This window comes from Oncorhynchus nerka, linkage group LG8 (assembly GCF_034236695.1).
Source record: "Oncorhynchus nerka isolate Pitt River linkage group LG8, Oner_Uvic_2.0, whole genome shotgun sequence".
Classification (NCBI taxonomy): domain Eukaryota; kingdom Metazoa; phylum Chordata; class Actinopteri; order Salmoniformes; family Salmonidae; genus Oncorhynchus; species Oncorhynchus nerka.
Genome location: NC_088403.1, coordinates 43733598 through 43805686, shown reverse-complemented (window position 1 = coordinate 43805686; position 72089 = coordinate 43733598). Strand labels below are relative to the sequence as shown.

Below are 72089 nucleotides of genomic sequence, written 5' to 3'. Positions count from 1 at the left end.
CTGAAGTTATGATTGAAGGGATTTTACAGTAGTTAATTTTCCTATGTTTACTTTTCAATTTTGGGGGGGATTAGGTTGTACATATATATGATGAATTTATATCAATATGTTGGTTTCGTAATGGATTAATTTATTTTATGCCAATGTATTGTTTGTTTTTGTATTTTTTAAGTATTCTGTTCACTAAATGGGGTAAAAACGTGTCACTTATCTGATATTAAGTAAGGATTGATCAGAGACCACACTTCAATTTAGATTTTAATCTCTGTATCTCTATCCATGTTTTTATCTTTAAATATGGAGTTAGGGGTTTCGTTGTTTTTATTAAGTTAGGAGATATAACCATCCTTCCTTAAAAAAAAAACAGATTGTATTCTATTATTGTATTTAATTTGTCTTCTTATCGTCGGATGTATTTTACAACACACACGTCAACTACACAAACTGTTATCCAGACAGTTGCTAAATTGCAACAGGATATCCATTGTGATTATCTCCTCACGTCATTTGTTGTTGTTTTTATTGGATTATTGCCTTTGTTTTTGATAGAGATGCTTTTGTTTGTTGTGCCGTGAAATGTAACTATCTGAAAGCAGGCCGCTGGGTAGAAAAGTCTCACTCAGAAGAGTTTGTTCCATTCCTGTTCATTTTCTTTTTTTCTTTTTTTTCTAGCTGTGGAAAAAAAGTGTTGATTTTCAGTTGTGACCCTATGGATAGAGAGGTAGAGGAGGGATGAATTTGGAGTCAGTGCAGTGTAGCAGTAGATGAAAACCCAGGCCCAAATTACACTAATTGCAAATCAAATAATTTCCCTGAGACTAACAACTTGCTAAGTTTATCGGTTTTAACAGGTTTCAACTGGTTAGCCGCTCACAATTCCAACAGTGTTAACATAGATTGTGAACCTGCATTGTGATTTCCTTTATCTAAGGTCGATTGAATTTGGGGCCTGAGTTGGATTTGAAGTGGCTGGTGAACTATACATTACAAAGGTCTTAGAGAATAAGTTCATTATTTTACAACTTAATGTTTGATGGTTCCTTATCCATTACAGTTTATCCTGGCTCATAGACCACGTTCGGGGTAAGGAACCATTCAACATTAAGTAGCAAAATGACAAACTTATCCTTTAAGGTGTTGAATGTTGTCAGGACTCACACATGATGCTGTATAGTAGGCTAGAGAGGTTGTGTTGAGTATTTTTATGTGGAGTTTTGTGTGCTTGGCAAGAAGTTAGTGAGGTTGGGGATTTTGAATGTCTGAAGTTGGAAGATATTTGTACAGCAGAAACAACATTTGACAAACATATATTTTCACGTTCATTGCGTGACAGAAAGAGTGAAAGAGCAAAAATCAATTGAAATTGTGACCATGCATTTTTAAAGCATGACTATTCAACCTTCTAGCACTAAATAGCAAAATGTGACGTGACAATTTTCAAATAAACATTGACATTAATATGCACAAGAAGCAAGCTTTCACACCATACAGTAAAAGTGCCAACTTTATAGTTTAGTTGCAAAACTGCTAGGGAGGCGGATGAGAGACTTGACAAATCCTGATGCTTGTATGTGCTGTTAACATGACAGAATAAATCAACAAGTGTACAGTATGTGTACTGAACAATCTCTCAGAGGCTACGTCCCGAAATCCACACTGGCGTACTATTTAGAATGCAGCAGGATGTATGCTAGTGTGGATATCGGGATGGAGACTCTTTATTTTAGACGGAAGTTGAAGGCCGTTTTAAGGCGGCTGTAAGAAGCCATTTTAAGTGTGTGTTTTTGCAGTAGAGACTAGCTAGCAACATTTGTTGTGCCGTGTTTTAAGGTGCTCTTGCGAGAGGTGAGTTCAACAAGGTATGCGAATGTTTGCTAACAGAAGATAACACGTTCCATTTGGTTTGTGCCAGCTGCAAACGTTTGCTGACATTAACAGTCTAAAAAAGGTAGTGTGCAGCAAACATAATAAGAGTCTGTTTTGGGTCTAAACTTTTTAAAAAGTGGCTATTTGCGGCTTCACTGTTACAGTTTTGAATGTTTATTGCTCAACTGAGATTATTACTAGGTATTCTAACATTGTTGAACTCCCCTCAGGTCGGTGTCGGGGCCATATATTTAGAGAGTTTGGACATTGTGTTTCTATAATGCCCTTATATTCCATATGGCAGTCATGTTAGCTCCCCATTAGTACATTGGCAATATTGAGTTCATTGAATTTCTGACATTTTAAACAATGCTACATCTAACTGAACATCTAGAATTACAATTACAATCCAAACGCTCATCATGAATGGATAAAATGGAATACTTGAAAGCACTATGCGTTCTAACGGTTGGCCCGAACTCTAAATATATGGCGCTGGTCAGTGTTAATCATCGTAACTGCAGTGGTGTGGTCCCGTCAACGTGAGTAGAGGTCATCATCGTAAGGTCACGAGTCATGACGTTCCTGTGCTTGGTTAAGGATAGACTAGGGTCTATGTCCTAATAATATCGCCTTTCTTCTGAAGTGTACACTGGTCACTACTTCCCACACATACGTAAATGCATTCTATGTAGCTAGGTATGGGCTAGCTAGAGGGAGTTTCCACCATATTTCGTATAACAGCTATTTCCTTTCAAAGCAGCGAAGGGAATTGTACAAGTGCACACTTTGGGTGGAAGGATAGGTAATTGGGATGTAGCCTAGATATAGGCATCTAACCGTTTGATTTTAACATGAAGGAACTTGTTTTCCTGCGGAATTCCACCAGGGGTTTAAAGCAGGCAAGAAGTAGCCTATCTAAATACATGATCATGATCATGTCCCCCTATTCATAATTTTGACCCTCAGAAGTGAAGAAAAGTAAGAGAAGGTATTTCTTAATGGATCACTGCATATCATATCTGGGTGTTGGAAAGTGTTGTATTTATGAACCTGTTTAAATATGACATCACAGACTGAGACTGATTTCACTGAGCCACAACACAATAGGCCACTATGTTCTTAGTGAGTAAGTTCAAAAGTATTAGTCAACCTGCGGTATCTTGCATACTGTAGTACTCATAAGCATAACGGAACCACAACATCTCCGTGGTAACAAAACATTTGATAAATGCAGGTCAAAGGTCAGGTTTCCTCTGATTAGCCAATGAAATGGTCTCAATCTTACCAAAATGACAGGATGTTGCATCAGTCTGAAGGAGTTGCTTGTCTTGAAGCTCTGTTCTCACCATGTGGTAAAGAGGATGGCCGCATTCCAAACCGACTAGATTAGCAGACATCTTCCAGATCTCACGACTGGATAGGTGTTTAACAATTAACTAACCACATCATATGATGGCAATTTAATGCCCTACTGCGTACTCCATGACGTAGCACAGAACCATTGGTTGATACAATTCAATGCCTGCAATGTACTCGGCCTGGAAAGCAAACTATTACAACTACATCCACACCTTGCATTGTTATCACATCTCCCACTGGATGCCATAGGCTATATGCTGTTAGATTTGATTAGAAATCTTATTTTACAGGACCAAGAAAGAAAAAAAGGGATTTATGACAGCAACAAATAAATCAATCAAATATAAGGTATTACAATATGTATTAAAATAAATACCGACCTACAGATGTGGCTTTTGTCCTGATTTACATGAGACTAAACTGAAATGATGCCATTTTGTCATTGTGCTAAAATTATTATAAATATTATATTATATATTAAAATATATTTGCTAACCTACTGATTTGTCTTGAGTGATCTTTTCTTTCCTAGTCAATTGGCTAGATTTTCAAGCAATTCAATACAGTTTAATTACCTCAGTAACTTTCAACCAGATATTATCAACCACCAATTGTCCGTGATTTTTGTGGGAGATGTCGCCACTTTCTCTTTTGTTTCCCGCCACTTCAAGTGGCGGGTGTTGTTGGCTAATCTGTTGCAGATTGGTGAAATTCCTGAGCAGTTTCCTTCCTCTCCGGCAACTGAATTAGGAAGGACACCTGTATCTTTTGTAGTGACTGTGTGTACTAATACACCCATCCAAAGATTATAAGGCTCAATAAAGCTAGTTGTCTTGACTACTTTCTTATGTCATTCTCGCTGGCACCAAAAGTTTTTTTTAAAGTGTTGATAGAGGACAGAATGCGGTCGTACAATTAAATAATTGGCCTTTACAGTGCCTTCGGAAAGTATTCAGACCCCTTGACTTATTCCACATATGGATAAAAATATACACAAATCCTCAGCAATCTACACACAATACCCCATGACGAAGCAAAAACAAGTTTTTAGACATTTTTACAACTGTATTAAACATAAAAAACAGGACTACCTTATTTACATAATTATTCAGACACTTTGCTATGAGACTCGAACTTGAGCTGAAGTTCATCCTGTTTCCGTTGATCACCCTTGAGATGTTTATACAAATTGATTGAAGTCCACTTGTGGTGAATTCAATTGATTGGACATGATTTGGAAAGGATACGCACCTGTCTACATAAGGTCCCACAGTTGACAGTGCATGCCAGAGCAAAAACAAAGCCTTGAGGTCGAAGGAATTGTCCGTATAGCTCCGAGACAGGATTGTGTCAAATCAAATCAAATCAAATCGTATTTGTCACATACACATGGTTAGCAGATGTTAATGCGAGTGTAGCGAAATGCTTGTGCTTCTAGTTCCGACAATGCAGTGATAACCAACAAGTAATCTAACTAACAATTCCAAAACTACTGTCTTATACACAGTGTAAGGGGATAAAGAATATGTACATAAGGATATATGAATGAGTGATGGTACAGAGCAGCATACAGTAGATGGTATCGAGTACAGTATATACATATGAGATGAGAATGTAGACAAAGTAAACAAAGTGGCATAGTTAAAGTGGCTAGTGATACATGTATTACATAAGGATGCAGTCGATGATGTAGAGTACAGTATATACGTATGCATATGAGATGAATAATGTAGGATAAGTAACATTATATAAGGTAGCATTGTTTAAAGTGGCTAGTGATATATTTACAACATTTCCCATCAATTCCCATTATTTAAGAGGCTGGAGTTGGGTCAGTGTCAATGACAGTGTGTTGGCAGCAGCCACTCAATGTTAGTGGTGGCTGTTTAACAGTCTGATGGCCTTGAGATAGAAGCTGTTTTTCAGTCTCTCGGTCCCAGCTTTGATGCACCTGTACTGACCTCGCCTTCTGGATGATAGCGGGGTGAACAGGCAGTGGTTCGGGTGGTTGATGTCCTTGATGATCTTTATGGCCTTCCTGTAACATTGGGTGGTGTAGGTGTCCTGGAGGGCAGGTAGTTTGCCCCCGGTGATGCGTTGTGCAGACCTCACTACCCTCTGGAGAGCCTTACGGTTGAGGGCGGAGCAGTTGCCGTACCAGGCGGTGATACAGCCCGCCAGGATGCTCTCGATTGTGCATCTGTAGAAGTTTGTGAGTGCTTTTTGGTGACAAGCCGAATTTCTTCAGCCTCCTGAGGTTGAAGAGGCGCTGCTGCGCCTTCTTCACGACGCTGTCAGTGTGAGTGGACCAATTCAGTTTGTCTGTGATGTGTATGCCGAGGAACTTAAAACTTGCTACCCTCTCCACTACTGTTCCATCGATGTGGATAGGGGCACAGATCTGGGGAAAGGTAACAAAACATTTCTGCAGCATTTAAGGTCCCCTTGAACACAGTTGCCTCCATCATTCTTAAATTGAAGAAGATTGGAACCACCAAGACTCTTCCTAGAGCTGGCCCCCAGCCAAACTGAGTCATTGGGGGGGATGGGCCTTGGTCAGGGAGGTGACCAAGAACCTGATGGTCACGCTAACAGAGCTCTAGATTTCCTCTGTGGAGATGGGAGGGCCTTCCATAAGGACAACCATCTCAGCAGCACTCTACCAATCAGGCCTTTATGGTAGAGTGGCCAGACGGAAGCCACTTCTCAGTAAAAGGCACATGACAGCCCACTTGGAGTTTGCCAAAAGGCAACTAAAGACTCTTAGAACATGAGAAACAAGATTCTCTGCTCTGATAAAACCAAGATTTAACTCTTTGGTCTGAATGCCAAGCGTCACGTCTGGAGGAAACCTGGCACCATCTCTACGGTGAAGCATGGTGGTGGCAGCCATCATGCTGTGTGGATGTTTTTCAGCTGCAGAGACTAGGGAATTTGACAATAACCCACGTAACTAGTAGACAGTAAGTAAAAAATCATGATGTACAAGACACCTGTCTGATTCGTGCCTGTCTGAGTGGACTGATCCATTGTGGAGGCCATGGGGATGGTACAGTCCATCAGTCTAAGGGTGATTTCACATATAGTCCTCTTTAAAATAAGCTATTTCAGTCCTCAAGAAAGTGAACTGGGTTAAAACAAAAAAATAATTGCAAAATAACTCAGTTTCTCTTTTGTATTCACACTGCCCTTGCATTTGAATGGGGACTCTTCTGCAAGTTCACTTCACCTAGTCCTCTTTGCATTCACATTGCCATGTTTAGAAAGGAACCAAGATTTCTTTGTAACATGCATTCTGGGTTTAGGACAAGCCATTCAAGTGTAAGTGTAGGACAAGCCATTCAATCAGAATGTGTTATCGGACAGCCTGCTTAGATATACCTGCTTACCTTTTGGATTGCATTTCATTCAAATATGAGACATAATAATTGTAATCAGAAGACACTATTAACATCTACATAGCAATAGAATAACTGCAGAATAAATAATGTAGGGGGAAATGGGAGGGGAAATGGTGTTGCAGTAGTCTAATGTGTTGCGGGAATAATGACAAGTGAACCTCGGGAGCTTTGCTTTCACATTGCCCTAAAAAAGGTAACCCGGACTGCGAATTTCAAGCGAAGCGAACTCAGACCCACTCTCGAAATAGTCTTTGTTCGGTTCGCTTCAGGGGCTCTTTTGAGGGGCCTGAGTTCCTTCAGCATATTGGTGTTGAGAAGAATGCGGCAGAGGCAGAAGCGGATTTAGGAGACAAGAAAACAGCAATTTACTTAATTGTAAAAGAAAATCGAGGAGAGGAAACCCCAACTTAACTGTTAAATATGCCTGGCTGTCATGCCCTGGCCTAAGTTATCTTTGTTTTCTTTATTATTTTGGTTAGGTCAGAGTGTGTCATGGGGGATTTATGTGTTTTTCCCTGGTCTAGGGGTTTTTGTATGTTTATGGGGCTGTTTCCTTTCTAGGTAGTTTGTAGGTCTATGGTATCCTAGATTGGTTCTCAGTTAGAGGCAGCTGTCTATCATTGTCTCTGACTGGGAACCATATTTAGGCAGCCATATTCTGTGGGCACTTTGTTTGGTGGTTGTTTCCTGTCTTTGTGTTCTCTGCACCAGATAGGACTGTTTCGGTTTTGCAACGTTTGTTATTTTGTAATTGTGTTCATGTTTAGTTTCTCTTATTAAACACCATGAACTCTAACTACACTCCATTTTGGTCCTCCTCTCCTTCGACGGAAGAAAGCCGTTACACAGGCTTTATAAAGCATCCATATATGTCTACAGAAACAAGACAGATCCTGCTTCTGTTGCATGTTTTGAGTGTTTGTTTAATAGACTATTGGTTACGTGAGCACCAAGCCTCAGGCAAGACAACATGTCAGAAACAATTTCACAAATTCGTCTGTTTTTGTGAAATTTCACAAATTCTTTAGACCAGCCTGTCTTCTTCGGACTTTTTAAAAATAATAATAATAATAATAACCCTGCTTTTTCCTTGATATTTTTATTATTACTATTTGTCACGAGTCCGACCGAGGGTGGCTTCCCTTCCCGGTCGGGTGGCGCTTGGCGGTCGTCGTCACCGGCCTATTAGCTGCCACTGATTGTCTTTCCTCCCCCTCCTTGTATGTTTATGGGTAGCACCTGTTTGTGAATGATTAGTTGGGCTTTATTAGACAGCCGGCCCGCCTGTTTGTTGTGCGGGATTAATTATTGTGACCTTCGGTTCTGTATGTAGAGGAACGTGTTTGTTTCCTGGTCGTGTATTTCAGTTGTACATTTTTTGTCCCCCGTGTTTGGGGCCGTTATTGTTGTGAGCACCCTGTGGTGCGTTTGTGCATTAAAGAAAACAGCATTGCACTCTCTGTCTCCTGCGTCTGACTCCACACTCACGACACCCGGAGCGTTACACTATTATTATTATATTCATTATGATCATCATTATAATAATAGGTAATAGGTCATTATCATTAGTAGGCTTAGTTTAAGCAGGCTTGTTTAACCACCATCGAGCTGTAGGCCTAAGAGCACATCCTGTTTAGTCTTATTAATACCATAACTTAGTTAGGCCTATTTTTCAATACTTATGTAGGCTACTGTATCAATCAATAATGTATTTGTTCTTGTCATCACACAGCATAGGAGTCATTCATGATTTGAAATTCAATCAAGCATTTTAGTTTAAAAAACAACAAAGCAACCATTTATTAACTGGCGTAAACAATACATAGGCCTAAACTGTTCCATTTCTGAAATTGCATTCATGAATGTGCCAAATCCTTTCAGCCAATTTGTATCTTTAATATATGTCAGGCAAACAAGTTCCCTACCTTCACCCTTTTCCACTTGCGTCCTCCATTTTTGTAGTCATGGTGCTATCAGTTTGTCGTAAGTTTGGATTGAGCAGACATTCCCATATATTTTCAATATATGTGCATATGTGACATAACTCTGTTTCTATTCATAATAACATTCATAAATCTAATTTAAAAAATGATATTTTTTCCATAGAGAATGTTTTATATTAATCAGCATATGAGTTAAACCATAACATTTGTTATAACATTTTTTGTATCTTTTCTGGAGGATAAAACTGAAATTGTAACCACCTTTGTATGGCTTGTTTAAGAAAGGGTGATGCTTAAAAAAAACATTTTCAATTAGTTGGAAATGAGAAGTAATAAAGGCGAAAAGGCCATTTTATAAAGGATCTGTATAAAGGCAAAAGGGCCATTTTGAACAAAGGATGAGGCTTTTTTAATAATCTACTGGATAACCATTTTGGGTTTAAGAATAACTTATGTAAGAGTGAAGCTTTTAGTGAGAGGTTTAAAGCTTTAATATATAATAATTCTAGCCACCCAAACTCATATTCATTTTATAAATAGGCACTTTTAATTTTGTCTGGCTTAGCATTCCAAATAAAATGAAATCTTTTTTGCTCAAGTGATTTAAAAATGGAGTTGTCTGGAGTAGGTCTCCGGGCAGAACAGGGCTCCGGGCAGCCGAGCGGAAATGGAGGAAAACTCGCCTCCCTGCGGACCTGGCATCCTTTCACTCCCTCCTCTCTACATTTTCCTCCTCTGTCTCTGCTGCTAAAGCCACTTTCTACCACTCTAAATTCCAAGCATCTGCCTCTAACCCTAGGAAGCTCTTTGCCACCTTCTCCTCCCTCTTGAATCCTCCTCCCCCTCCCCCCCCTCCTCCCTCTCTGCAGATGACTTCGTCAACCATTTTGAAAAGAAGGTCGACGACATCCGATCCTCGTTTGCTAAGTCAAACGACACCGCTGGTTCTGCTCACACTGCCCTACCCTGTGCTCTGACCTCTTTCTCCCCTCTCTCTCAGATGACATCTCGCGTCTTGTGACGGCCGGCCGCCCAACAACCTGCCCGCTTGACCCTATCCCCTCCTCTCTTCTCCAGACCATCTCCGGTGACCTTCTCCCTTACCTCACCTCGCTCATCAACTCATCCCTGACCGCTGGCTACGTCCCTCCTGTCTTCAAGAGAGCGAGAGTTGCACCCCTTCTGAAAAAACCTACACTCGATCCCTCCGATGTCAACAACTACAGACCAGTATCCCTTCTTTCTTTTCTCTCCAAAACTCTTGAACGTGCCGTCCTTGGCCAGCTCTCCCGCTATTTCTCTCAGAATGACCTTCTTGATCCAAATCAGTCAGGTTTCAAGACTAGTCATTCAACTGAGACTGCTCTTCTCTGTATCACGGAGGCGCTCCGCACTGCTAAAGCTAACTCTCTCTCCTCTGCTCTCATCCTTCTAGACCTATCGGCTGCCTTCGATACTGTGAACCATCAGATCCTCCTCTCCACCCTCTCCGAGTTGGGCATCTCCGGCGCGGCCCACGCTTGGATTGCGTCCTACCTGACAGGTCGCTCCTACCAGGTGGCGTGGCGAGAATCCGTCTCCTCACCACGTGCTCTCACCACTGGTGTCCCCCAGGGCTCTGTTCTAGGCCCTCTCCTATTCTCGCTATACACCAAGTCACTTGGCTCTGTCATAACCTCACATGGTCTCTCCTATCATTGCTATGCAGACGACACACAATTAATCTTCTCCTTTCCCCCTTCTGACGACCAGGTGGCGAATCGCATCTCTGCATGTCTGGCAGACATATCAGTGTGGATGACGGATCATCACCTCAAGCTGAACCTCGGCAAGACGGAGCTGCTCTTCCTCCCGGGGAAGGACTGCCCGTTCCATGATCTCGCCATCACGGTTGACAACTCCATTGTGTCCTCGTCCCAGAGCGCTAAGAACCTTGGCGTGATCCTGGACAACACCCTGTCGTTCTCAAATAACATCAAGGCGGTGGCCCGTTCCTGTAGGTTCATGCTCTACAACATCCGCAGAGTACGACCCTGCCTCACACAGGAAGCGGCGCAGGTCCTAATCCAGGCACTTGTCATCTCCCGTCTGGATTACTGCAACTCGCTGTTGGCTGGGCTCCCTGCCTGTGCCATTAAACCCCTACAACTCATCCAGAACGCCGCAGCCCGTCTGGTGTTCAACCTTCCCAAGTTCTCTCACGTCACCCCGCTCCTCCGCTCTCTCCACTGGCTTCCAGTTGAAGCTCGCATCCGCTACAAGACCATGGTGCTTGCCTACGGAGCTGTGAGGGGAACGGCACCTCAGTACCTCCAGGCTCTGATCAGGCCCTACACCCAAACAAGGGCACTGCGTTCATCCACCTCTGGCCTGCTCGCCTCACTACCACTGAGGAAGTACAGTTCCCGCTCAGCCCAGTCAAAACTGTTCGCTGCTCTGGCCCGCCAATGGTGGAACAAACTCCCTCACGACGCCAGGACAGCGGAGTCAATCACCACCTTCCGGAGACACCTGAAACCCCACCTCTTTAAGGAATACCTAGGATAGGATAAAGTAATCCTTCTCCCCCCCCCCCTCCCTCCCCCCCCCTTAAAAGACCTAGATGCACTATTGTAAAGTGGCTGTTTCACTGGATGTCATAAGGTGAAAGCACCAATTTGTAAGTCGCTCTGGATAAGAGCGTCTGCTAAATGACTTAAATGTAAATGTAAATGTAGGTAGTGCCATTAGTAAGTAAGTAAACTGGTAGGACCAAAGAGTTTATCAATGTGATTTTCCCATAAATAGACAAGTATTTACAGTGCCTTGCGAAAGTATTCGGCCCCCTTGAACTTTGCGACCTTTTGCCACATTTCAGGCTTCAAACATAAAGATATAAAACTGTATTTTTTTGTGAAGAATCAACAACAAGTGGGACACAATCATGAAGTGGAACGACATTTATTGGATATTTCAAACTTTTTTAACAAATCAAAAACTGAAAAATTGGGCATGCAAAATTATTCCACCTGGGGGCGGCCTGTTAGCTTGGTGATGAGCTTTGAGGGTACTATGGTGTTGATGCTGAGCTGTAGTCAATGAACAGCATTCTCATGTTCCTCATGTTCCTTTTGTCCAGGTGGTAAAGGGCAGTGTGAAGTGCAATAGAGATTGCATCATCTGTGGATCTGTTTGGGTGGTATGCAAATTGGAGTGGGTCTAGGGTTTCTGGGACAATGGTGTTGATGTGAGCCATTACCAGCCTTTCAAAGCACTTCATGGCTACGGACGTGAGTGTTACGGGTCTGTAGTCATTTTGGCAGGTTGCCTTTGTGTTCTTGGGCACAGGGACTATGGTGGTCTGCTTGAAGCATGTTGGTATTACAGACTCAATCAGGAGCATGTTGAAAATGTCAGTGAAGACACCTGCCAGTTGGTCAGCACATGCCTGGAGCACACGTCCTGGTAATCCTTCTGGCCCCGCAGCCTTGTGTATGTTGACCTGTTTAAAGGTCTTACTCACGTCGGCTACAGAGAGCGTGATCACACAGTCGTCCGGAACAGCTGATGCTCTCATGCATGCCTCAGTGTTGCTTGCCTCGAAGCGAGCATAGAAGTGATTTAGCTCATCTGGTAGACTCGTGTTACTGGGCAGATCGCGGCTGTTCTTCCCTTTGTAGTCTGTAATAGTTTGCAAGCCCTGCCACATCTGACGAGTGTCGGAGCCAGTGTAGTATGATTCAATCTTAGCCCTGTATTGACGCTTTGCCTGTTTGATGGTTCGTCGCAGGGCATAGCGGGATTTCTTTGTAAGCTTCCGGGTTAGAGTCCCACACCTTGAAAGCAGCAGCTCTACCCTTTAGCTCAGTGCGAATGTTGCCTGTAATCCATGGCTTCTGGTTGGAGTATGTACGTACAGTCACTGTGGGGACGACGTCCTCAATGCACTTATTGATAAAGCCAGTGACTGATGTGGTGTATTCCTTCAACGTCATCGGAAGAATCCCGGAACATGTTCCTGGCTGTGATAGCAAAGCAGTCCTGTAGTTTAGCATCTGCTTCATCTGACCATTTTTGTATAGACCGATCTGGTAAAACCTTTTTGATTCTATGTGCTATGCATTTCGCCAGGATTTTTGCATGACAACATTGAAGTGTAAGAGGCCTCCTGTTTTTTAAATGGAAAGGAAATATGGGCAGTCCCATGATGACACAAATCATATACTGCCATCTGCCACATTCAAAGCCCTGTAGGTCTATTGCATATCTTTGAGGGTGCTTTTTAAATGAACTAACCAAATAGCATGGAAAATCGAAGAACAAAACAAACAATAATAGATCATATTAATAGAAATAATAACAATCTTTTAAATGCATGCTAATATTTAGAAAGTCCTAGCAAGGCTATAAGCATATCAGCCCAGCCTGCTCAGTTCATTGGATCCAATTGTTTGAAAAATGTTTGAAAAATGAAGAGAAAACTACTTATATATTTCGCAAGACTAGATCTTTATGTCCATTACATTTAAGACATAATTCATGTAGTCCTCATTATATCCTGTTTTATTCTGACAAAAAAAGGAAGGAAAAAGGAACATAGATTTTAACGGCCGCTAATGACTGCCAGTAAAAATGTGTCTTAGTCATCACACTATCCACAAAGGAATACCTAACTTTAACTTACAATCGACTCTGACACAGCCATCACTGAAACGGTGAGAGCCCATTGTAAAATCAATTGTATCTACCTGTTCGTCCGTCATCATGATTACATTTCACGAACACCTTGAACTTTTCCTCTGTTGACCGATAGTTTTCATTTATCCTCCTTTATTCCAATTATAACAATATTATCAGTCATACTTCTGCACTTTAGATCAAGTAATTCGGCTTTCATTGTTTTATCATACAGTAGCCTCTCTGTAGTGTATTTTAGGGAGTCCACGGTAGTTTTCAATATCTTATTTCCGCTCATATTTCTTCCATAATTTTATTACTGTAATATATTCCTGTTTTTAGGGCCTCAACCTCCCCCAGTAACACAAGCAATAGATCCCTTTTTTTAAACTCCTCAGTCATGCTTGTAAGCAATGCTCTATCTTCTTGAGACATGGTTACAAATAAATGTACCCCTCCGATGTTACATTTGGAATTTTAGATGGCGTCTTCCCTTCAGTTTCACTCAAGGAAAGGTCTTGTTCTCTTCGATGTATCTGATTCGTTTTCAAGCAGATCAAAATGATGATCAATAAATAGTTCCAAGGTTCTCTATATTATCTAGAATGTTTGTTTCTCAGTTATCAGCTAATCCTCCATTTTTATCATTAATGGGACAAGCTGTGCCTACCACGCTGCCACCTGCCACGTCATCAACTACCTCAACCATTTGTGTGCCATAATTATTTGATCAAACAGTTCGCTCAGTGTATACAGTTGATTTGATTAAAATACATAAGATTGTCTACATGTGGAAAAATACACGTTTTTCCAATTCCAACCTACTGATTGGTCGAAGGGAACATGCAATTCTCGATCTACCAAAACATTTTTATTCAGGGACAGCCCTAGTTCCTACAACAATTGCAGAACTGATCATGTCAAAAGAGGTACTCAACCTTCAAAAGAGGTACTCATAACAATGAAACCACTTAAACTTGAATAACATTTCCATTGAAAAATATGACATATTTTAGATCATGCCACCAAATATGCTAATGAGCCCCTGCCAGCACATTGCCCCACCTACATTTCAAAGTGTAGTAAAGATTGTACCCAACGCTGCATTCATAAGTGGGAATTTACCACATGACTGGGAAAAATCCACTTGAACGGCCCTCTAACGGGTAATTGACTTTGATGTCACCTACTAAGGAAATTACCTTGATAACAGTATTTCCGACAGTTAAATGAAACAAAACATTATTTATAAAAAATCTATTCATATGGTTTAAAAAAACAACAACTATCCATTGTTTTCAAGCATGATAGCTGTACTTTTAGTTTATGGTTGATGCAGCTTATTGTCCATTAGCCAATTGGCATTTCCCAACGATTTCAAAGCACGTGAATGCATCCAACTGGTAGTTACGACAACACAATTGGTAAATTCCCACCTCCCACATGGCTTCAAACTCAGCTTTACATGTAATATTGGGTAGAAAATTGTACCATTATACTAGATTATCCATCCGATGTACTCTAAAAGGTACTGACTAGTACCATGTGAGTTCCAATGTGTACATCGCATGGTACCTTATGTGTACCTTTGACCTTTTTGTAAACCAGGGAACAACACTGTACTGTAACCATACCCTTAGTTTTGAGTGTGTGGAAGATATGTTCCTGGTAACAAATAACCGTCTGATGGCACAACTGAGACATTGATGCACTCCAGACCAAAATTTTGCTAGTTCAAATTCTGAGAGCCTTTATGCACACTTATGGGCTAGATTCTATTAGATCCACTCTAGCGGACACCCGTAATTAAATGCAATTGCAAGTGACGCATGCCAAGTAAATTTGTAGAATGTGCCAAAAAGTATCCAAGTTTATTGCGATTGACAGTAAATATATAGCAAAACACTAATATAGCATCCAATTACTGTAGAAATGTACCGTGTGATGACTGTAAAATAGACCACATAATTAACGTCAAGGGCTTACAGTGTGGTTTCGTGTTATCACATGTTGAAAATCCCATGATTTTCCACGTGTTTTTTGGAACACTTCATATGCGACATTTCACATGTGAAAATGTGTTTTTGAAACATTTCACGTGATTACATGTTTTCAGATATGCAATTCCACGTGTTATTTCTGTTCAGCTAGAATATGAACCCCACCTGGGATTTGAACTGCACAACCTCTAGATTTGAGGTACGCTGATCTTTCTGCTGCGCCACGAAATTTGTAGCATTCACCTAAACATTAATTACCGATAATACATCTCTCATCTCATCGCACTTTATCATCACATGTGAAGTGTTCTAAAAACACATGGTTTTACATTTGAAAGTCCACATCACATGGTAAGTGTTCCATAAACACATGGTTTCACATGATTTCACATATGCAAAACATGTGGAAATGTTACTTGTGAAATCATGTGGTTTTTCCGTGAGGGAATATTGAGTTTAGAATATCATAAACTAAATTAGCCTAGTTCATATTGTTGTTATAGTTATCCTGCATCCAAACTTTAGCAGCACAATTTAAACATGCATTCCGTGGCCAGTTTATTAGGTGCAACCATCTAGTACCGGGTTGGACCCCCTGTTTAGCTCCAGAACAGCCTGAATTATTCAGGGCTTTCTACAAGGTGTCGGAAACGTTCCACAGGGGTGTTGGTCCATGCTGATGCTATGGCATCACGCAGTTGCTGCAGATTGGAACGGCGGTATATTCATGCTGTGAACAGCTCGTTCCATCTCATCCCAAAGATTATCTATTGGATTGAGGTCTGGGGACTGCAGAGGCCACTCAAGTAAACTGAACTTGCTGTCATGTTCCAGGCAATATTTTTTCCACTTCTCAGTTGTCCAGTGTTGGTGATCGCGTGCCCACTGGAGCAGCTTCTTCTTGTTTTTAGCTGATAGGAGTGGAACCCGGTGGGGTCGTCTGCTGCAATAGCCCATCTGTGACAAGGATCAGCGAGTAGTGCGTTCCGAGATGCCGTTCTGCACACCACTCTTGTACCATTATTTGTCTGTTTGTGGCTCGCCTGTTAGCTTGCATGATTCTTGCCATTCTCCTTCGACCTCTCTCATCAACGAGTTGTTTTCACCCACAGGACTGCCACTGACTGGATGTTTTTTGTGTGTCACACCATTCTCAGTAAACCATATACACTGTCGTGTGGGTAAAGCCCAGGAGGGCAGCCGTTTCATATTGGATCTGGCGCGTCTGGCACGGACGATCACACCACGTTCAGAGTCGCTTAGGTCACTCGTTTTGCCGACTCTAACGTTCAATCGAACAGTAACTGAATGCATCGATGCTTGTCGCCCTGCTTTATATAGCAAGTCATGGCCACGTGACTTGCAGTCTTGTAGGAGCGATCCATTTTTGAGAATGGGGTGTACCAAATAAACTGTCCGTGTGTGTAATATATGTTTAGTTAATACAATTATTGAATTTGTGACTTAAGATTTCATCACATGAAAAAGTAGTTAGGCTTGTGCACTGTCCCATTTTTACTTCAGACTGGCACTTTGTGGCCTTGATCCAGAGAGTGTGCCAAGCCCATCTTGGAGAAACTTCTGGCGAAGAGAGCTGTCACTGTCGAGGGCTTACAGTGCTGGCCGAAAGCCCCAGACAGGACCAGATGAGGGAGCTCTACATGGGACCTCTGAATGCAAGCTGCACCAGAGGCATGCACCCTATGGGCAGGATGCCTCTGTGTGGGTGTCACTGAGTAGGATGATACACCATTTCATGGGTGCACAATCCATAGGTACGGTTGTAGGGCTACAGTGCAATAAGAATGTCAATACGGATAAAAGGCTGACTGGGGAGGTGATTTCCCACAGTCAAGTCTCGCAATAAGAGCTATGATGCTAATATTTGTATAAACTCTTCAGAATTGTGTTCTGTGGGTGTCACTGAGTAGGCTGATACCCCATATCATGTGTGCACAATTCATAGGTAAGGCTGTTGGGTGCATATAAGTATGCCCCCAATGCAATTTTGAATTCTTAATATATCCACAGTGCGGTGTAGCTTTCTTGGGGGTGAAATTAGATCATTATTGTCTTTTGTTGAATTGATATAACATTCCAACCATATGTAGCATTATCTAGTCCAAATGACGTGATTCCACTATTTGTATTGATTTGCATTAGTTTCATTTCGGAACTTTTATCTTGAAGGCCAACCGTTGATTCCACTATTGTGGCTAATCGCTATTGTGGCTCAATTCACATCAGTAGGACGTTCCAGCCTTCTCACTGGGTACGTACTTTCTCACATCCGGGAAAGAATCTTCTATTTTTCATTCTCTTCATTTTCTGAGAGAGGGTTATTTGTTGTTGTATATGCATTTAGTGCATGTTACAGGGAGAAAATAACACAGGTTGAGATATGTCAAAATAAGGCTGCATTTGGAGAAAGTAAACTAGCACTCGACGTCCTGTTGTGAATTACAGTTGAACCAGACAGAAGCAGGCAGCCGACGTCAGTATCCATTTGAACTGTATCGGACCGAAAATGGCCACGTTAAAACAAGGTGAGTGTTATGCCGATACCCTTCTGTGAGGTAGGCCTACTCTTGTTATTTCATTGTAGGGCGACTGTATGTGCATTAAAAAGTGTGCGCATAAATAAATACACCAGGCACAGACAGAAGAGCCTTGCTTTCTTCCCATGTTCCTGCCTTGAAGGGAGTTTTTGTAGCCAAGTAACTTGCTTCCGCACCAGCATTGCTTGCTCTTTGGAGTTTTAGATTGGGTAGCCTATCTGTAAAGCACTTTATGCCAACTGCTGATGTAAAAAGGGCTTTTATAAAGTACATTTGATGTACTATGTAAAGAACTGAGTACAAACATGAATTTCCACAAAGGTGGTTGACTTCCCAGAAGTGTGTCTAAAGCTATGTGAAGATAAATCAAATCACATTTTATTGGTCACATATACATGTTTAAATTAAGAAAGAAAGAAATATTTAGATGAGCAATGTCAGGAGTCCGGAGTGTGTGTGTGTGTGTGTAATGAGATATATATATATATATATATATACACATACATACATATATGTGTATATATGCGTATATATATGTATGTATATATGTGTATATATATATGTATGTATATATATGTATGTATATATGTATGTGTATATATGCATATGTATGTATATATGCATGTATATATGTATGTATATATGTGTAGATATGTATGTATATATATATGTGTGTATATATGTATATATATATATGTATATATGTATATATGTATATATATATGTATATATGTATATATATATATATATATGTGTATATATGTATATATATATATATGTATATATGTATATATATATATATATGTGTATATATGTATGTATGTATATATATGTATGTATATATGTATGTATGTATATATATGTATGTGTATATATGTATGTATATATGTGTATATATGTATGTATGTATATATGTGTATATATGTATGTATATATATATATGTGTATATATGTATATATATATATGTGTGTATATATGTGTATATATATGTGTATATGTGTATATATATATATGTGTGTGTAATATATATATATATGTATGTGTATATATATATGTATATATATGTATGTGTATATATATATGTATATATATGTATGTGTATATATATATGTATATATATGTATGTGTGTATATATATGTATATATATTTGTGTGTTGAACACCCCTTCAAATGAGTGGATTCGGCTATTTCAGCCACACCCATTGCTGACAGGTGTATAAAATCAAGCACACAGCAATTACAATCTCCATAGACAAACATTGGCAGTAGAATGGCTTTGCTGAAGAGCTCAGTGACTTTCAACTTTGCACCGTCATAGGATGCCACCTTTCCAACAAGTCAGTTTGTCAAATGTCTGCCTTGCTAGAGCTGCCCCGGTCAACTGTAAGTGCTGTTACTGTGAAGTGGAAACTGTTGTGTAAGGCTTGGATGCCACCTGCTGGTATGGTGCTTAACTGTTCGGTTATAGACCGGATACCATTGTTCTATGTGCGGGATATGGAAGTTGATACACTCTGGCGAATGCACTGTTGGCTTCTTCAATAAAACTACATGAAACATGGTGTCAGAAGTGGTCTAAACGAAATAACATATTTCAACCAGGCAGGTGCGACACGAAAGTCAGAAGTAGCGATATACAAAATGCCTTACCTTTGATGATCTTCTTCTGTTGGCACGCCAAAAGGTCCCAGTTACATCACAAATGGTCCTTTTGTTCGATAATGTCCTTTATATCCATAAAAATGCAGTTTAGCTGGTGCGCTTCAGTCAATAATCCACCCAGTTTCCCTCCATCAAAACACATACACAATGAATCCCAAACGTTACTAATAAACTTTTCCAAACAAGTCAAACAACGTTTATAATCCAACCTTAGGTACCCTAATACGTAAATAAACGATACAATTTAAGACGGAGAATAGTTGTCGTCTTTACCGGAGAAAAATACCAAAGAACGCACTCTGATTCACACGCTTGGAAACACTACTGCAAAAATGGGAGCCACCTAGAAAAACTACAATTCCTGGCTCATTTTTCTAAAAACCAGCCTGAAACTCTTTCTAAAGACTGTTGACATTAGTGGCAGCCATAGGAACTGCAATCTGGGAAGATTTAGCATTATAATAAAAGTGACAGCCATTGAAAATAGTGATAGGCTGAATTTTTTTTGTTGTTTGGGGGGGGGGGGGGGTGTCCTCGGGGTTTCACCTGCCATATCAGTTCTGTTATACTCACATTATCACACAGTTTTAGAAACTTTTGTGTTTTCTATCCAAATATACCAATTATATGCATATCCTAGCTTCTGGGCCTCAGTTTACTTTGGCCACGTTTTTCATCCGGATGTGAAAATACTGCCCCCTACCCAAGAGAGTTAACCAAAGAACAGCTGCTGAGCGCATATTATGACGTTTTCAATGTTCCAGTGGAGTCTGTGCCAGGAGATGTCCCAATTTGCACCCCACTCCGGTACTGCTTGCCGTGTGGTAGCAGAGAAAAGTCTGATTAGGGTGGCTGGAGTCTTTGACAATTTTTAGGGCCTTTGACACCACCTGGTATAGAGGCCCTGGATGGCAGGAAGCTTGACTCCAGTGATGTACTGGGTCGTACGCACTACCCTTTGTAGTGCCTTGCAGTTGGAGGCCGAGCAGTTGTCATACCAGGCAGTGATGCAACCCGTCAGTATGCTCTCAATGGTGCAGCTGTAGAACCTTTTGAGGATCTGAGGAGCCTTGCCAAATCTTTTCAGTCTCCTGAGGGGGGGGGGGGGGGATAGGTTTTGTCGTGCCCTCTTCACGACTGTCTTGGTGTGGTTGGACTAGAGGTCGACCGATTATGATTTTTCAACGCCGATACCGATTATTGGAGGACCAAAAAAGAGCAGATACCGATTAAATCGGCCAATTTTCTTTCTTTCTTTCTAATAATGACAATTACAACAATACTGAATGAACACTTATTTTAACTTAATATAATACCTCAATAAAATCAATTTAGCCTCAAATAAATAATGAAACATGTTCAATTTGGTTTAAATAATGCAAAAACAAAGTGTTGGAGAAGAAAGTAAAAGTGCAATATGTGCCATGTAAAAAAGTTCATTGCTCAGAACATGAGAACATATGAAAGCTGGTGGTTCCTTTTAACATGCGTCTTCAATATTCCCAGGTAAGACGTTTTAGGTTGACATCGCAGTGCTAGCTGTGCCACCAGAGATTCTGGGTTCGAGCCCAGGCTCTGTCGCAGCCGGCCGCGATTGGGTGACGCACAATTGGCACAACGTCGTCCGGGTTAGGGAGGGTTTGGCCAGCAGGGATATCCTTGTCTCATCGGGCACTAGTGACTCCTGTAGCGGGCCAGGAGCAGTGCATGCTGACCAGGTCACCAGGTGTACGGTGATTCCTCCAACACATTGGTGCGACTGGCTTCCGGGTTGGATGTGCATTGTGTTAAGAAGCAGTGCAGCTAGGTTGGGTTGTGTTTCAGAGGACACATGGCTCTCGACCTTCACCTCTACCGAGTCCGTACGGGAGTTACAGTGATGAGACAAGACTGTAATTACTACCAATTGGATACCACGGAATTGTGGAGAAAAAAGGGGGTAAAGTAATCATTAAAAAAATACGTTTTAGGTTGTAGTTATTATAGGACTCTCTCTCTATACCATTTGTATTTCATATACCTTTGACTATTGGATGTTCTTATAGGCACTTTAGTATTGCCAGTGTAACAGTATAGCTTCCATCCCTCTCCTCGCCCCTACCTGGGCTCGAACGAGGAACACATCGACAACAGTCACCCTCGAAGCATCGTTACCCATCCCTCCACAAAAACCACGGCCCTTGCAAGGGGAACAACTACTTCAAGGTCTCAGAGCGAGTGGCGTCACCGCACCCTGGTAACTAGCTAGCCATTTCTCATCGGTTACACCAGCCTAATCTTGGGAGTTGATAGGCTTGAAGTCATAAACAGCTCAATGCTTGAAGCACAGCGAAGAGCTGCTGGCAAACGCACAAAAGTGCTGTTTGAATGAATGCTTACGAGCCTGTTGCTGCCTACCACCACTCAGACTGCTCTATCAAATCATAGACTTAATTATAACATAATAACACACACAAATACGAGTCTTACGTCATTAATATGGTCAAATCCGGAAACTATAATTTTGAAAACAAAACGTGGGTAACTGGCTGAAAAGTCCCACCGGCACACTTTTTTGTTTACTACATGATTCCATATGTGTTATTTCATAGTTTTGATGTCTTCACTATTATTCTACGATGTAGAAAATAGTAAAAATAAACAAAAACCCTGGAATAACTAGGTGTCCAAACTTTTGACTAGTACTGTATTTAGTGCAATACATAGGATAGAATGGTATATGTACAGCAATAGTTAAATAGGATAGGCCTTGACTAGAATACATTATATACATATAAAGTGGGTTAAAAGATATGTAAACATTATTAAAATGACCAGTGTTACATGACTGTGTACAGTGCTTTCGGAAAGTATTCAGACCACATGATATTTTCCACAATTTGTTACGTTACATGCTTATTCAAAAATGGATTAACTTGTTTTTTCCCACCTCAATCTACACACAAACTGATATCACATTTACATAAGTATTCAGACCCTTTACTCAGTACTTTGTTGAAGGACCTTTTGCAGCGATTACAGCCTCAAACCTTCTTGGGTATAACACTACTAGCTTGGCACACCTGTATTTGGTGAGTTTCTCCCATTCTTGTCTGCAGATCCTCTCAAGCTCTGTCAGGCTGGATGGGGAGCGTCACTGCACAGCTATTTTCAGGTCTCTCCAGAGATGTTTGATCGGGTTCAAGTCCAGGCTCCGGCTGGGCCACTCAAGGACTTTCAGAGTTCTCATGCATTGTCTTGGCTGTGTGCTTAGGGTCGTTGTCCTGTTGGAAGGTAAACCTTTGCCCCAGTCTGAGGTTCTGAGCGCTCTGGAGCAGGTTTTCCATCAAGGATCTCTCTGTACTTTTCTCTGTTAATCTTTCCCTCGATTCTGACTAGTCTACCAGTCCCTGCCACTGAAAAACATCCCCACAGCATGATGCTGCCAGCACCATGCTTCACTGTAGGGATGGTGCTAGGTTTTCTCCAGATGTGACGTTTGGCATTCAGGCCAAAGAGTTCAATCTTGGGTTCATCAAGACCAGAGAATCTTGTTTCTCATGGTCAGAGTCCTTTAGGTGCCTTTTGGCAGACTCCAGGCGGGCTGTCATGTGCCTTTTACTGAGGAGTGGCTTCCGTCTGGCCATTCTACCATAAAGGCCTGATTGATGGAGTGCTGCAAAGATGGTTGTCCTTCTGGAAGGTACTTGGTCACCTCCCTGACCAAGGCCCTTCTCCCCTGATTTCTCAGTTTGGCTGTGTGGCCAGCTCTAAGAAGTGTCTTGGTGTTTCCAAACTTCTTCTATTTAAGAATAATGGAGGCCACTGTATTCTTGGGGACTTTCAATGCTGCAGAAACGTTTAGGTACACTTCCCCCCCAGATCTGTGTCTCGATACAATCCTATCACAGATGTGGGACCTTTTATATAGACTGGTGTGTGCCTTTCCAAATAATGTCAAATCATTTGAATTTACTACAGGTGGACTCCAAGTTGTAGAAACTGGGCTGTACCTGAGCTCAATTTCGAGTCTCACAGCAAAGGGTCTGAATACATATGTAAATAAGGTATTTCTGTTAATTTTGTATAAATTTACTAACATTTTAAAACCTGTTTTTGCTTTGTCATTACGGGGTATCGTGTGGAGATTGATTAGAATAAGGCTGTAACGTAACAAAATGTGGAAAAAGTCAAGGGGTCTGAATACTTTCCAAACGCACTGTATATAGGGCAACAGCCTCTAAGGTGCAAGGTTGAGTAACCGGGTGGTAGCTAGCTAGTGACAGTAACTAAAGTTCAGGGCAGGGCGCTGTACTGGGTGAAGGCCGGCTAGTGTTGACTATGTAAAAGTCTGATGGCTTTGAGATAAAGTTGTTTTATCAGCTTAAGATGGCAGTCCCCCCCCCCATTTCAGCTTTGATGCACCTGTACTGACCACCCCGCTACCATCCAGAAAGCGAGAACAGGCCATGGCTTGGGTGGCTGAGGTCCTTGATGAAAATAAAGCTAATCAAATGATAATGTACTTAAAGTATCTGGATGGTCGATTTTTTTGGTTTATTCATTATTCATGGATGGGTTCATTACTAAAATCGCTCTCTTACTTGATAGATACATGCATATTCTGGTTATTTAATTAATTAACTTGTTTATTTATTATGTGACCTGTCTTCAGATACTCTGATGGAATGCTTGAGTTGCAGCCATCTTAAGGTGAGAGGACAAAATGTTGATATTATGAAGAATCTTACTTATTCTACACAAGGCTCATAACTGTTGTTACAATAATTTTCAAATATTTTTGAAAGATTAATCTGAAGGTTTTACCATATTTGGTTGGCTCAATCCTAAACAGACCGCAGAAATTTGGATTGCGCTTGAGCCGTTAGTGTCTACAGAAAATGAGATTTCAATCTACAGGTAAACACCTTGGACTTAATTTTGCCTCTACCTCAATAATTAGCACCTGTCACAAACAAATCCTGATCAACAGAGGATTTAGTAATTCGGTTGATTTAATATTTTGGTTACCTAATTTACATTCCCTTCTTCCAGACTTGAATCTATCGCAGGACGCTATGAGTGCACAATATCAGGGCTGCGCTGGGTATGTGAGAGCAAAGTCACACTTCTGTACCACTTCAGCTCTTGGGATCCTCACAGGGCATTGCTACAAAGCATGGGGTACAGGCAAGCAGGCCCCCTACTGGACATCAAAATCATTGAAGGAAAACTGAAAGAAGTGCATCTGCCACATTTTGCCTGTTTTGGTGCACGTATGGATATCAGCTATACTGAACAAGACATTGTTTTATTTACCTGGGAATTCTCAATACATATTAAAATAAATGTTTTAATCAAACTGATAATGTTCTGGTTTCTGTCCATTTTAGGGGTTGGAGATTGTTATGATCCCTCTATAAAGCAGAAAGTGAGAGTTCTTCATGTAGAAGGCAGTGGTGTGTCCATAGAACAAGTGGATAAGGTCACCCGCTTCCACGTCAAGATTCTCCATCCATCTTTCTCTCTGAGAGGTGTTATCCTGCAGGCATTAGGGTGTTCCGTGCACTGTGACTTGCAGATCTACCGAGCCAGGACAGCACACCTCACGCTACATGCTTATCTGATGCCATGTGATCCTGCACTAACACAGGTTATAAAGGCTAACTCTGTTCCTCTTCCTCATTGTTACTTCCATATACGGTATTTATTCAACCAGGATGGTCCCCAGCAACAATTTCCATTGACTTAAAAAAAAAATCTAAATACTCCAGATCAGACAAATGTAAAACAATCAGACACCCTGATCAAAGCGTTAGCCAAGACGTGTTGGTGTATTTTAATGACTTAGCCCACACATTTTAAAGGTTTATCAACTTTCAAACCCACACATGTGCCTGGACTTGGATTTTTTTATGACACTTAGCACCCATGTTATAGTTTTTTTCTTGTCAAACTATGTTGAGAACAAATGGTAATTGGAAGTATACACTGCAATAGACAGTGATGGATATGTTTGCTTGTTCTACAGGCAGTGGAGAAACAGGAGAAGTGTCATGGATCCACAAGAATCCTAAAACCAAGACCAGAGAAGTCCCAATGGTTGACTAGTGATTTCTACCTCACAACATCCTGTCCTTCTGATGTTAACCCTCGTGTACGGTTTGAACTTGTATAGAACATTAATGAAATCCAAAACATTGCACATTCCCAGAAAACCCCCCCAAGAATGACTAATTTCAAGAAACTATGTTCCATGTCTGTTAGTCTAACACTATCTATCTATTGTCTCAGAGATTGGAGCTCGCATATGTTGACCCACCAAACTTCTTTGAGGTGTTTATAAGAGACGCAGATTTAGACTTCAGTCTGAACCTAAGCTGTAAAAGTCGTAAACAAACCATATGGAACCACGAAATACGAGCAGGTCAGAAAAGATCCATTGGCTTAGTAACCATAAATGTCAAATATAGTTTAAAGCCGGGATTCCTCAGGCGAGTTGCATGCTGCACGACAGACAATTCGCCTTTTAAAAGGCATATTCCTTTACATTCACGGTAAACACTGCTGATATCAGCTCAATCGTAAACTATATTAAAAAGTCAACTGTAATGCACTTGCCAATACTGCGCCTTTGATTGAATCCCGTCCTAGAAATGTGTTTAAGGGTCATAAGTAAAGGCAAACTAATTGTATCAGTTTCCTTTTATAGCTGAATACAGGGGTTCCATCTTGACCTCAGACCAGCACTTTGTGGACCTCCACCAGACAGCCCTGATTGACAGAGTGAGCCAAGTCGGTCCCATCTTGGACAGACTCCTGAAGAGTGGAGTCATCACTGCTGATGGCTACAGTGACGTGATAGCTGAAAGAAATAACCAGAAGAAGATGAGGGCGCTCTTTGATGGGCCCTTAAAAGGGTGTGGCCCCGAATGCAAAGATCGGTTCTTAGAGATCCTGACAGAGCTGGAGCCATACCTAATCAATCACCTGAAGCTGGAATGATGAGCTAGGTTGGTGAAAGGGGGGCATTTGAAGTTTATTTTTTGGGGAAAGAGCATGAATGATGTCAGTTACACTGTTTTATTTCTTTATAAAAGGTGCATAGTAGAATTATTTTATATCATTCCTTTTATTTCTACATGTACAGTTGGAAGTCGGAAGTTTACATAAACAAGTTTTAATGACTCCAACATAAGTCTTTCAACCACTCTACAAATTTCTTGCCAAAACTATAGGACATATACTTTGTGAATGACACAGGTAATTTGTCCAACAATTGTTTACAGACAGATTATTTCACTTATAATTCACTGTATCACAATTCCAGTGGGTCAGAAGTTGACATACACTAAATTGACTGTGCCTTTAAACAGCTTGGAAAGTTCCCGAAAATGATGTCATAGCTTTAGAAGCTCCTGATAGGCTAATTGATATCATTAGAGTCAATTGGAGGTGTACCCATGAATGTATTTCAAGGCCTACCTTCAAACTCAGTGCCTCTTTGCTTGAAATCATTGGAAAATCAAAAGAAATCAGCCTTGGGATAAATTGGTTCATCCTTGGGATAAATTTCCAAGCGCCTGAAGGTACCACGTTCATCTGTACAAAAAATAGTACGCAAGTATAAACACCATGGGACCACGCAGCCGTCATACTGCTCAGGAAGGAGATGCGTTCTGTCTCCTAGAGATGAACGTACTTTGGTGCGAAAAGTACAAATCAATCCCAGAACAACAGCAAAGGACCTTGTGAAGATGCTGGAGGAAACGGGTACAAAAGTATCTAATATCCACAGTAAAACGAGTCCTATATCGACATAACCTGAAAGGCCGCTCAGCAAGGAAGAGGCCACTGCTCCAAAACCGCCATAAAAAAGCCAGACTACGGTTTGCAACTGCACATGGGGACAAAGATTGTACTTTTTGGAGAAATGTCCTCTGGTCTGATGAAACAAAAATAGAACTGTTTTGCCATAATGACCATCCTTGTGTTTGGAGGAAAAAGGGGGAGACTTGCAAGCCGAAGAACACCATCCCAACCGTGAAGCACGGGGTGGCAGCATCATGTTGTGGGGCTGCTTTTCTGCAGGAGGGACAGGTGCACTTCACAAAATAGATGGCATCATGAGGAATGAAAATTTGGTGGAAATATTGAAGCAACATCTCAAAACATCAGTCAGGAAGTTAAAGCTTGGTCTCAAATGGGTCTTCCAAATGGACAATGACCCCAAGCATACTTCCAAAGTTGTGGCAAAATGTCTTAAGGACAACAAAGTCAAGCTATTAGAGTGGCCATCACAACACCATGACTTCAATCCTATTGAAAATTTGTGGGCAGAACTGAAAAAGTGTGTGCAAGCAAGGAGGCCTACAAACCTGACTCAGTTACACCAGCTCTGTCAGGAGGAATGGACCAAAATTCACCCAACTAATTGTGGGAAGCTACCCGAAACGTTTGACCCAAGTTAAACAATTAAAAAGGCTATGCTACCAAATACTAATTGAGTATGTAAACTTTTGACCCACTGGGAATGTGATGAAATAAATCAAAGCTGAAATAAATCTACTATTATTCTGACATTTCACATTCTTAAAATAAAGTGGTGATCCTAACTGACCTAAGACAGGGAATTTTTACTCTGATTAAATGTCAGGAATTGTATTTGGCTAAAGTGAATGTAAACTTCTAACTTCAACTGTAGAGGGGGGGGGGGGGTCCTCCATCAAATGTTTTGGGCTTCTAAAGCTCATTTCCTGCATTTCTACTGTTATTGTAGATACAGTCCAGTTATATTTAAACACTTCTAATAATAATCATGAATAATGATGTGTGAGAAAGTCAAAACGCACAAATATCATACCCTCGCAAAAATGCGAACCTCCCCTGTTGTTGTAATGGTGAGGTTAGCCTCGTCTTGGGGGTATGATATGTGTGTGTCGTAACTTTCTCACTCATTATTATCCGTAATCATAGTATCATCCACATTAATCTAGAAGTGTTTAGAAACATTATATTCTTATTTACAATAAAGGTGACTTAAATGACACAATACATTATTTACCATTAATTTGTACTGGGCACAAAATTATCTGAGAAACAACTAAAACAGACAGCAATTGCATCCAACAAATTTGTAGATTCACCAGCTTGATGTACTCATTGTGTGCTATGAATGTGGGACCAAATACTTAACTTGTGAATTTGTCCCAATACCTTTGCTCCCCTAAAATGGGAGACTATGTACAAAAAAATGCTGTAATTTCTAAAAAATTCTCCCAATATGGATGAAAATATCCTAAAATTAAAGCTGACAGTCTGCACTTTAAGTTCATAGTAATTGTTTGATTTAAACTCGCATACAGAGAGTACTTAAGTACTTTTCACAGACCGTCATGGGGCTGCAGAAAGGTTGCTAGATCAAATCCCCGAGCTGACAAGGTAAAAATCTGTCATTCTGCCCCTGAACAAGGCAGTTAAACCCACTGTTCCTAGGCGGTCATTGTAAATAAGAATTTGTTATTATTAACTGACTTACCTAGTTAAATAATGGTTACATTTAAAAAAAAAAAAACTAATAATTAATACTATGGAATTGTTTCTAGTCACCACCAGATGGCAGTATATCGCCACAATCTCATGAAATAAATACTATTAAAATCGAATTTTATTGGTCACAAACATTTCGCAGATGTTATTGCGGGTGTAGTGAAGTGCTTATTCATCACTACCTTAAAAAGGTTCTACTCAATACATTGTTTCACTAATTTACATGAGTGTTAAGTCAGTACTGACGATTTTGTAATTTGAGTAGTGATGAGCACAGTGGCGACCGCACAATTTTGGGGGGAATAGTGACATTTGCGCGATCGGTTTTCTATCACTCATTTACACATCACGTCAAAGATATGTCACCGTGTGGGACTGGATCAATTAACCTTGTCAGAGTGGGCGCCCTGATTCTATTTTATGAGCTGGGCAGGTCTCCCACTCAAAAGTACGAGATGGGGAGGGGGTAGGTTGACCTCAGGTCTCCCCACTGGAAGCCCGATGGAGGAGAGGGAATCTATCAAACAGCGCACATCTAACTGTACAGTACTAATGCAATTAGTAAAATTAGTCACACTACCAAATAAACCACAATTCATTCATAATAGTGTGAATATATAGTTTCAGACATATTGTTGCATTTTTTTCTGGTTTGTGCAAAATCATTAAAAATAATATTAAACCAGTCTGCACACCACCAAGGTGAATTGGTTTAGTCTTGACTCTTGGTTGACATTGTTGGGGGATGGGTAATGTATCGATGCTCGAGTGCCAAACCAACACACATGTTTTTGTATGTTTCAAATGTTATGATTATTTTTGTGTTCCAAATTTCTGAATAAAAATTAGTTAGTGCAGAATGGTGCTTTTTTTGTTGTTGGTGGGGGAGCTGAAGGGGGGGGGGGGGGTTCGCCCAGGAGCCATACAAGCTAGAACCGCCATTGGTTGAGCAGAGTTTTGGAACATGTCTTCTGGTGAATAGACATTTCCTATTTACATTACAACACAATTTCGTAATGGCTTGTTTTTATTTGAGGCATTCGGGAATCTACTACTTAACAGCTATGAAAAAGCATCTTGCATTTGACTGGCAGCTTTAGTGTCGCCGGGCGGGAGAGCTGTGAGGAAAACGACCACCAGAAAGGCAGGAGCACGGCTACCGCTTGATAAAGCGGAATATAGCAGGCATCCTGTGAATGAGTCGATTAGCAAAAAAAAAGCTAATGGTCGAGGGACAGCTATTGGGGAACTGTGGGGGGGGATCTTGGAGGGTTCGGGCTTCACAAGATTGTGATCATGAAAAAGGAAACTGACATATTTTACATCACTATCATGCACACGCACCCTCACACATAAGGATGGCTCTGTTGCGGAAAGATTATGTTTGAGAATGTCTTGATGCTGCTGTATTGTTTGTCCTTCATCTAATACTTTACCCATTCCTTGTTTTTTGTAATAAATAATTATAAAATAACATATATTTTTTTAAAGCCCTGGAGGTTGTTACTGAGAAAAAGTCTCAATGTAGAACTGGCACCAGCGCAGGGTGCAGCATTGTATTACTAATGCCCTAGACAATAGAAAGTACTGCGCCGCCTTGTTCATAGATTTGTCTAAAGCTTTTGACACTGTAGACCATGCAATACTTTCAGGTAAGCTGTCGTTAATAGGACTGGGATCAGATGCTGTTAATAGGACTGGGATAAGGTTTACATCCCTGTTAGTAAGCATTTATCCTTTGCCAAGATAACCCATCCACCTGACAGCTGTGGCATACCAAGAAGCTGATTAAACAGCATGATCATTACACAGGTGCACCTTGTGCTGGGGACAACAAAAGGAAACAAAAATGTGCAGTTTTGTCATACAACACAATGCAACAGATGTCTCAAGTTGAGGGAGCGTGCAATTGGCATGCTGACTGCAGGAATGTCCACCAGAGCTTTTGGCAGATAATGAATTGAATGTTAATTTCTCTACCATAAGCCTTCTCCAACATCATTTTAGGGAATTTGGAATTCCAATGTCCAAATGGCCCCATATCCACAGACCATGTGTAACCTCGCCAGCCCAGGACCTCCACATCCGGCTTTTTCACCTGCGGGATTGTCACCATTGGTGGTCTGAAAGAAGCCAATGAAATGTAATAACAACACAATGCATTTATTTATCTTTATAACATTCATGCAGAATTGATTGGCTGGATAGAACGACAACTAATTTGCTCAAAATCACCCGTATGAAAATCCCTGAAAAATATACTATTTTGTCAAATGATATTTACAAACATTCACTGTCAACTTTTGTAACAATGTGAAGAAAAAAACAGATCCCATGCAAGACACAAAAGCCATGATGTACCACTATGTTATTTGCAGAACTTATTTGCAAATAGATAGCCATACAAAATATGTCTAAAATAGCACACATTATCGATTGCTACAGTCATTAGAAGTAGACCTGCAAATGTTTCTCCGAACTGCAAGTCATGAAACATGGGTCGTATTCATTAGTATGCACCATTTCAAAACTTTTTGCAACGGGAAAGGAGAACAAGGGCTTCTTATTGGACAAGTCCTGGTCCATCCTTCCCAGTTTTCTTCTTTGGTGCCTAATGAATAGGACCGTGGGTGTGCAAATGATTACAAACATATACTGCATTATATTGTGCATTATTAAACAGATTGATAAACATTATCTCAACTTATTTGACAAATTGCGAACAGCTTTTGAAGAACACACCCACGCTTTACACATATACCCATCTGTCAAGTCTCCTTTGTTTTCTTTCTACAATCCATCTTCTGTATAAATTCAAACATGTCAGAATTCAGTCAAGACATGCACTCACGTGTCTAGTTACACAAAGACCTAAATGCTAGCCTGGTCCCAGATCTGTTTTTGCCATCTTGCAAACCCCTATGGTTATAAATATTGGACTCAAGGATACCTAGATGTACTAAATTAGTTGTGAACTATTGTGGTTTGAAATTCATATCTGCAGGTAAGTGCAATACCTTTTAATTATTTATATAATATGAATTATCCAGTGCACTGAAATAATAAACACTGTATAACAATACACCATGCGTTCAACCAGAGAATACAAAATAAAATGTAGCTTTCACTGTATTCAGACCCCTTGACTTTTTCCACATTTTGTTACATTACAGCCTTATTATAAAATGTATGAAATTATATATTTTTAATACAATTGTATTAAACAAAAAATAGGACTACTTTATTTACATAAGTATTCAGACCCTTTGCTATTAGACTTGCAATTGAGCTCAGGTCCATCCTGTTTCCATTGATCATCCTTGAGATGTTTCTACGACTTGATTGGAGTCCACCTAAATTCAATTGATTGGACATGATTTGGAAAGCCACACACCTGTCAATATAAGGTGCCACAGTTGACAGTGCATGTCAGCAAAAACCAAACCATGAGGTCGAAGGAATTGGAACACAGTGGCCTTCATCATTCTTAAATGGAAGACGTTTGTAACCACCAAGACTCTTCCAAGAGCTGGCCGCCCGGCCAAACTGAGCAATCGGGGGAGAAGGGTCTTGGTCAGGGAGGTGACCAAGAACCCGATGGTCACTCTGACAGAGTTCGAGCGTTCCTCTGTGGAGATCGAAGAACCTTCCAGAAGGACAACCATCTCTGCACCACTCCACCAATCAGGCCTTTATGGTAGAGTGGCCAGACGGAAGCCACTCCTCAGTAATACGCACATGACAGTCCGCTTGGAGTTTGCCAAAAGACAACAAAAGACTCTCAGACCCTGAGGGTCATGGTGGTGGCGGCATCATGCTGTGGGGATGTTTTTCCATCGGCAGGGACTGGAAGATTAGTCAGGATCGAAGGAAAGATGAACGGAGCAAAGTATAGAGAGATCCCTGATGAAAACCTGCTCCAGAGCGCTCAGGACCTCAGACTGGGGCGAAGGTTAACCTTCCAACAGGACAACGACCCTAAGCACACAGCCAAGACAACGCAGGAGTGGCTTCGGGACAAGTCTCAATGTCCTTATAGTGGCCCAGCCAGAGCTCGGACCTGAACCCGATCAAACATCTAGAGAGACACGCTCCCCATCCAACATGACAGAGCTTGAAAGGCCTTGCAGAGACAATTGGGAAAAACTCCCCAAATACAGGTGTGCCAAGCTTGTAACGTAATACCCAAGCAGACTCGAGGCTGTAATCGCTGCCATAGGTGCTTCAACAAAGTACCAAGTTAAGGGTCTGAATACGTAAGTAAATGTGATTTCATTTTTTTTTATACATTTGCTAAAATGTCTAGAAACTTGTTTTTGCTTTATAATTATGGGGTAGTTTGTGTAAATTGATTTTGGGGAGAAAAAAAAAACAATTTAATACATTACAGCCTTATTCTAAAATGTAACAAAAATATGGAAAAAGTTGAGGGGTCTCTGAATCCTTACCCGAATGCACTATATACTAGACCAGGTCCTGTATTCATAAACCGTCTCAGAGTAGGATTTCAGATCTAGGAACAGGTTCCCCCTGTCAATATTAACTTATTCATTATGATCTAAAAAGGCAAAACTTCTACACTGAGGTGTTTTATGACTATGGCCCCAGATCTGGGTCTAAAAACCATTTTAAATTATTTCAAATACTGTACTTGATTGAGTTTGCCTAGTTTAATGAAAGCAATGGAGTATATCTAAAACTGCAAACCCCACCCATCTGGCACACCAGTCAGGTTAGGAACAAGTGCTTTGGTCAAAAAATAAAACAGTTTGAGGTTAGAATTAGAAACCCAGTGTTTAGCTATAACAGTATAATCTTGAACTACAAAAATATAGTCTTCATCCCAAATGGCACCCTACTGCCTAAATCAGGGCTATTCAACTGGTGGCCTGCGGGCCAAAATGACAAGCACTATGGTTTCTAGCACCTATGTGACATTTGGATTCTTCTTTCTTTATAGGAGTTTGGCTCTAGCATTTGAACGGTTTAAGGGAACAAATACTTTTTGACCCCATTTCTGAAAGCTAAGCACACGTACATGCCTTCTGTTTCCCTCTCTGATGCCCACGAGGACTTGCTAGAGGAAGTGTGACAAAAACAACACACCAAATGACTGAGGGAAATAAATTCAAAGCATACTTCCTTCAGACTGGAATTTGCCATTACCGGACTTGACATATGTGTGTTATTTTTTGAGATACTTCATTTTCAGAATTTAAAATGACCTAATTGCTTTTAAGAAGCTTTAAGTGGTGAGCGAACATTGCGCCTCTTCAATTATTGCATTTTTGGGTTGCACCTCTAACCACATTGGTTGAGCGACATCCACTTCTTTCCTAATTCATTTTAGCAACAATTTAAGAAAAGTACTTTACTGGTGTGTGCTTTTGTTTTTTAAACAGTTCTTCCTTAAACTAAACGCATGTGGAAAATGTCTGCCCCCCCCCCTGCAATTAACCTTTTTTACATCTGTAAGAATATAGTTGAATAGCCCTGGCCTAAATAGTGTACAACATTTGACCAAAGCCTGGTCAAAAGTAGTGCACTATATATGAAATATGGTTCCATGCACCCATAAACATCTCCCCTTCGAAACATTGATGTAGAATGTATAATATTTGAAAGGTTTCCCAAAATGGTTGGGAAAATCCTAAATTCAAAGTAAAATTTTTACATGGTCAAATATTGATGTCAGTGGGAGGCTATGAGAGACAGTTTGACTTAAATGGAAGAATTGGATTTGACAATTCACCCCATAGTCATTTCATCAGTTCGAATAAATCTCCTCTTCATCTTCCTCACCGTAGAGTTCGTCTGCTGACTCGTGGTCGTGTATACCCTCCTCTTCCTCGCTCATCTCCTCCTCTTGTTCATCTCCATCACTGCCATCCTCCTCGTCGTCATCTTCATCCTCCTCTCCTCCGGTGTCCGGCTCTTCCCTGACTGAAGGACCTGGTAGAAGACAAAACCTTTAAAACTAGAATCTGCATTTGGTGAAGCAGAGCCACTGTTCACCCTCACTGCCTTTTGTGTATATTTTGTTGATGAAACGGAAGAGCAGCGTCCGGCAGCATTGTTAATTAAATTTCGCAATACATATTCTGCTGTTCAATCGCAACATTTGTTGTTGTTTCAAGTAACTTCTTTGTTGTAATATCCCAAACGGATTTGGTAGTTTCACCAAATACAGATTCTAGCTTTAAGAGAACAATACTTTGTCGATTTGTTGTCACTGGGAAACAAATGTGTGAGTATGTGTGTGAGTGTGTTGCACAGTATACTGGTATCACAGTACCAAAATGTCATGATACCAACATTTTTAAATAGCTTAGTAGTTTCATATGATAACACCAACTTTTTCAGCCCTACTAATCTAAAGCACCCGCTGGCGCCCGTTATAAAATGTTTATAAAGTCCGCTGTTTAGTTACATTTTTGACGGGCGGGGATGGAGACCATGATCAGTCTTCTGTTGTTACATTTGTACATTGGAGCAGCACACAAAGCAATGCAAAGTTGATACATTGTATATAATTTCATCCCTGGTATAACCAAGAGCACAGGCCAGTCTGAGTACAGGCTTTGCAAGTTCGCTGTCAAGGAAACACAGCAAAGGAAAGTGCTTGCTCTAGCTCAAACAACAAAAAATAGCCTTTTTCTTCTTCCAGCACGATTTTTATATTATTTCACAAACCATGTCAAGGCCATTTTACACTAATCCCAGAGGGCTAATTATTGATTTGATAACAAACAATGTTGTTCAGTCATGTTACCTAGCTAACTAAAAACATATTTGGGGAATCTATTTGATTTTTGAAATTCAATGCAGTCTGGTATTAGAACGGTAGCCCCTACCTGCAAAAGCAGGGTGTCTGCGGAAAGCTGTGTATCTTGGCTATTGATCGGTGCCTTCAAATCTTTCGTGTGACTTACTACCATATAGGGGGCAAATTAATTTATAAGGGCAGGCCCAGCTGATGACATTTCAAGATGGCTGATATCTACATTCCGGGTAGATTAGTGAAGCATAAACTAAATAAACACAGAATACGTTGATACACACCGAAAGCCGGGACTCCACAGATCATGGGGATATGTTATTTGTCTGCCTGTGACCTACCGTTTTTGATCACCAGCCCCGAGAGTCAAAATGTATATATTTTACACAACGTTTTCCCCAAACAGCTTACAAGTTAAGCTTAAATGTTGTCTGTGTTTGAGCTACAACTACATAGGGGGTATCTAGCCTATTGCCAATGTTATCTGATGTATGACTTAATAGCAACATTGAATGTCACCGAGTGACTATATCAAAAATATGATGTTGCCTGCTTACGCGCTGTAGGCATCCATTACAAGGGATTGGCTACAATTGCACCTTGACAGTCCATTAACCAATGATATGCAGTTTACCTGGGTGGGACAAAGCAAGACCTAGAACCTTTTATGCGTAATGCGAACTATTGCTACCTGGTTTAGAGACGAGACGCACTGAGCACGTTACATTACATTGTAAACAGATCTCATCGCTTTAGCATAAAAGATGGCTTCTCAAGGAGAAAAAAAAGGGGAAACTAAGAATATCGAACAGGAACCTAAAAAAGGCAGCATCTATGAATAAGTATACCGACATAGAAGCTTTGAATAGAACGGGAGCGATTTGGACATCGAGGATTTCGACTCGGCCGACGAAGATTGATTTCTAGAAGGATTGGATCCACTTTTAGATCTGTAAGTAAATGATTTATGACTTTATATAAACTCAGCAGAAAAAGAAACATCCTCTCAACTGCATTAATTTAATGCAAACTTAACATGTGTAAATATTTGCATGAACATAACAAGATTCAACAACTGAGACAAACTGAACAAGTTCAACAGACATGTGACTAACAGAAATGGAATGTGTCGCTGAACAAGGGGGGGGGGGGTTCAAAATCAAAAGTAACAGTCAGTATCTGGTGTGGCCACCAGCTGCATTAAGTACTGAAAGACATCTACTCCTCATGGACTGCACCAGATTTGCCTGTTCTTGCCGTGAGATGTTACACCACTCTTCCACCAAGGCACCTGCAACTTCCCAAACATTTCTGGTGGGAATGGCCCTAGCCCTCACCCTCCGATCCAACCGGTCCCAGACGTGCTCAATGGGATTGAGATCCGGGCTCTTCGCTGGCCATGGCAGAACACTGACATTCCTGTCTTGCAGGAAATCACACATAGAATGAGCAGTATGGATGGTGGCATTGTCATGCTGAAGGGTCATGTCAGGATGAACCTGCAGGAAGTGTACCACATGAGGGAGGAGGATGTCTTCCCTGTAATGCACAACGTTGAGATTGCATGCAATGACAACAAGCTCAGTCCAATGATGCTGTGACACACCGCCCCAGACCACGACGGACCCAAATTGATCTCGCTCCAGAGTACAGGTCTCGGTGTAACGTTCATTCCTTCGACGATAAACGTGAATCCGACCATCACCCCTGGTGATACAAAACCGCGACTCATCAATGAAGAGCACTTTTTGCCAGTCCTGTCTGGTCCAGCGATGGTGGGTTTGTGCCCATAGGCGACGTTGTTGCCGGGGATGTCTGGTGAGGACCTGCCTTACAACAGGCCTACAAGCCCTCAGTCCAGCCTCTCTCAGCCTATTGTGGATAGTCTGAGCACTGATGGAGGGATTGTGCATTCCCGGTGTAACTCAGGCAATTGTTGTTGCCATCCTGTACTTGTCCCACAGGTGTGATGTTTGGATGTACCGATCCTGTGCAGGTGTTGTTACACGTGGTCTGCCACTGGGAGGACGATCAGCTGTCCGTCCTGTCTCGCTATCTTAGGCGTCTCACAGTACGGACATTGCAATTTATTGCCCTGGCCACATCTGCAGTCCTTATGCCTCCTTGCAGCATGCCTAAGGCACGTTCACACAAATGAGCAGGGACGTTAGGTGGGGGAGGGAGAGAAGCTGGTGCGAGCTCTGTTTGCCGTCGCCAGAGAACTGCAACCCTCGATCATCTTCATAGGTAACGTTTGACTTAGTTAGAAGAATACATAACTGAAATAAACTGGTCAAGAAAGCACGTAATGATAATGATGTTTCATTACCTGGAATCTAATCATAAGCACAGATATTGGCAAGACTTTGCTATTTAATAACTGATGGAAACGGAGAGTGCGACTATGCATAGAATACTGGGGCGGCAGGGTAGCCTAGTGGTTAGGTGGTGAGCAGGCCAGAGGTGGGCACTGCGTTCATCCACCTCTGGCCTGCTCGCCTCCCTACCACTGAGGAAGTACAGTTCCCGCTCAGCCCAGTCAAAACTGTTCGCTGCTCTGGCCCCCCAATGGTGGAACAAACTCCCTCACGACGCCAGGACAGCGGAGTCAATCACCACCTTCCGGAGACACCTGAAACCCCACCCTCTTTAAGGAATACCTAGGATAGGATAAAATAATCCCTCTCACCCCCCTTAATAGATTTAGATGCACTATTGTAAAGTGGCTGTTCCACTGGATGTCATAAGGTGAATGCACCAATTTGTAAGTCGCTCTGGATAAGAGCGTCTGCTAAATGACTTATATGTATGTATATGGACCCTGGGCATCTTTCTTTTGGTGTTTTCCAAGAGTCAGTAGAAAGGCCTCTTTAGTGTCCTAAGTTATCATAACTGTGACCTTAATTGCCTACCGTCTGTAAGCTGTTAGTGTCTTAACGACCGTTCCACACGTGCATGTTCATTAATTGTTTGTGGCTCATTGAACAAGAATGGGGAAACAGTGTTTAAACCCTTTACAATGAAGATCTGTGAAGTTATTTGGATTTTACGAATTATCTTTGAAAGACAGGGTCCTGAAAAAGGGACATTTCTTTTTTTGCTGAGTTTAGTACATTTACTATATGTATTTCGTTTTTTTATAAGTTGCTTTTTGTACTTTAGTTTATATAGGCCTATGTAACAAGTAATTTCAAAGTTATATAATTCCAAAATAGTTATTGTCTGTGTTTAATATTTGCTGTTTTAAGTTACATCCTTGTAACTTTGGAGAGTCCACTAAACGCTAAAATCAAACTTTGTCACATGTGCCGAATACAACATGTGTAGACCTTACCGTGAAATGCTTACAAACAAGCCCTTAACTCTTTCCTGAACTGCACTGTTGGTTAAAAAAAAATATTTACCAATAAAACTACAGTAAAAAAATGTATCAATAAAATAACAATAACGAGGCAATATACAGGGGGTACTGTATATTAGGTTAGTCGGGGTTAGCCTATACTATTAGGTTAGTCGAGGTACTTTTTACATTTGTAGGTAGGGGTGAAGTGACTATGCACTGATAATAAGCAACGAATAGCAGCAGTGTAAAAAACAAATGGGGGGGGGGGTGTCAATGTAAATAATCCGGTGACCATTTGATTAATTGTTCAGCAGTGTTATGGCTTGGGGGTAGAAGCTGTTAAGGAGTTCTTTGGTCCTAGACTTGGCGCTCCGGTACTGCAAGCCGTGCGGGAGTAGAGAAAACAGTCTGTAACTTGGGTGACTGGAGACTGACAATTTTAAGTGGCTTTCCTCTAACACCGCCTAGTATAAAGGTCCTGGATGGCAGGAAGCTTGGCCCCAGTGATGTACTAGGCCGTAGAGCCTGACGGTCAGATGTTGAGCTGTTACCATACCAGGCAGTGATGCAACTGGTCAGGATGCTCTTGATGGTGCAGCTGTAGAAACTTTTGAGGATCTGGGGACCCATGCCAAATCTTTTCAGTCTCCTGATGGGAAAAAGGTTTTGTCGTACCCTCTTCACGACTGTCTTGGTATGTTTGGACCATGATAGTTTGTTGGTGTTGTGGACACCGAGGAAGTGGAAACTCTCAAACCGCTCCACTACCGCCACGCCGATTTTAATGAGGGCCTGTTCGGCCCGCCTTTTCCTGTAGTCCACGATCAGCTCCTTTGTCTTGCTCACATTGAGGGAGAAGTTGTTGTCTCTGATCTCTTCCCTAAATGCTGTCTCATCGTTGTCTGTAATCAGGCCTACCACTGTTGTGTCGTCAGCAAACTTAATGATGGTGTTGGAGTTGTGTTTGTCCACGCAGTCGTGGGTGAACAGGGAGTACAGGAGGGACTAGGCACAAACCCGAGGGGCCCCAATGTTGAGGATCAGCGTAGCAGACGTGTTGTTGCCTACCCTTACCACCTGGGGCGGCCCATCAGGAAGTCCAGGATCTAGTTGCAGAGGGAGGTGTTTAGTCCCAGGGTCCTTAGTGATGAGCTTTGTGGGCACTATGGTGTTGAGCGCAGAGCTGTAGTCAATGAACAGAAATCTCACGTAGGAGTTCCTTTGGTCCAGGTGGGAAAGGGCAGTATGGAGTGAGATTGCGTCATCTGTGGATCTGTTGGGGGTGGTATGCAAATTGGAGTGGGTCTAGGGTATGTGGGAGAATGCTGTTGATGTGAGCCATGACCAGCCTTTCAAAGCACTTCATAGCTACCGATGGGAGTGCTACAGGGCGGTAATCATTTAGGCAGGTTACCTTCGCTTCCGTGGGCACAGGGACTATGGTGGTCTGCTTGAAACATGTAGGTTTTACAGACTCGGTCAGGGAGAGGTTGAAAATGTCAATGAAGACACTTGCCAGTTGGTCCGGGCATACTTTGAGTACACGTCCTGGTAATCCGTCTGGCCCCGCAGCTTTGTGAATGCTGACCTGTTTAAGGACTTGCTCACATCGGCTACCGAGAGCGTTATCACAAAGTCATCCAGAACAACCGGTGCACTCATATGCATGCTTCAGTGTTGCTTGCCTCGAAGCGAGCATAAAAGGCATTTTGCTTGTCTGATAGGCCCGCGTCATTGGGAAGCTCATGGCTGGGGTTTCCCTTTGTAGTCCGTAATAGTTTTCAAGCCCTGCGACATCCGACGAGTGTCAGAGCCGATGTAGTAGGATTCAATCTTAATCCTGTATTGATGCTTTGCTTGTTTGATGGTTTGTCTGAGGGCACAGCGGGATTGCTTCTAAGCATCCGGATTAGTGTCCCGCTCCTTGAAAACTGCAGCTCTAGCCTTTAGCTCGATGCGGATGTTTGCCTGTAATCCATGGCTTCTGGTTGGGATATGTACGTACGGTCACTGTGGGGATTTTGTCGATGCACTTATTGATGAAGCCAATGACTGAGGTGGTATACTCCTCAATGCCATTTGATGAATCCCGGAACATATTCCAGTCTGAACAGTCCCGTAGCGTAGCATCCGCGTCATCTGACCACTTCCGTATTGAGCGAGTCACTGATACTTCCTGCTTTAGTTTTTGCTTGTAAGCAGGAATCAGGAGGATAAAATTATGGTCAGATTTGCCAAATGGAGGGCAGAGGAAAGCTTTGCATGCATCTCTGTGTGTAGAGTAAAGGTGGTCTAGAGTTTTTTTTAATATCCTCTGTTTACATGTGAAACGCAGGTAGAAATGAGTTTCTCTGCATTAAAGTCCCCCGCCACTAGGAGCACCGCTTTTGGATGAGCATTTTCTTATTTGCTTCTGACCTTATACAGATGGTCGAGTGCACTCTTCGTGCCAGCATCGGTTTCTGCTGGTAAATAGACAGCTACAAATAATATAGATGAAAACTCTCGTGGTAGATAGTGTGGTCTACAGCTTATCATAAATACCTTGAGACTTCTTCAATATTAGACATCATGCACCAGCTGTTATTGACAAATAGACACACATCCCGCCCCTCGTCTTACCAGAGGTAGCTTCTCTGTCCTGCTGGTGCATGGAAAATCCTGCCAGCTCTATATTATACATGTCAGCGTTCAGCCATGACTCGGTGAAACATAAGATATTACAGTTAATGTCCCATTGGTAGTATAATCTTGATCGTTGGTCATCCATTTTATTTTCCTATGACTGCACGTTGGCCAATAAAACAGATGGCAGTGGGAGTTTACTCACTCGCCTACGAATTCTCAGAAGGCAGCCCAACCTCTGCCCCCTTTTTCTCAGTCTTTTCTTCATGCAAATGACGGGGATTTGTGCCCATTCCCGAAGAAGCAGTATATCCTTCCCGTTGGACTCGTTAAAGAAAAAGGGGGTGTATGTTTGTGGTTCTCACCTCTGCCTCCAAAGTGTTACTGTTTGCATTGTGTGTGTGCTTCACACCTATGCAAGTCACTGTACAGATAAAGTTTAGGCTTGGTGTTTTTACTTGATAGTAATGTCGTTTTGTAAATTTAGTCAACTGTAATTCTGTGTGTCTTACAACAATATATATATGGATATATGGATGCAGAGGATTTGGATGATGACGTTTGAGAGCCACCCCTCCCCAGCAAGCTCTTTGTGCTAGCCGATTCAGCCTCTGCCTACACGTGGAACTTTTTCATCTATGAAGGCAAGGCGATCACACCCACTAGAAAGGGCCTTAGTTATGACTGTTATGCAGCTGATGGACTTCTTATTTGGCAGTGGGTAACAAGCTCTTTGTGCACAATTTTATACTAGACATCTTGAAAAAGCAAGTAGGGGCTTGTAGCATTCGTGGGGAAACCGATTCTAAGGTAAACGATATGACAAACGAAGCGGAGAGGGGGTCCATACATTGGATCAGGACTAACAAGCTGCTTTTTGTGAAATGGAGGAACACTAGAGAAGTAACCATGCTCACCACACAGCATAAGGCATTAAAAAAACAACCATGTCTCGAGGAGGGTGAAAAATGCCAAAGGGCATGGGTGAGAAAGAATGTCCCCATTGCTGTTTCTGTGAAGGACTATAATGCCACCATGGGGGGTGGCAAACTAGCTGATGCTCTGATAGGCTACTACCAGGTCCTCCACAAGACCGGAAAGTGGTACACTACTTTTTTTTAACCACTTTGTGGACATGGCGACAGTAAATGCCTTCATTCTCCACAAGCAGATTGCCAAAGAAAATGGTCAAAGCCCTCTCTCCCTGTTCGCCTTCCAAGAGAAGCTGGTGTTGGAAATGGCTGAATTTGGGGCCCAAAGCAACCTCACAACCATCAAAGACACGCAAGGTGGGTGACAAAAGACAAAAGGAAGAACTGCAAACATTGCAAAAAACATTGCTCAGGAAGGAAAGAGGTATTCAAAAGGTAGGATTCATATAGGCCTAACTATATAAAAAAAAATCTTTCACTTTCTGGTGTTCCTTACATTCTGTTTGGTGCCTAACGTTTTTAAAGTTGGGAGTAGTGTGTGTGTGTTTGTGGAAGAGAGAGTGGTGTGTGTGTTAATGAGAGAGGGAGACAGTGTGTGAGGGAGGGAAGGTGCGTCTGTGTCCATTCCTCCAGCCAAATCAGATAGGGCTTTGCAAATATGAGCAAATTAGCCATTCAATGCAGTATTCTATTATATACAGTGAACAGTGTGAATTAATATGTGTAGGCCTCCCGAGTGATGCAGCAGTCTTCGGCATTGCATCACAGTGCTGGCGGCGTCACTACAGATCCGGGTTTGATACCTGGCTGTGTCGCAGCTGGCCGCGATCGGGAGACCAATGAGGCGGCGCACAACTGGCTCAGCGTTGTCCGAGTTAGGGGAGGGTTTGGCCAGCGGGACATCATTGTCCCATCGCGCTCTAGAGACTCCTGTTGCAGGCCGGGTGCATGCACACTGACACGGTCACCAGGTGTACGGAGTTCCCTCCAACAGATTGGTGCAGCGAGCAGTGTGTCAAGAAGCAGTGCGGTTTGACAGGTCGCGTTTCTGAGGACGCATGGCTCTCGACCTTCGCTGTACGGGAGTTGCAGCGATGGGACAAGACTGACTACCAAATGGATATAACAAAATTGGAGAAAAGGTACAATAAAAAATCCATATATGTTGCATTGAGTGAAAGTGTGAAAATCAGTGACAGGTTTTGTGTGTAGCACATGCGCATAACGTTCAGAAGACAGTAACAAGTGTCCGGGGGACGGGGCGACCAGTACCCTAGGACACTGAATTGTTCCCCCATGGTATCGAGATAATACTTGGCGTGGTATCATGCATGAATCACAAATTCAAAATCTATTCAAATTATTCTAAACTTCCAACACCGTGGTTCCTTTATCGCACGCGCACACACACCTCTTTCTTTCCCCTCACTCACTCAGTCACTCACTCACGCAAACACGTCTGTTACTCACAGATATCGTCGATGAATTGAGAGATGCAGGAGCGTACATTAGTGAGGAAGTCATCCTGCTTAACCTCCAGGGCCTCGGCCAGGCCTTCAGTGTCCACACCAACATACTCTGGGTAGAAGAGGGGCTTCTTCAACTGCCTGCAGAAACTGGAACACACGCATTACAAATTGCACGTCACTCATAGACAGGATGAGAGACGCACTGCAAATGGCATTTCACCCATAGACAAGAGACACACAATACATATAATATTACACCCCACACAGACAGACACATTTCAGGTATACCAATTTGTAAGTCGCTCTGGATAAGAGCGTCTGCTAAATGACTTAAATGTAAATGTAAATGTATACAGTGCCTTCAGAGTATTTATACTACTCGACCTAGTCCATCTTTAGTTGTGTTACAGCCTGAATATAAAGTTGATTAAATACATTTCTCACCCATCTACACACAAAACCCAATAATGACAAAGTGAAAACCTGTTTCTAGAAAATGTATTGAAAATGAAATACAGAAATATGTAATTTACATAAGTATTAACACCCCTGAGTCAATACTTTGTAAAGCACCTTTGGCAGTGATTACAGATGTGAGTCTTTAAGGGTAAGCCTAAGAGCTTTCCACATCTGGATTGTGTAACATTTGCCCATTATTATTTTCAAAATTATTCAAGCTCTGTCAAATTGGTTGTTGATCATCGCTAGACAACCATTTTCAGGTCTTGCTATAGATTTTCAATTAGATTTAAGTCATGGTCTTTGTGGTTGAATCTGTGTTTGAAATTCAGTGATCAACTGAGGGACCTTACAGATACAGTGCCCTCCGTAATTATTGGGACAGAAACAACATTTTTGTTGTTTTGGCTGTGTACTGCAGCACATCACTTTCGGGTTAAAGTGCAGAATCTCAGCTTTAATTTCAGGGTATTTTCATCCATCTCAGGTGAACCGTTTAGAAATTACAGCACTTTGTGTACATAGGGACTATTTTTGGGGACCAAAACTACAGGTACAAATTCACTTGTGTATTGAAGTAGTCAAAAATTCAGTATTTGGTCCCATATTCCTAGCACCCAATGATATCAAGCTTGTGACTCTACTTGCTTGTTACTCTACATCAAACTTGTTGGCTGTATTCAAATACAAAGTGCTGGAGTACAGAGCCAAAACAACATAAAATGTGTCACTGTTACAAAAATTAAGGAGGACACTAATTGTATGTGTGGGGTACAGAGATGAAGTAGTCATTCAAAAATCATGTTAAACAATAGTATTGCACAATAGTATTGCACAACTTACAGTGCGTTCGGAAAGTATTCAGACCCCTTGACTTTTTCCACTTTGTTACGTTACAGCCTTATTCTAAAATTGATTTAATTGTTTTTTCCCCCTCAATTGACACACAATACCCCACAATGACTAAGCAAACACAGGTTATTAGTATTTTTGCAAATGCATAAAACTAAACTGAAATTTCACATAAGTATTCAGACCCTTTACTCAGTACTTTGTTGAAGCACTTTTGGCAGCGATTACAGCCTCAAATTTTCGCTACAAGCTTGGCACACCTGTATTTGGGGAGTTTCTCCCATTCTTCTCTGTAGATCCTCTCGAGCTCCATCAGGTTGGATGGGGAGTGTCACTGCACTGCTATTTTCAGGTCTCTCCAGAGATGTTTGATTGGGTTCAAGTCCGGGCTCTGGCTAGGCCACTCAATTAAATTCAGAGACTTGTCCCAAAGCCACTCCTGCGTTGTCTGGCTGTGTGTTTAGGGTTGTTGTCCTGTTAGAAGGTAAACCTTCGCCCCCAGTCGGAGGTCCTGAGTGCTCTGGAGCAGGTTTTCATCAAGGATATCTCTGTACTTTGCTCTGCTCATCTTTCCCTGCCGCTGAAAAATATCCCCACAGCATGATGCTGCCACCACCATGCTTCGCCGTAGGGATGGTGCCAGGTTTCCTCCAGACGTGATGCTTGGAATTCAGGCCAAAGAGTTCAATCTTGGTTTCATCAGACCAGAGAATCTTGTTTCCCATGGGTTGAGAGTCTTTAGGTGCCTTTTGGCAAACTCCAAGTGGGCTGTCATGTGCCTTTTACTGAGGAGTGGCTTCCGCCTGGGCACTACCATAAAGGCCTGATTGGTGGAGTGCTGCAGAGATGGTTGTCCTTCTGGAAGGTTCTCCCAACGCCACAGAGGAACTCTGGAGCTCTGTCAGAGTGACCATCGGGTTCTAGGTCACCTCCCTAACCAAGGGAGCAGCCGGGCAGCCAGCTGTAGGAAGTGTCTTGGTTGTTCCAAACTTCTTCCATTTAAGAATGATGGAGGCCACTGTGTTCTTGGGTACCTTCAATGCTTTAGAAATGTTTTGGTACCCTTCCCCAGATCTGTGCTTCGACACAATCCTGTCTCGGAGCTCTACGGACAAATGCATTGACCTCGTGGCTTGGTTTTTGCTTTGACATGCACTGTCAACTGTGGGACCTTATATAGACAGGTATATCCCTTTCCATATCATGTCCAATCAATTGAATTAACCACAGGTGGACTCCAATCAAGTTGTATAAACATCTCAAGGATGATCCGTGGAAACAGGATGCACCTGAGCTCAATTTCGAGTCTCATAGCAAAGGGTCTGAATACTTATGTAAATGTATTATTTCCATTTTTTATTATGGGGTATTGTGTCAATTATTGAGGATGTTTTAAATGTATTTAATACATTTTAGAATAAGGTTGTAACGTAACAAAATGTGGAAAAAGTCAAGGGGTCTGAATACTTTCCGAATGCACTTTATTATGTGACTCGTTAAGCAGATGTTTACTCCTGAACTTATTTAGGCTTGCCATAACAGAGGTTGAATACCTATTGACACAAGACATTTAAGATTTTCATTCATTTGTAAAAATGTCTAAAAACAGAATTCCACCTTAACATTATGGGGTACTGTGTGTAGGCCAGTGACAGAATACATTTGAGATTCAGGCTGTAACATCAAAATATGGAAAAAGTCAAGGGGTGGAATACTTTGAAGGCACTGTAACATACAACAATAACTTACTTTTTGCTTGATGATTTGTATGCCTAAACAGCAAATCAGAGAAAAGGATTAACATTTATTAGTTCCAGAAAACAGAACGAAAAATGAACTATTTAGGGACAGCAAGAGATTTTCCTGAACATGTGACTTTTTGTTGTGGTCAGTGAACAGCATCAACCACTTATGTACTATCCTTGATGATTTGAAATGCATATCCACCTGTTAATGTACAGTTGCATCCAAATATATTGGAACCCTTGAAATTTTCATAAATAATTTACTTTTCTGAAATAAGTTGAAAAATAAAATTGATCTCCACACCCTCGTCATTGGACAATTTTAATTTAGAAAATAAAGACTAATGGCATGGACAAAAGTATTGCCACCCCTGAGTTAGTACTTGGTTGCACAGACTTTGGCCAAGATAACTGCCAACAAACGCTTAATGTAGCCATATGAGCTTTCTGCACCTTTTTACTGGTAATTTGGCCCACTCTCAGCAGCAAACTGCTCAAATTCTTCAATGTTTGAGGGGTACCCTCCACTAACTCCTGTTTTCAGCTCTCGCCATAAGTTTTGGATGCTATTCAGATCTGGACTCATTGCTGACCACTCCAGAACTGCTTCTTGAACCTTTGATGTGTGTGACTTTGTCGTCCTACTGAAAAATCCACAGCCTGCAACAGACACAGTTTTTGGAGTCTGGGTTGAACATTGCACTCCAAAGCCCCTTGATAATCTGTTGTTTTCAGTCTTGCACACATTCAAGGCCTCCAGTGGCAGAAGCAGCAAAGCAATCCAACAGCATTATCGAACGTCCCCCATGTTTGATTGTGGGGAGGGTGTTATTTTCTTTGAATAGATGTGGTAAAGAGGTCAATGGAACGCAGACCATGGGGGATAGTAGGATGCCGGATTGGCGCACATTCAACAAATCGGATCTATTCAATGAAAAGAACACTCGCACTACAATCAAAAATGAGGAGGCTTGATAATGCTGTGGAGGTTACTTTGCCGCCTCTGGTACTGGGGGCCTTGAACATGCGCAAAGCATCTTGAAATCAGCAGAGGTCTTCTTTGAAGATTGTGGGTCTTTCAGTAGGACAACAACCCCTAACACACATCAAAAAGCACCCAGGAATGGTTCAAGAGATGCTGGCCAACGAAGAGTCCAGATCTGAATCACATCCTAAATGTGGCAAGATCTGAAAACAGCAGTTGGTGGAGGGCAACATTGAAGAATTAGAGCATGTTTGCTACTAAAAAGTGCAGTTATCTTGGCCAAAGTACTAGCTCAGGGGTGCCACTTGTGTGGGTTGTAGACTCCGTCTCATGCTACCACTAGAGTGAAAGCACCGCCAACATTCAAAAGTGACCAAAACATCAGCCAGGAAGCATAGGAACTGAGAAGTGGTCTGTGGTCACCACCTGCAGAACCACTCCTTTATTGGGGGTGTCTTGCTAATTGCCTATAATTTCCACCTGTTGTCTATTCCATTTGCACAACAGCATGTGAAATTTATTGTCAATCGGTGTTGCTTCCTAAGTGGACAGTTTGATTTCACAGAAGTGTGATTGACTTGGAGTTACATTGTGTTGTTTAAGAGTTCTCTTTATTTTTTTGAGCAGTGTATAAAAACATTACCTTTGACAAGCTTCTTTTGTTGGCGCTCCAATATGTCCCATAAACATCACAATTGGTCCTTTTGTTCGATTAATTCTGTCCATATATATCCAAAATGTCCATTTATTTGGCGCGTTTGATCCATAAAAAAACAGCTTCCAAATTGTGCAACGTCACTACAAAATATTTGCCTGTAAACTTTGCCAAAACATTTCAAACTACTTTTGTAATACAACTTTAGGTATTTTTAAACGTTAATAATCAATCAAATTGAAGACGGGTCTATCTGTGTTCAATACAGACAACAAACCAAGCTACTTTTCAAGTCTTGCACAACTCTCAACAGTGTTACGAAGTTCCTAGATGGCCGTACTTCTTCATTGCACAAAAGAATAACCTCAACCAAATTCTAAAGACTGGTGACATCCAGTGGAAGCGGGAAAAACTGAAAACAAGTACCTAAGAAATATTGTTTCCCAATGAGAACTCACTGAACAGAGACCTCAAAAAAAGAATTCTGAACGGTTAGTCCTCTGGGTTTTGCCTGCTACATAAGTTCTGTTATACTCACACACATGATTCAAACAGTTTTAGAAACTTCAGAGTGGTTTCTATCCAAATCTACTAATAATATGCATATCTTATATTCTTGGCATGAGTAGCAGGAAGTTGAATTTGGGCATGCTATTTATCCAAAAGTGAAAATGTAGCCCCCTATACCTTAAGAAGTTAACAAAAATCAAATTGGTTCTGCAATGTTGAAAATCCAACAACGTGTGGTGACCAAAACTGTTTGAAATTTCAACTTATTTTAGAAGAAATAGGGAATTATTTAAGAAAAGTGTAAAGTTGCCAATATATTTGGCCGCAACTGTATATCCATTGTTTGGCTGAATATATTATAATTTAAAACATTTTGTTAAATGAAAACAATCAAATGAAAAACCACACACTGACCTCTAGGAAGTGGAAGGGGTCGTTCTCCTGGGCGAGGTTCTGGATTCTGCTGTGGACATCCTGCAGACGAGCGTGATCCTGGGTCACCTTGGCTATGTTCCGCTGGATGTTGGGGCCACACTCGCTCTCTTGGGAGCGGGTACAGTCCCTTAAGGCTGTGAGCAAGCCCTCCAGGTGGACCTGTAACTCCTCCCCCACCGTCATGATCCGCTGGTCCGAGTCCTCCAGGAACTTCTGCACAGAGAGAGAAAGAGAGTTGAGAGATGGGGGCAGGGGTGTGCGTGCGTGCGTGTGTTTAACCAGAGAAAACCAACTAATCAGTGTCCAAAGTTTCTCTTCGTCTGCCACTAAAGTAAAATGCATGAAAATATACAACTCTGTGAACAAACAAATACATGACATCTTACATTACGATAAGAGTCCGGGTCGGTACTCAGAAAGTGTCTCAGAATAGGAGTGCCGATCTAGGATCAGGTCCCCTCCGTCCATATAATCATATTCATTCAGTCTACAAGACAAAACATATCCTGGATCAGCACACTTACCTTGTTAATTTGTTCCTCCACTTTCTGCTCCTGGAGAGTTTTTTCTGCTTTGCGCAACTTCCTGTCCACCTTCTGTAGCTGGGTCTCCAAAATGCCCTGAGGGACCAGAGAGAGGGGGAGAAACCAGGGAGGAGTTTGGGGGGAGGAGAGAGTGTGTGTTAGGGGGAAGAGAGAGTTAGGGGGAAGAGAAATAGAGACAGGGGAGAACCATTGTTACCTACATTCACTATGACAAGACTATAGTGAGGGTAAATGGTGAACTGAAAATGTCTCCCTTTCTCTCATTGGTTCAGACAAGTCACTTCTGGAAATGGGTTGAACAAGTCATTCAAACAGTGAGATCACAAGTTATGATGAGTCCTAAACGACACGCTACTTTATAGTTTACTACTTTTGAACAGAGCCCTATGGGATAGCTTTCTTCCCACTATAGGGGATAGGGTGCCATTTGGGACTCGCACATTGTCTCGTTCGCTCAACCATGTCAGACTAGTGACAACAATAAAATGATATTCACCTGTGTTCTAGACTCAATAGCCTCTGTGGCAGCCTAGTCTAGAGCACATAAGTGTGGTCTTTGTATCTGTGTGTGTGGTTCACTGTTGAGTGTGTGTGTGTTTACCTTTTGTTTGAAAGTAATTGGGGGTATATTCTTCTTGCTTGGGAGTGTGTTCTAGCAGAGCTTTAACAGACCTGCCAACCCTGTCCAACTTTTTAGAGTACCAGAAGCACGTAGCAAATTGGAAATTCAACCGAATTGGGGTTCTTTCCCCCGCACGCTCATGCTGTTTGTGAGTATGATCGCAATTACAGAATTGTACCAAATCAAGTCTATAAAAGGTTAAAATACGTTCTTGACATTATTCCATTTACACATATGGTAAAAGTCACTAACAAGATATAATTAGAAAGAACACAACTGGTCTTTATTCTTGGAGTTCTTATTTTATTAAACAAATAAGTCATTTGTTTAGGTACAAAATGTACCAATGTCTTATCCACGATACCCTTTTTATTTAAAAACTCTGATATGATAAGAACAACAAATGTTTGAAGCAGAGCATCAGTATCAAATAACCATATTATTCATAATAAAAACGAAAACGCTATGATAGGAAACAGTGGGTGAGAACAAATCTTCTGGAGACCTTCAAATGTTCAGGAAATAATAGCTTTATGCAGCAGGGCATCAGGGTAGACTTCTCTGTGGCAAACAGTTCCTCTGGCAATCATTGAAACCTTCTTGGTAACGAGGGCACTCAGCATGTCTGTACTGAGGGAGGCTTTGTACTGGGTTTTGTTCTTGGAAACGAGACTGAATATTCATTAGCAGTCTGCATTGCAGTGGAATATAACCAATATCCCCAGCATCACATCCGAAAGGTGGGAGTAGACCAGGCTGCCCCCCCCCCCCTTTTTTTCATTGTGCCGATTTCTCTCCAGGTCTGATCCGTGCGCATGTTGACCAGACTCAAAAGGTTGTTGCCTGATCAACAGAGGTTCCCTCAGGAATAATGCAAGGAAAGCGGGCCATGAAAAAGTTGAGGGATGAGAACTTAGCAGTCTGCCTGTTGGCAATGTCAGCAACCACTGCATGCTGGAGGAGCACATCTCCAAATGGTAATTTCAGCAACATGTAGTCTACTGCAGAGGAAAATAAGTTTCTGACATCTGCATAGAAGGTCTTCAGATCCAGCTTGCCTTGGCCCCCAAATTCAGTCTCTATAGTAGAGGAACGCTCGTCACCTCTCAAACAGAGCCAATCACTAGGGCCAGCTCACAAGTATTGGCTTTTTAGACACGGTTCCTAATTAACACCAAAAGGAAAATAATTTTGAAAACATATAAACAAAAATAAATGATTGCATCGACAGACCGCAAACTGGCTACACAGAATAGAAGTAGGATACCGCAAAGGGAATCTGAACGCTGTCGCTAGAAGAGTCCGGTGTTTCAGCCTATGTAAAAGGTGCCCATTGGATTTCTTTGCTGCGCAAACATCATTTAAGATTTTCGAAATTTATATAATCTCCAATCTAGTGCAAAGGCATTTTTAGAAGCATTGCCTCTATAGCTAATACCAGACACTCATGCATTCTTCATGGCGCAGTCTTCTAAACTCCCCACTCCATTTAATGCCATGATGTTAAGATTTACTTTTGATTATACTTTTGTAATGCTTTTTGTGACGTGGATCATAATTACAGTTACAGTCTATCAGGATGCATGATCCTCGTAATGTTACGTGGAAAATACAACTAATGGGACGCAGAATTAAATGTATAGCACACTTTCTTTCACTAGCAAATGCGAGTGAACTGCTGGCACTTTAGAGCCCACTGAATGACCATCTCATGTTCGCTAAAGTTAGCTTGAAACAATTAGTGTTGACCTTTCCACAACACACGGAGTCAAAAAGAGATTTGTCCGCGAGTTTACGTACAGCTGACAGTCGGCAAACTCAGCATCACAACAAACAGGAGGGGCAGACACGGGGTAGCTACGTCGAATAATGATGTATTAATCTCCATGTCCGTTGACACAAACTCCGTACATGTCTGTGTATTGCAGCTCAAGAATCGGGATGTTAGATTTACTCAGTGGATTTAGTTTTTATAAAAAATATTTTTTTAAACATGTAAAAACAAAAATCAGGCCTTATTAATTTCTGCGTACTTTTAACTCGGATCTCGTACCTGAGTACATGCGTACAGAGAATTGTGTACAGAGAATTGCATAGTTGGTACGCAAAATGAGTGCATTTTGGCAGGTCTGCTTTTACCTTCAGATCTTTCATGGTGTTCTTTGGTTTTTGGAGTGCTACATTTAGGCATGTACATCACCCTCCTGACTAGTAGACCAACCAACAGAGACCTCTTAACGCCACCGCTCTTCCTACAATCATTGTCATTTAGGTTCCAACTCTAGAGCCTTTACCTTCAGACCCTTCATGGTGTTCTTCAGGGTCTTGATGGTGTGTCCGGCGTGGCCCCCCTCTATGGTACAGGCGTTACAGACACACATCCTGTCGTCCATGCAGTAGTAGCGGTACATCTCATCATGTTCGGGACACTTCCTCTTCCTAAGGTCTCCCAGGGGCTCGGTCAGGGGGTGCTCCCTAAATGCAGGTAGCTCCAGGTGGGGCTTCACATGCTCCTGACACGGACAAAATTAAGAAAAAAAAGTAATGTTTGAAAATAAATACACATTTGGGAGGCACTATTTGTCAATCAATCATCAGGGGAGTTTTGTAAGACCAACGCAAACGTGGCCAAAAACATGACTGAAACAGGAACCAACTTTTCCATAATTCTAAAGCAAGAGGTCACAAATGAAAGTGATACATGAGACCTCTCTAACCAATTCAATTGTACACAGTCTATGTTTTAAATTTGTGTGCGTGATATGGGGGTATAGAATGTCAAACTTTTTATAAAGAAAAACTTTTATTAACAATCGCAGCAGTGTAAAGTACTTAAGTAAAAATACTTTAAAGTACTGCTTAAGTAATTTTTTGGTGTATCCGTACTTTACTATTTATATTTGACAACTTTTACTTCACTACATTCCTAAAGAAAATAATGTACTTTTTACTCCCTTGAGACCCCCTACTCCCTTACATTTCCCTTGAGACCTAAAAGTGCTCGTTACATTTTGAATGCTTAGCAGGACAGGAAAATTGTCAAATTCACACACCTATCAAGAGAGCATCCCTGGTCATCCCTACTGCCTCTGATCTGGGGGAATTCACTAAACACAAACGCATCTTTTGTAAATTATGTCAGAGTTTTAGAGTGTGCCCCTGGCTATCGGTAAATAAAATAAAAACAAGACAACGGTGCTCTCTGTTTTGCTTTATATAAGTATTTTACTGGGTGACTCACTTTTACTTGAGTGACTTTCTATTAAGGTATCTATTCTTTTACTCAAGTATGACAATTGGGTACTTTTTCACCATGAATCACAGCTCTGTTGACACTGCCATGTTGATATGAGCCTTGCTGTTGAAAAACTACTAGCGTCCGACTTTCGGTCACAGATGCACCTCCACAGACTTCACTCGCCAACTTTGTCTACATTCAGCTTAGTTAGCCTTAGTGCTCGAAAACACCCAATGTGTTGAGAATACTGGTGCTGTGCAAAAACGTAGACTTAGATAGCAGAATAATGTTGGAATATTTCTGCTCCACAGTGCTTAACAAGGGTGCCACACTAACATATTTGGAATTATGGGTGCTGAATAGCAATATTCCATGTATGGGCCTCCTATATCTTTACCTGACACATGGACACCTCGCATTTCAGACACGTCTTCACCGCAAACACCACCTCTCCTCCAGCCCCGGGAGCTCCAGGTTCCCCTTTCCCCGCCTCGCTAATGTCCCCTGGGCGGCAGTAGTCACAGGGCACGGACACAGGGATCTTGGCTGTTGCCGGGCGGCCACCATCTGGTTGTTGTGGTCTTGACAACGCTGCCTGGACATCATAGTGACAGCACAGAGAAAGGACAAGGAATAGAGTACGCTGTGTTTTGTGGTAGACCTATAGGCTATGAATCAGTAGAGTAAGCTATTGTATAGATGAATTCTCCTAAAACTAAGGTCATCATCACAGTGACAGTCCTATAAAATAGCAAAAATATATCAAATTAATGGCATTCGGTAATCACGATTAATCAACATTTTTGAATTTGCTCAAATTTGGCCATAAATAAATATTCTTCCATTTCAAACAGTGCATTGAAATTACAGGCATATTATGCTTGATTGTAAGGGACGTAAAACACAAAATGATCTACATCAGAATGTTTTAATAGCATTTCTCACCACAGTAAGTCACTGTAACATACAGCTTATTAATTAATGGTCCCAGTGTTTAAGTAGGCCTATTCCCTCTCATTAATGTTATTGAAGTGTAATTCGCGCACAGCACATACACACTCTCTCACACACCCACACCTTTAAGTATTGTTAAAGCTTCAGGCCTTCTAAATGAGTGTGACTATTAGAAAAAAGAACTGGGTCTATGGATACAAAGAGCTTTAAAACTTGTCCAACAATGTTATGAAAACACTAACTATATGCACTGTTCAGATAACCCACTCACACACATCCTCTCACATACACACACACACACAATCATACACACCCCACTGTTGCATATGCAACCTACGTTTGAAGGATCTCTTTGAGTAACCTATTCCATTTCAGTCCTTCCTGTGCCATCCAAATGTGCACAGGAAGGTCAAGTTATCCGGTTGGCTAGCTAGCTAAGTAACATTACTAGCTAAACAATATTGCTTGTTTAACGACTTCGGGGTCATTTAAAATGGCCCTCGACATAAGCATGAATCCACAGCAGAAAGAAAACATAGCTCCAGTAATATTAGCCATAACTTTTACGATTTTGCCTGGAGGCACACGGTACTTCAGCGATGTAGCTGAAGGCGCAAGCATTGACTGTAGCTGTGTTTTGTTCTGCGCTTAACCCCCAATTTTTGAGAGCACAATGTGAGATTTCTTAGTCAGTATAGCAATGTAACGTTAATAATCTGTCAGTTTCCCTAGCTAATTCCATACTTCTCACACCGACACGGTATAAACAGCGCTATAGGCTTCACTGTCATGGTGCACAGTCAGTACACAACACTATCATCATCATCATCATCATCATGTCCCAGCAGGGTCAGACAGCCAGGGAAGACCAGTCTGCAAAGATCAGGTTAATTTTGCAGTATATTATTACAACCAGTGAATGGATACAAAGCTCCAATCTTGAGTTGAAGGGCAGGCTACTGTGTAGAAACGGGGAATAATGGTAATTTCAATTATTGAACCATTGATTCTATTTTTGGATAATATAATGTATAATGTACACCAAGGTCAATCTTTGTCATGCCTCATCTGAGCAGATTCAAACAGTGACAGGGGTCTCAGGAGGGTCAGGCAACCTGGGAAGACCAGTCTGACGGCGCTGAGGTGAACTTTGGCAGATGCAACACTTTATTCTGTCTGTGCAGCAAACACTGGACAAGCCAGAAGATTCAAAGATAAACTTTAGAGGTTTGTCAGACTATTTCCAAACCATATCAAGGGTTGATAGAGGATTTTACCGATGACACAAAACATGTAAAACAAAAAAGTGAGGAAGATCTGGGAGACACTATGAATGGAAACAGATACACTACTGTTCAAAAGTTTGGGGTCATGGGCCTCCCGGGTGGCGCAGTAGTCTAAGGCACTGCATCGCAGTGCTAGCTGTGCCACCGGAGATTCTGGGTTCGAGTTCAGGCTCTGTCGCAGCCGGCCGCGACCTGGAGGCCCATGGCGCGGCGCACAATTGGCCCAGCGTCGTCCGGGTTAGGGAGGGTTTGGCCGGCAGGGATATCCTTGTCTCATCGCACACTAGCGACTCCTGTGGCGGGCCGGGCGCAGTGCATGCTGACCAGGTCGCCAGGTGTACGATGATTCCTCCAACACATTGGTGCGGCTGGCTTCCGGGTTGGATGGGTATTCTGTCAAGAAGCAATGTGGCTCGGTTGGGTTGTGTTTCGGAAGAAGCATGGCTCTCGACCTTTGCCTCTCCCGAGTCCGTACGGAAGTTGCAGCGATGAGACAAGACTGTAACTACTACCAATTGGATACCATGGAATTGGAAAGAAAAACAGGGATACATTTTATTTTTTAATAAATAAATTAAAAGGTTTGGGGTCACTTAGAAATGTCCTTGTTTTTGAAAGAAAAGCAAATTTAAAATATCGACTAATTGCATTGGCATTCATTTTAAGGTTGGTTATCCTCGCGCAATGTCACAATAGATGGAAGAAATGTGATGCCTCACTAGATTTGATTTATTACACGATTAAGGGTATACTGTGTAACTTTCGTAAATTCTGGATGCCTTATATGGAATACTGTACGACAAAAGGAGTCTATTGAAAACATGCCCATGTCAGGGGAGATACCTATTTATGCAATCCCTAGCTGCTGGGCGGCTCAGTCCTGGCCCTGGGGGTCTGCCATACTGTTGGTTGTCACTCTGGCCTTGGAGTAACACATCTGAAACCAATAATAAATGTTTCACTAAGATCCTAAAGCTGAGTGGGGTGTGTTGGGGCGCTGCAGGGCGGTGGACCCCTAGGGGCAGGATGGGGTGATCCAGCTATATTGTATGCAAGTTAAAAAGAGCACTACAGTACTATTAGGCCTGTGATCTGAATTACAGTGCCCTCCATAATTATTGGGAAGTCATTTATTTTTCGGCTCAATACACCAAGTTTGGATTTGAAAACAATGACTATGAAGTGAAAGTAAGTACTGTCAGGTTTAATTTGAGGGTATTTCCATCCATATCAGGTGAACTGTTTAAAAATTACAGCACTTTTTGTATATCATCCCCCCCATTTTAGGGGAGCAAAAGTAATTCAGACCCCCTGCCAGGTTATGTCCTCCCCTCTTCGAAAACAAAAGTTACGCCCCTGGTTCCATGCGGTGAAGCTGTTATTCAATAGGTTTCTATGAGCTAATAGCAAGCAGTATGGCCCCCCCCAAAAAATTCATCAAATAATTAGATGTATTTTTTTCCCCAAGGGGTCGTAAAATTCAAAAAGCAAAATGATCCTTGGTAAGACGAGCATAAAACAATTCCATATAGCTTAGTAGAACCCCCCCCCCCGGCTTAGACTCTTATGGGTTAAAAAGGGTCCATGCGGAAACAGGTGCACTTAAAAGGTTTCGTGCGGTGAACAAATGGAGACGCAATTAACGACGTCAAAAAGAATTATGCCGATAAACATCACGCATTAACTTTGACAATCCTACTATAAACGGATCAACTTTACTTTTCTGCTTTTACCGCAACTTCTATGACCAAGCGCCATATGTATCAAGCGTCTCAGAGTAGGTGTGCTGATCCAAGATTGAAAAGGTAAAACTGATCCTAGATCAGCAGTACAACTCAGACGCTTTGTGAAAATGGCCCCAGGACACACATACCTGTCCCCGGAGGCGGTAGTCGTCGGCGATGTTGGCCAGCTTGAAGTTCTTCTGCGAGGCTGCGGAGCAGCGGTGGCTCTCGCGACACTCTGGGCAACGGAAGCGACCTCGCTCTGCCTGGCGTTTGAGGCGGCGGACGCAGAGGAGGCAGAAGTTGTGGCCGCAAGGCAGCAGGTGGGGGTCACGGAACAGGTCCAAGCACACGGGACAGGTGAGCTCATCTTCAAGAACAGTGGACTGATCCATGGAGGTAGCCATGATGGGAAGGGGAGGAAGCTGATAGATGGGAAGAAAAAGGGGGAAAGGAAGGGAGCTGAGCTGATGTGAGAGGGGGAAGAGCCAAGGTATGTGTGGTTTGTAGAGAAAAATTCAATTTTGATAGGAGTTTATGTCCCTCTAATATAAAACATGGTTATTGGAGTATTTCGAGGTGATCAGATAAGTAGTAACACATTTGGCAATTTAAAACATAACTAGATTTAAACTTTTATCTTCTCATTTCCAATAAACACTGTAGATGTTGGATGAAAAGTGTAAGAGATGAGTCACCCAGCTCTGAACTTGCTGACAAAACCTAAAATTCAAAGGTAATTTTTGGTCGTAGTTGAATATCTGCTGGGGTGTATTCATTAGGTTGATGTTGCAAAAGGTTTTGCAACTGAAACCGTTTACTCCAAACGGAAAAGATTTTACCTTGGAAAACCAGTTACTATTGGACAAATTAATGTTGGTCCCTCCAGGTTTCGTTCAGGTTTGTTTCTGTTTGCCATGAACAGTAAACGGTTTCATTGCAAGACGTAACGAACAGGGATGGAAATTAAGCTAGCCCCCTAGCCCGTGGCTACTTTTCAGACAGGAGTAGAACAGTAGAAAATGCGCACAACTAGCCCACCGACTAGTGAATATTTGTATTTTCAAATATTGCATGACAAAAGAAATTGGCCAATTTCAATTCCGATAGTAGCCTCATAACTCACCATTTCATACAGTGCATTCATTAAGTATTCAGACCCTTGAATTTGACACAATGTTACGTTACAGCCTATTTCTAAAATGTATTAAATCGTTTTCCCTCATCCATCTACACACAATACCCCATAATTACCAAGCCAAAAACAGGGTTTTAGAAATGTTTGCTGATTTATAAAAAAATGTAAATACACAATCAGAATGGCCGATTTCAAGTTTTTTTTTTTTTACACCTTTACTCAACTAGGCAAGTCATTAAGAACACATTTTTAATTTCAATGACGGCCTAGGAACGGTGGGTTAACTGCCTTGTTCAGGTGCAGAACGACAGATTTTTACCTTGTCAGCTCGGGGAGTCAATCTTGCAACCTTACAGTTAACTAGTCCAACGCTCGAACCACCTGCCTCTCATTGCACTCCACGAGGAGCCTGCCTGTTACGCGAATGCAGTAAGAAGCCAAGGTAAGTTGCTAGCTAGCATTAAACGTATCTTATAAAAAACAATCAATCAATCATAATCACTAGTTAACTACACATGGTTGATGATATTACTAGGTTATCTAGCGTGTCCTGCGTTGCATATAATCGATGCGGTGCGCATTCGCGAAAAAGGACTGTCGTTGCTCGAACGTGTACCTAACCATAAACATCCATGCTTTTCTTAAAATCAATACACAAGTATATATTTTTAAACCTGCATATTTAGTTAATATTGCCTGCTGACATGAATTTATTTGTGTCATTTCTCTTGCAACAGAGTCAGGGTATATGCAGCAGTTTGGGCCACCTGGCTCGTTGCGAACTGTGTGAAGACAATTTCTTCCTAACAAAGACAGCCAACTTCGCCAAACGGGCGATGATTTAACAAAAGCGCATTTGTGAAAAAAACACAATCGTTGCACGACTGTACCTAACCATAACTAGGCAAGTCAGTTAAGAACACATTCTTATTTTCAATGATGGCCTAGGAACGATGGGTTAACTGCCTCGTTCAGGGGCAGAAAGAGATTTTCACCTTGTCAGCTCAGGGGATTCAATCTTGCAACCTTACAGTGAACTAGTCCAACGCAATAACGACCTGCCTCTCTCTCGTTGCACTCCACAAGGAGACTGCCTGTTACACGAATGCAGTAAACCAAGGTAAGTTGCTAGCTAGCATTAAACTTATCTTATAAAAAACAATCATAACCACTAGTTAACTACACATGGTTGATGATATTACTATATATTATCTAGCGTGTCCTGTGTTGCATATAATCTGACTGAGCATATAAGCATACAAGCATCTAAGTATCTGACTGAGCGGTGGTAGGCAGAAGCAGGCGTGTAAACATTCATTCAAACAGCACTTTAGTGCGTTTTGCCAGCAGCTCTTCTGGTGTAACCGAAGTGAAATGGCTAGCTAGTTAGCGCACGCTAATAGCGTTTAAAACATCACTCGCTCTGAGCCTTCTAGTAGTTGTTCCCCTTGCTCTGCACGGGTAACGCTGCTTCGATGGTGGCTGTTGTCGTTGTGTTGCTGGTTCAAGCCCAGGGAGGAGCGAGGAGAGGGACGGAAGCTATACTGTTACACTGGCAATACTAAAGTGCCTATAAGAACATCCAATAGTCAAAGGTTAATGAAATACAAATGGTATAGAGGGAAATAGTAATTTAATCCCTATAATAACTACAACCTAAAACTTCTTACCTGGGAATATTGAAGACTCATGTTAAAAGGAACCACCAGCTTTCATATGTTCTCATGTTCTGAGCAAGGAACTGAAACGTTAGCTTTCTTACATGGCACATATTGCACTTTTACTTTCTTCTCCAACACTTTGTTTTTGCATTATTTAAACCAAATTGAACATTTTTCTTTATTTACTTTTGGCTAAATTGATTTTATTGATCTATTATATTAAGTTAAAATAAGTGTTCATTCAGTATTGTTGTAATTGTCATTATTACAAATAAAAAAATTGGCCAATTAATCGGTATCGTCTTTATTTGGTCCTCCAATAATCGGTATTGGCATTGAAAAATCATAATTGGTCGACCTCTATACCTTATTTACATAAGTATTTAGACCCTTTGTACGAGACCAGACGGAAGCCACTCTTCAGTAAAAGACACATGACAGCCCGCTTAAGAGTTTGACAAAAGGCAACTAAAGGACTTGCAGACCATGATAAACAAGATTATCTGGTCTGATGAAACCAAGAATGAACTCTTTGGCCTTAATGCAAAGCGTCACATCTGGAGAAAACCTGGCACCCTCCCAACAGTGAAGCATGTGGCACCATCATGCTGTGGGGAAGTTTATCCATCGGCATGGACTGGGAGACTAGTCAGGATCGAGGAAAAGATTAATGGAGCAAAGTACAGAGGGATCCTTGATTAAATTCTGCTCCAGAGCACTCAGGACCTCAGACATGTTCACCTTCCAACAGGACAACGACCCTAAGCACACAACCAAGACAACGCAGGAGTGGATTTGTGACAAGTCTCTGAATGTCCTTGAGTGGCCCAGCCAGATCCCAGAGTTTAACCTTTATCTAACAACTCTGGAGACCTGAAAATAGCTGTGTAGAGAGAGACGCTCCCCATCCAACCTGACAGCGCTTAAGAGAATCTGAAAGGACTGGGAGAAACTCCCCCAAATACTGGTGTGCCAAGCTTGTAGCGTCACACCCAAGAAGACTCGAGGCTGTAATCATTGCCAAAGGTGCTACGACAAAGTACTGAGTAGTAAAGGGCCTGAATACTTATGTAAATAACAGTTCAGTGTTTTATTTTTAATAAATTTGCTAAAAAGTCAACCTTTTTTGGGTTTGTCATTATTGAGTATTGTGTGTAGATTGGGGGGGGGGCGATGTAATACATTTTAGAATAAGGCTGTAACGTAACAGAATGTGGAGTAGGTCAAGGCGTCTGAATACTTTCCGAAGAATGCACCGTACATGACATCTCCCTTTCTTTAGATGTACTGTAGCTAGCTAACTCTTTCATCGTCAACGATACTGGAGACATCTAACTACGTCTTGTATGCAAGTGCAATGGCTCAAAACAAAAGCAGCTGAGTTCAAATCTATTTATATGATAAATAGAATACGCTGACCTCCATGGAATGTTGTAGTTTAGAGCGCTAACGTTAGCTATCTAGCTAAAGTTAATTAATTAGCTAGCTATCATAGGTGGCATAATAGTGGCGCTAGGCGTTGACAATACAAACATTGCCGCACATACCTTACGTCTATTACAGAGGACACCGTATTTCACAAATTCTTATTTAGCCTCTCCCATTCTTTGCCATACCGATATCTCCAATGAACATGATTCAGGCACTTACAATTGTTCTTCGACCATTCTTACCAGGGAACCGAAAGTGAACTCTCTCGTGACCTCGTGACGCTGCGGGCAAGCTGATAGGGTCACGTGACTAGAATGCGCGCGTGGAACTTTTTTGTATTATTTTGTATTATTATTAAACAGTAACACACAATACGGAACAGACAGAGAGGGATTACATAAAGAAAAACCACATCAAATCCAGACGGGAAGTGACATTTTGTTTTGCATACATTTGAATGATTCTAAATTATTTTCCAAATCAGTTAAATATTTTAAAAGGGACCATTTCTTCATACATTTTGATTTGTGAATGAAAAATGTTCCTAATAAAATAGAGATTAATGTCGAATCAGTTTCGTAAAACAATATGTACAATTTGCATATTTAAATGGTTGTATGCATTTTGTTGCCAAGATATAGCTTCAAATCAGTCCAGAACACATCATTACTACAAAATAAGTGTCAAATGGATTCCGTTTCTAGTTCACTGGTTAACATCAGGTATACATTTATAAATCAAGCTATTACACGGGTATAATCTATGGATAATCTTAACGGAGACCTTTACTTTTTGTCACCATAAATGTGTGTGGAGTGGGCCAAACAAGGCGTCAGTACACGTCAAACGATGGAGTCCAAAAAGCGCTCGTGGAATTTTTTTCTATATCGTTAACATTTTAGTCTTCATTTCAGGTTAGGGTTAGTCATAAGGTTAGCACTGTGGTTACGTTTAAAATCAGATTGTATGAAAATAAATTGCATCACTGCCTGGTACGGCAATTGCTCGGCCTCTGACCGCAAGGCACTACAGAGGGTAGTGCGTACGGCCCAGTACATCACTGGGGCTAAGCTGCCTGCCATCCAGGACCTCTACACCAGGCGGTGTCAGAGGAAGGCCCTAAAAATTGTCAAAGACCCCAGCCACCCCAGTCATAGACTGTTCTCTCTACTACCGCATGGCAAGCGGTACCGGAGTGCCAAGTCTAGGACAAAAAGGCTTCTCAACAGTTTTTACCCCCAAGCCATAAGACTCCTGAACAGGTAAACAAATGGCTACCCGGACTATTTGCATTGTGTGCCCCCCCCAACCCCTCTTTTTACGCTGCTGCTATTCTCTGCTTATCATATATGCATAGTCACTTTAACTATGTATTAATGTACATACTACTTCAATTGGGCCGACCAACCAGTGCTCCCGCACATTGGCCAACTGGGCTATCTGCATTGTGTTCCACCACCCCTCTTTTACGCTACTGCTACTCTCTGTTCATCATATATGCATAGTCACTTTAACCATATCTACATGTACTTACTACCTCAATCAGCCTGACTAACCGGTGTCTGTATGTAGCCTCGCTACTGTATATAGCCTGTCTTTTTACTGTTGTTTTATTTCGTTACTTACCTATTGTTCACCTAATACCTTTTTTGCACTATTGGTTAGAGCCTGTAAGTAATAATTTCACTGTAATGTCTACACCTGTTGTATTTGGGGCACGTGACAAATAAACTTTGATTTGATTTGAAATCGGTGAGGTTTGTGGCTGTGTTCTTAACTACTGATGACCCCGCTGTAGAGGGACACCAGCAAACCACTTTTGTCAAGTCAGTGACCAACTTTCAAAGTGTGTTACATTATGGGAATGAACATTGTCCAATTTGCGCCAACATGTCAACTGCATGAAATTTACAAAAATCATGTCCTCCAAGGTCCTGAAGTTTTGACCGCAGTCAACTCAGAGATAGATAGCACGGGTGTGCTGACATGGCCGTATTCGTAATCTTATCCGTAAATTGACAGTTGATAGTCAGATCGGATGACACTCGTGATCAGAAAAAAAAAGTTTTTTAATATGCATAAATATATTTAGGCAAAATACCTCCTTGCACGTTTGCACCTGAAAAAAAATGCAGATTAGGAGCAGCACGCAGAGGGGGCGTGTGTGGTGGCTACTGAGGGGAGGACGGCTCATAATAATGGCTGGAATGGAGCAAATTGAATGGCATCAAACACATGGAAACCATGTAGTTTGATGTTGATACCTTTCCAACTATTCTGCTCCAGCCATTACAACGTGCCAGTCCTCCCCAATTCAGGTGCCACCAACATCCTGTGGTGTGTATTTATGCGTTTATCCTCAATTTATAGCAGGCAGACAAATGTTATATTATGCACATTGATAGCAAATGTCCTTGCCATGTGTTTTATCATAGTAGCAGGCAGCAGTAATCTAAATGATCAGACCAAAAACATGCAGGAAAAGTGATCATGTGAAATTATGAAGCGAGTGGACGGAAAAATACAGCTTCACTCCATCTAATCAGAGCAGCTAGATCAGCGTGCAGCCCGCCCTTCTCTTTACAGACAGGTAAACTAGCCAGTTGAGTTATTTAGACCATGTAGAACCTTGCACATGGCTGACAAATGAGAAAGATGTGTGCTGGCACCTGAGAAATCTATTTTTTTTAGATTAGGGATAATTACAAAAAATGAAAATCGAAATGTATTGGTCACATACACATGTTTAGCAGATGTTAATGCGAGTGTCGCTTAATGCTTGTGCTTCTAGTTCCGACAGTACAGTAATATGTAACAAGTAATCTATCAATTTCCCAACAACTACCTAATACACACAAATCTAAAAGGGGTGAATGACAATATGTACATATAAATATATGGATGAGCGATGGCCGAGTGGCATAGGCAAGGTGCAATAGATGGTATAATATACAGTATATACATATGATATGAGTAATGTAAGATATGTAGACATTATTAAAATGGCATTGTTGAATACCTAGGATAGGATAAAGTAATCCTTCTCACCCCCCCCCCCTTAAAAGATTTAGATGCACTATTGTAAAGTGGCTGTTCCACTGGATGTCTTAAGGTGAACGCACCAATTTGTAAGTCGCTCTGGATAAGAGCGTCTGCTAAATGACTTAAATGTAAATGTAATTGTTTAAAGTGACTAGTGATCCATTTATTCAAGTGGCCAGTGATTGGGTCCCAATGTAGGCAGCAGCCTCTCTGAGTTAGTGATAGCTGTTTAGCAGTCAGATGGCCTTGAGCTGTTTTTCAGTCTCTCGGTCCCAGCTTTGATGCACCTGTACTTACCTCGCCTTCTGGATGGTAGTGGTGTGAACAGGCAGTGGCTGGGGTGGTTGTTGTCCTTGATGATCTTTTTGGCCTTCCCATCGATGTGGATGGGGGGGATGCTGTTTCCTGAAGTCCACAATCATCTCCTTTGTTACGTTGACATTGAGTGAGGTTGTTTTCCTGACACCACTCTCCGAGTGCCCTCACTTCCTCCCTGTACGCTGTCTCGTCGTTGTTGGTAATCAAGCCCACTACTGTTGTGTCGTATGAAAACTTGATGATTGAGTTGGTAGGCATGCATTGTCACGCAGTCGTGGGTGAACAGGGAGTACAGGAGGGGGCTGAGCTTGCACCCTCGTGGGGCCCCAGTGTTGAGGGTCAGCGAAGAGGAGGTGTTATTACCTACCTTCACCACCAGGGGGCAGACCGTCAGAAAGTCCAGGACAGGACCCAATTGCACAGGGCGAGGTTAAGACCCAGGGCCTTCAGCTTGATGATGAGCTTGTAGGGTGCTATGGTGTTGAATGCTGGGTTGTAGTCAATGAACAGCATTCTTACATAGGTATTCCTCTTGTCCAGATGGGATAGGGCAGTGTAATGGCGATTGCATCGTCTGTGGACCTGTTGGTATGCAAACTGAAGTGAGTCTAGGGTGGCCGGTAAGGTGGAGGTGATATGATCCTTGACTAGTCTCTCAAAGCACTTCATGATGACAGAAGTGAGTGCTGCGTGGCGGTAGTCATTTAGTTCAATTATCTTTGCCTTCTTGGGTACAGGAACAATGGTGGCCATCTTGAAGCATGTGGGGACAGCAGACTGGGATAGGCAGCGATTGAATATGTCCGTAAACACACCAGACAACTGGTCTGAGCATGCTCTGAGGACACAGCTAGGGATGCCGTCTGGGCCAGCAGCCTTAAGAGGGTTAACACGTTGAAAATGTTTTACTTACGTCGGCCACGGAGAAGGAGAGGGGTGCAGTCCTTGTATGCGGGCCAGTTATTTCCTGTAGACCCTGCCACATACGTCTCGTATCTGAGCCGTTGAATTGCGACTCCACTTTGTCCCTGTACCAGAATTTTACTTGTTTGATTGCCTTGCCGGACGGAATACCTACACTGTTTATATTAAGCCATATTCCCAGACCTCTTTCCATGGTTAAATGCGTTGGTTCGCGCTTTCAGTTTTGCGCGAATGCCACCATCCATCCACGGTTTCTGGTTAGGGTAGGTTTTAATAGTCACAGTGGGTACAACATCTCCAATGCACTTCCTTATAAACTCACTCAACGAGTCAGCGTATAGATTGATGTTGTTCTCTGAGGCTGACCGGAACATATCCCACATGATCAAAACAATCTTGAAGCGTAGATTCCGATTGATCAGACCAGTGTTGAATGGTTCTAGTTACTGGTACATCCTGTTTCAGTTTTTGCCTATAAGACGGTTGGAGCAAGATGGCGTCATGGTCGGATTTGCCGGAGGGAGCACGGGGGAGGGCTTTGTATGTATCGCGGAAGTTAGAGTAGCAGTGTTCGAGTTTATTACCCCCGCGAGTACTACAATCAATATGCTGATAGCCTTGTTCTCAAATTTGCTTTGTTAAAATCCCCTACTACAATAAATGCAGCCTCAGGATATATGGTTTCCAGTTTACATAGAGTCCAGTGAAGTTCCTTGAGGGCCGTTGTGATGTCTGCTTGAGAGGGAATGTACATTAGCAGTGACAATAACTGATGAGAATTTTATTGGGAGGTAATATGGCCGGCATTTGATTGTAAGGAATTCTAGGTCGGGTGAGCAGAAGGACTTGAGTTCCTGGATGTTGTTATTTGCAACTGTGTGCAACTGGGTACTGGACTTCCTGACGGGCCGCCCCCAGGTGGTGAGGGTAGGCAACAACATCTCCACCCCGCTGATCCTTAACACTGGGGCCCCACAAGGGTGCGTTCTGAGCCCTCTCCTGCTCCTGTACTCCCTGTTCACCCACGACTGCGTGGCCATGCACGCCTCCAACTCAATCATCAAGTTTGCGGACGACACTACAGTGTTAGGCTTGATTACCAACAACGACGAGACGGCCTACAGGGAGGAGGTGAGGGCCCTCGGAGTGTGGTGTCAGGAAAGTAACCTCACACTCAACGTCAACAAAACTAAGGAGATGATTGTGGACTTCAGGAAACAGCAGAGGGAACACCCCCCTATCCACATCGATGGAACAGTAGTGGAGAGGGTAGTAAGTTTTAAGTTCCTCGGCATACACATCACAGACAAACTGAATTGGTCCACCCACACAGCAGCGCCTCTTCAACCTCAGGAGGCTGAAGAAATTCGGCTTGTCACCAAAAGCACTCACAAACTTCTACAGATGCACAATCGAGAGCATCCTGGCGGGCTGTATCACCGCCTGGTACGGCAACTGCTCCGCCCACAACCGTAAGGCTCTCCAGAGGGTAGTGAGGTCTGCACAACGCATCACATAATGAATTATAGTGTGAGTCAAAAGTTTGGACACCTACTCATTCCACGGTTTTTCTTTATGTTTACTATTTTTTACATTGTATAATAATAGTGAAGACATCAAAACTATGAAATAACATTTGGAATCATGTAGTAATTTCTTTCCTTAATGCATTTTGAAGCAATCAATTGTGTTGTGACAAGGTAGAGATGGTATACAGAAGATAGCCCTATTTGGTCCATAGTATGGCAAGAACAGCTCAAACAAGCAAAGAGAATTGACAGTCAATCATTACTTTCAAAGTTCTTAATGTTTCCGCATTGACTGACCTTCGTGCCTTGAAGTTTCGCAAAAACCATCAGCCGCTATGATGAAACTGGCTCTCACGAGGACCGCCACAGGAATTGAAGACCCAGAGTTACTTCTGCGGCAGAGGATAAGTTCATTAGAGTTACCAGCCTCAGAAATTGCAGCCCAAATAAATGCTTCAGAGTTCAAGTAACAGACACATCTCAACATCAACTGTTCAGAGGAGACCGTGTGAATCAGGCCTTCATGGTCGAATTGTGGGAAAGAAACCACTACTAAAGGACACCAGTAAGAAGAAGAGACTTGCTTTGGCCAAGAAACACAAGCAATGGACATTAAACCGGTGGAAATCAGTCCTTTGGTCTGACGAGTCCAAATGAGATTTTTGGTTCCAACCACCGTGTCTTTGGGAGACACAGAGTAGGTGAACGAATGATCTCCACGTGTGTGGTTCCCACTGTGAAGCATGGAGGCGGTGTTGTGATGGTGCTTTGCTGGTGACACTGTCTGTGATTTATTTAGAATTCAAGGCACACTTAACCAGCATGGATACCACAGCATTCTGCAGCGATACGTCATCCCATCCGGTTTGCGCTTAGTGGGACTATCATTTGTTTTTCAACAGGACAATGACCCTAAACACACCCCCTGGCTGTGTAAGGACTATATGACCAAAGAGGAGAGTGGTGGTGCTGCATCAGATGACCAGGCCTCCACAATCACATGACCTCAACCCAATTGAGATGGTTTGGAATGAGTTTGACCACAGAGTGAAGGAAAAGCAGCCAACGAGTACTCAGCATGTGGCAACTACATGGTTCCAATGGTTACTACATGATTCCATATGTGTTATTTCATAGTTGTCTTCACTATTATTCTACAATGTAGAAAATAGGAAAAATAAAGGAAAACCCTGGAATGAGTAGGTGTGTACAAACTTTTGACTGGTACTGTAAGTCAAAACTAACTCGGCCTCTCAGGAACATTCACGTTCTTCTTGGTAAGTAACTCCAGTGTATATTTGGCTTTTTGTGTTTTAGGTTATTGTCCTGCTGAAAGGTAAATTAATCTCCCAGTGTCTGGTGGAAAGCAAACTGAACCAGGTTTTCCTGTAGGATTTTGCCTGTGCTTAGCTCCATTCTGTTTCATTTTTATCCTGAAAAACTCCCCAGTCCTTAATGATTACAAGCATACCCATAACCACCACTACACTTGAACATATAAAGAGAGTGGTAATCAGTAATGTGTTGTATTGGATTTGCCTTAGGACAAAAAGTAATTGCTTTACCACATTCTTTTGCAATATTACTTTTGTGCCTTGCAAGGATGTATGTTTTGGAATATTCTTACTCTGTACAGGCTTTCTTCTTACCACTCAGTAATCGTTAGTTCTGTGGAGTAACTACAATGTTGTTGATCCATCCTCAGTTCTCTCCTAATCACAGCCATTAAACTTTAAACTGTTTTAAAGTCACCATGGTAAAATCCCTGAGCGATTTCCTTCTTTGGCAACTGAGTTAGGAAGGACGCCTGTATCTTTGTAGTGACTGGGTGGATTGATACACATCATCCAATGTCTAATTAACTTCACCATGCTCAAAGGGATATTCAATGTCTGCATTTTTCATTTTTACCCATCTACCAATAGGTGCACTTATTTTGTGAGGCATTGGAAAACCTCCCTGGGCTTTGTGGTTGAATCTGTGCTTTAAATTCCCTACTCGACTGAGGGACCTTACAGATAATTGTGTGTGTGGGGTACAGAGATGAGGTAGTCATTCAAAAATCATGTTAAATGCTCTTATTGCACAGTGTGAGTCCATGCAACGTATGTTACTTGTTCAGCTCATTTTTACTCCTGAACTTTAGGCTTGCCATAAAAAGGGTTTGAACACTTCATTTCTCAAGACATTTCAGCATTTAATCGTTAATTCCACTTCAACATTAAATGGGGTCTTGTGTGTAGTGGCCAGTGACGTCTAAATTGAATCCAAATGTAAAGGGGTAAAGGGGTGTGAATACTTTCTAAAGGCACTGTATACAGTATGTGGCCATACATTGCATTTTAAAATGGACATGTACAGTGTGTACTAATAGTATTTGAACCCAGGTCTGAAATACAGGTCTGAAATACACCTCACCATCATAACACACAAAGAAGTTGAACCGGAATGATGTAGTAGACTACAGAGACGCAGGGTATAATTGATAAAATAAATCTAGTAGTACTTTACAGGGCATTCGGAAAAGTATTCAAACCCTTTCCTTTTTTCCACATTGTTACGTTACAGCCTTATTCTAAAATGGATGACATTTTTTCCCCTCAATCGACACACAATACCCCATAATGACAAAGCGAAAACAGATTTTCGAATTTTTTTCAAATATATATTAAAAAAAAGCAGATACCTTACATAAGTATTCAGACCCTATGCTATGAGAATCAAAATTGAGCTCAAATGCACCCTGTTTCCATTGACCATCCTTGAGATGTTTCTAGAACTTAGGTGGACTCCAATCGTGGTAAATTCAATTGATTAGACATGATTTGGAAATGCACACACCTGTCTATATAAAAAGGTCCCACAGCTGACAGAGAAAAAAACAAGGAATTGTCCGTAGAGCTTCGAGACAGGATTGTGTCGAGGCACAGATCTGGGAAAGGGTACCAAAAGCTTTCTGCAGCATTGAAGGTCGCCAAGAACACAGTAACCTCCATCATTCTTAAATGAACCACAGAAACTCTTCCTAGAGCTGGCCTTTGGCCAAACTGAGCAATCGGGGGAGAAGGGCCTTGGTCAGGGAGGTGACCAAGAACCCGATGGTCACTCTGGCGAGCTCCAGAATTCCTCTGTGGAGATGGGAGAACCTTCCAGAAGGACAACCATCTCTGCAGCACTCCACCAATCAGGCCTTTATGGTAGAGTGACCAGACAGAAGCCACATGACAGCCTGCTTGGAGTTTTCCAAAAGGAACTTAAACTTTCACACAATGGATAACAAGATTCTCTGGGTCTGATGAAACCAAGATTGAATTCTTTGGCCTGAATGCCAAGCGTCACCTCTGGAGGAAACCTGGTACGGTGAAGCATGGTGGTGGTAGCATCATGCTGTGGGGATGTTTTTCAGCGGCAGGAACTGGGAAATTAGTCAGGATCGAGAGAAAGATGAGCGATCCCCAAACTGTTGCCACAAAGTTGAAAAAACAGAATCGTCTGGAATGTCATTGTATCCTGTAGCATTAAGATTTCCCTTTACTGGAATGAAGGGGCCTAGCCCGAACCATGAAAAACAGCCCCAGGACATTATTCCTCCTCCACCAAACTTTACAGTTGGCACTATTGGGGCAGGTAGAGTTCTCCTGGCATCCACCAAATCCTGATTTGTCCATTGGACTGCCAGATGGTGAAGCATGATTCATCACTCCAGAGAACGCGTTTCCACTGCTCCAAAGTCCAACGGCGGTGAGCTTTACACCGATGCTTGGCATTGTGAATGCTGATCTTAGGCTTGTGTGCGGCTGCTCAACCATGGAAACCCATTTCATGAAGCTCCCAACGAACAGTTCTTGTGCGGATGTTGCTTCCAGAGGTGGTTTGGAACTCTGTAGTGAATGTTGCAACAGAGGACAGGA

General features: G+C 41.9%; 2 protein-coding genes across 6 annotated transcripts; one reads left to right on the top strand and one right to left on the bottom strand.

Moving 5' to 3' along the window:
- The first annotated feature begins 17459 nt into the window (after nt 1–17459).
- Nucleotides 17460–29838, top strand: LOC115133354 (NACHT, LRR and PYD domains-containing protein 1 homolog). 3 transcript variants are annotated; one of them, XM_029666498.2, is made up of 8 exons: nt 17460–17500; nt 17695–17774; nt 24105–24142; nt 24285–24349; nt 24485–25082; nt 25461–25586; nt 25724–25856; nt 26142–29838. In XM_029666498.2, exons 2-8 carry the CDS (start codon nt 17756–17758, stop codon nt 26432–26434), a joined length of 1272 nt encoding a protein of 423 aa, XP_029522358.2. In that variant the 5' UTR covers nt 17460–17500; nt 17695–17755; the 3' UTR covers nt 26435–29838. The 3 variants fall into 3 exon arrangements, with proteins under 3 accessions (XP_029522358.2, XP_029522359.2, XP_029522357.2); XM_029666499.2 differs by lacking the exon at nt 17460–17500 and having other exon boundaries at nt 17509–17774; nt 24485–24705; nt 24823–25082; XM_029666497.2 differs by lacking the exon at nt 17460–17500 and having other exon boundaries at nt 17509–17774.
- A 1282-nt stretch (nt 29839–31120) lies between these two features.
- LOC115133353 (E3 ubiquitin/ISG15 ligase TRIM25-like) lies at nt 31121–62671 on the bottom strand. 3 transcript variants are annotated; one of them, XM_029666495.2, is made up of 9 exons: nt 62608–62671; nt 58285–58560; nt 54569–54766; nt 53228–53446; nt 50291–50386; nt 49746–49979; nt 47186–47208; nt 44127–44272; nt 31121–34930 (listed from the first exon to the last, which is right to left on the bottom strand). In XM_029666495.2, the coding sequence occupies exons 2-9, from the start codon at nt 58540–58542 to the stop codon at nt 34746–34748; spliced, it is 1359 nt and encodes a 452-aa protein (XP_029522355.2). In that variant the 5' UTR covers nt 58543–58560; nt 62608–62671; the 3' UTR covers nt 31121–34745. The 3 variants fall into 3 exon arrangements, with proteins under 3 accessions (XP_029522355.2, XP_029522353.2, XP_029522354.2); XM_029666493.2 differs by having other exon boundaries at nt 62585–62643; XM_029666494.2 differs by having other exon boundaries at nt 62482–62623.
- Between the last annotated feature and the right edge of the window lie 9418 nt (nt 62672–72089).

Coding starts and splice junctions, on each gene's coding strand:
- LOC115133353 (XM_029666495.2), bottom strand. CDS start 58,542: ATGGCTACCTCCATGGATCAGTCCACTGTTCTTGAAGATGAGCTCACC. Junction 54,767..58,284: donor ACTACCGCCTCCGGGGACAG/GTATGTGTGTCC, acceptor TATGATGTCCAG/GCAGCGTTGTCAAGACCACA. Junction 53,447..54,568: donor GCGAGGTGTCCATGTGTCAG/GTAAAGATATAG, acceptor TGTCCGTGTCAG/GAGCATGTGAAGCCCCACCT.
- LOC115133354 (XM_029666498.2), top strand. Junction 25,083..25,460: donor GTGATCCTGCACTAACACAG/GTTATAAAGGCT, acceptor CTTGTTCTACAG/GCAGTGGAGAAACAGGAGAA. Junction 25,587..25,723: donor CTTCTGATGTTAACCCTCGT/GTACGGTTTGAA, acceptor CTATTGTCTCAG/AGATTGGAGCTCGCATATGT.